Below are 72,089 nucleotides of genomic sequence, written 5' to 3'. Positions count from 1 at the left end.
CTGATGACAGTCTATAGGGACTCGCTTTGCTGTTTACTTTTCTTCCCCAACTAAAATAGAACATTCATTTTGAATTACTGACTTCTTCACTCCTAAATGAACTTCACTCATCTGAAATGCTGGAGGTGATAAACTGCAATTTATGGCACCATAATCTACTAAGCCTAAATAATCACTGAAGTTGCTTGTCTTTTGAAAACAATGTATCTGAATTTCACTCCTGTAGGATACTCAACAGCTGGAAACTGAAACAAAATCCATTTAAATACAACCAAATTGGGTACAAAAATATCACAAAAGAGGAACCGAATGCTTACAGCTTTATGTAATCCCAGTCTCCAATGTTCTGAAATTTTGTGACATTAACAGAAGCTTGGTCAAGGGAAAAAATGTTACTGGTGACTGATGTGTTTCTGATGTGTTTGTTCTTTCACTTGTTACCAAGGTACAGTAAAACCACATCATGTTCCATGAAGAACATGTTTCCACTGTTGTTTTATGGCAGTCGCCATGATATATTCAACACCACTCTGTGGCAAAATAACCTGTTTACTGCTAGCCCTGCTACCCATTATGATGGCCATGCTCACCTAGTTTCTAATTGCTAGGATCCCAGGGCTGCAGATATCAGTCATTCCACTAATGTCTGAAAGTACATTGCAATGACAGTATTTATTTGTAATATTTGGCTTGCAGATAACAGCCAATAAATAAAGAGCATTTTCAACAATGTTCATGCTTCCTACAGAGATGTATTGCTCAAGGTATTGGCAGAGGAAATGTTCTCTAGATAGTCTCAGGGGATATAGTTAAGGGATGGGGTAAAGATCATACATAATAAATTCACACTTACAGTCTTATCTCCTTAAGTCTTTAGATTTCCTCCTTTTGAGATAATGAAGATGTTCTGAAATCTCAACTTTGTTTAATGTAGGCCACTTTTGAGCCCAGGTTTCAATTCATGCAAATGAGCAAAGTATTAGAGTCACTTTCATATACTCTAGATAATAGATTCAATTTTATTAATGCACAGAATTTATTATTCAGTATCTTTTTGGTCAAAGTACACATATGAATTAATAAATTTAACCAGATACATTTTTTTCATCCCTTGTAAAACACTCTCAGAAATCCTGCGAGGTTAAGGCTTTGTGGTTATTCTTTTGTTGTCTGCTGTGATTTGCACCTAGTTATGAGTCTAAAGCAGGGAAAAGTCCTGGATGTAGGAACTGGGAGCTTGAGAACTATTATCTACCTAAAAAGTCACTGTCTTGGGTGAGATTCATGGGGATGTCAGGCAGACTCAGCCAATCCCTAGAGTGGAGAGGATTGTGTTACCTCTGCCAGCAAGAAAAGCTCAGAGGGAAGTTCAAAGACTTCATATTCATCAAAATTCACCCAAATGTCCACATTATTATTTAAGACTACAGTCTCTTCTGATCGACATTGTAACTTTGACTTAATAGAGTTAGGCTGTAAGCTAAACTTACATATTAAAATTTAACCTACTGTAGGGTCAAAATTGTTCATTTATCAGAAACAATGGCCTCAAGAAATTAGGGATTCTCTCAGTAGCATCAGAAAAAAACAGTTTTTCTACCCAGGCTTTAAGTTGGGAATATAAAACCTTAAGCTTATTTTTATTCTCTCTAATGCTTCAGAGATTGAAGTGGTACCAACTCCAAATTCACAATTCTTGTATTCTTATATTCTTTATTTTCCCTAAATTTCTAATTCAACAGCTTTGAGTTCCATAGCCTCCTTCCATATCCTCCCTTGCCTCCCACAGGTACTTCAAAGCAGGCATTTTCATGTGCTAATTCAAAAAAGAATTTTTTCAGTGAATGCCGTGAAATTCAGGGTCTCATTTTCCATTAGTAAGAAACTTATTACTGCCTTCAACTCTAATCAGAGCAGAGAACTAGTTACAGAATTTGAGCTTCTGAAGTTTCCTGTAGCCATTTCTGGTACAAAATGCTGTATTCATTAGGGTTTTGTTAGGAAACCAAGCATGAAGGGTTTTAAGAGAGAAGTAGAAGCTTACAGCCACTAGTTCAGTCAAAGTCAGAGAGTGTGGTGGTTAGTTCTCAGGAACTGTCTCTGTAGGTACAACAAATCTTAAAAGCTTCTGGGCAATTCCCACAGATTGTCACAATTTTGGCACCTGATCACAGCACGAATCGGTCTGTAAATTTTCTAGAGGCATACCTAAGAAACTTCTTAGGACATAAACTCTACCTATCTGTCGGTAATAGCAGGGAATAATGATCTCTCTTCTATATTCTGAGTCTCACGTGAGTGTTTCTCATTGACAGACACTATGATGTGAACTATACACTGAGGGAGCTTTGAGAGCAGGCAATCTAGCACATAAACTGACGAGCTGGGTCTCTGGATAAGCATGCGGGGAAGAGCTTTTAAGCACCATAGTTGCCCACCAAATTTTGTAATCTTATATAAGAAATAAATTTCAGTCTTAGGTTAGCCACTATATCACATTTCTTAATTATCACAGCTTGGAATGTACTCTAATAAATATAACATTATTTAATCTCATTGTTATGATCTTTTAAGTATTTACTTTTCTTAAACTACCTGATATTGAATAAATTTGTCATAGTTTCTTGTGAAGTATTCTGGGATCTAATTACCTCCCATTTGCTTTCCAATCTCTAGATCTGAGTGTGGGACAGGGAGGTAAGAACATGTTAACACTTCACCATCTTATACCTGAACTTTTTATTTTGATTTTCTTGGACACCCTTAAGTCCTGATAGTAAGAATATAAATCAGTCCATTAGTTCTGGAAATAAATTTAATAATATGCAGCAGGAACCTTATAAATATTATCATTTATAAATATTGAGAACTATGTGAAAAGTATTAAATATTGTATTTAATTCAGGATTCTGCTAATAATTAAAATTTAAAAATCATGTCCATCAGTAGGGTAATAGTAATGTTATAGAATATTCACTTGATATAACAATTTGTTATATATTAAATTGTGCTGCCCCAAAATTCTTATGTGAAACACTAGCTACCAATGTGATTGCATTTGGAGATAGATAAGGACTTTAAGAAGGTAATTAAAATTAAATGAGGCCATAACCATGGGACCTTAATCTGATAGGAAATGTTGTTCTTCAAAGAAGAGGAAGAGACACCAGAGCTGGTTCACTCTCTCTTTCTGTGTGTGTGTGTGTGTGTACATGGAAAGGTCATTTGAGGATAGTGAGAGGGTAACCATCTGAAAACCAAGGAGAGACTTCACCAGAAATCAGCTCTGCTGGTACTTTAATCCTTGAAGTTCAGTCACCAGAAACCATAAAACACTAGAAGAAAACATAGGCGGTCAGCTCCTGGTTATTGCTCTTGGTAGTATTTATTTTGGATTTGACTCCAATGGCAACAAAAGCAAAAGAAAATGAATGGGATTTCATAAGACTTAAAAGCTTCACAGTAGAGGTAGCTATCAACAAAGTAAAAAGGCAACTTGCTGAATGGGAGAAAGTATTTATATATCATATATCCAATAAGTGATTAATATGTAAAATATATAAAGAACTCATCTAACCTAATAAAAAAAAGACCCTAAATAATCCAATTAAAAAAATAGGCAGAGAATCTAAATATTTTCTAACAAAGATATAGAGATGGACAACAGACACATGAAAAGATGCTCAATATCACTAATCATCAGGGAAATGAAAATCAATACCACAGTGAGCTATTACCTCAAACCTGTCAGGATGGCTATTATCAAAAGGAGAAGTACTAAGTGTTGGTGAGGATATGGAGAAAAGGGAACACTTGTGCCCTGTTGGTGCGAATGTAATTTGGTGCAGCCACTATACCAAACGGTATGGTGTTTCCTCAAAAGTTAAAAATTAAAAAATGATCCAGCAATTCTGCTCAGGTATCTGTCCAAAGAAAATGAAAAATTTGAAAAGATATATGCACCCCTATGTTAATTGTAGCATCATTCACAATAGCCAAGATAAGGAAATGATCTAAGTATACATTAATTGACTAATGGATGAAAAAGCTGTGAGATAATATATATGTACTGGAATATTATTCAGCAATAAAATAGAATGAAATATTGCCATTTGTGACAACATGGTTGGATCTTGAAGGTACTTACTAAGGGAAATAAGTCAGAGAAAGCAAATGCTGTATGATTCCACTGATAAGTGAAATCTAAAAAATAAAATATATGAAGAAACAAAACACAATCAAACTCATAGATACGAGAATAGATTGGTGGTTCACAGAATGGAGGGAGGTGGAGGGTAGGAGTGAAATAGGTAAAGAGGTACAAACGTCCAGTTAATAAAATATATGTCATGAGTATGTAATGTACAGTATGAAGACTTGTACTGCAAATATGAAAGTTACTAAGAAAGTAAATTTTAAGAGTTGTCATCACAAGAAAAAGATTGTGTAATTTTTTATGGTAACGGATGGTAAAAAAAGATGACTTTTTATTGTAGTGATCTTTTCACAATGTATAAAAATGCTGAATCATATTATAAACCTAAAACTAATGTGAACCAATTCTATCTCAATATAAAAAATGTAAAACCAAAAAACAAAACAATTTCGTGGATAGCATCTAAAAAAAAAAAAAATCCTGGTTAGGATATGGTTTAAAGCTTGCATATTTAGAATTCCTGTAGTAAAGACAAGAAAGTAGCTAAGTAGAGACATATGCAAAATATAAATCTGCAGATCCTAAATATCTTGTTTGGTTTCTAATTATGCTCAAGCCTCAGGAGATAATCAGCTCCAGGTAAGAGTTTATACTAATAGGATGTTATTTTTCCTACTCACAGGGAATCAGTCTCATTTCCTGCTTCTTGTTTTCCTCCTTTCTATCCTAACTTGGATCCCTTCTACTAAATTTTTTCCAAGTATCTCCTTTTCTATCCCTAAATATCTAGGGAAATTTCCTATACACCATCTCTCAGGTACCTGCTTTCTCCAAAAGAAGATCAAATCAATTTAATGACCTAAATTGCCCTTATTATTACTTTTGCCTTATGTTATTCATTGAGAGTTGAACTGGGGTGGAGGAATGGAACATTTTTTATTGCTAGGCTAGATTTTTTGTCTGATCCAAATACCAGAGAGAAAATTACTTACATTATCAATGCAGGATTTGACATTTCTAGCTATAATAAATATTTGCTAAATATATATGCAGGGAGTAATATTTCAGTCATAATTAAGGTAAAGGATAAAAGTGAAAAGCATTATCAATCAAGAATTATTTATTACATAGATACCATTTAAAGTCTGATTCTGTTACCCCATTAGAAAACACAGTTTATGCATAGTGATTCTTAAATGTCTTTAAAAGAATTTCTATCATCAATTACCTTACCAATATAAGTGATATTCCATACTTATTTTTAAATATCAGGAAAAGATTGTGTTCATGGTTATATGCTTAAGTATATATTGTGATTTTTACTTCAAAATTGTAATTTATCTTATTACAAGAATAAAATATTGTAAAAGTAATTCATTTTCATCAAACAAAACATTTAAAACAAGACATTAGAAAATTAATCATATATATGCTTTTATATGTATTTTGCCTCTGGAAATTATATTTCACAAACATTTGCAAGAGTAAGGAAAACAGAATATTTTCTCTAAAATTTGAAAAAAATAATATATTATGAGAAGCAGATACTTAGAAGAGTTATTTCAAACTAGGATATGCCACCCCTGACAGGGAAAGAGTCATGTTAAGCCAAATTCATTGTGTTTCCTCATGAATGCACATAGATTTATTCTTTGTGACATCTAGGAGAGCAGTAAAAATTCTGTTGACACTGAGGATGCAATATAAAAAAAAATAGTATCAAGGAAAATCAAGACAAAAAATAGTTAATGTTTAACCTGTACTTTTGAAAATTAAATGTATACTTTTAAAGTATTCATATTAATAGGGTGTTGACTCTGCAGGCATCTACTCAAGCATCTGGGTGTAAAAATTATAAAATAAAAGTAACTGACAGACAAGCTAGTTAGTACAATGATAACAGCAGCAAGGCAATTGTTAGCTCCCAGTGTGTATCTAAAAAATTAAACCCCATATAGTGAAGCTACAGCAGGAACAGTATTATATTTCTGGATATATAATTAACATTTTCAGCTAATTTTCTTCTATCAATTACTATTTCTTCGAGTACAGTTGTCTTTATGAAAGTGTGGCTGTATAGACCTGATACCACAGAAAGTTAGTTTTTTCAATATCCATGCCTAGGATTTAACATCTGTTATGAAAAATCATAAATTTGTCTGATTGTACACAAATAACATAAAAAATAATAGTAATACTATCTACAAGTCTCATTAACAAGCATTGCCAATATATGTTTTCTCCACTACTGCAAAAATTTCCTAAGAATGAGAGAAGTTAAAACTATGTAGAATACATCTGTGTAAAGGGAATTTGGCCAGCAACCTGAAGTTGCACTAGATTTAGCATGCTGAAAAATCAGTTGTAGGATTTTGACATAAGATGTAAGTTTGCCTTATATTGAAACTGCTAGGTCTCAATATTGTTGGCAACCTGCTATTGTAAGAAGCTTTTAGCACTATTTCAGCTTTCTGAAATTTGTTCTTACTTTTCCACATAGTTTGAGAGAAATATCTGGAGTGATCCTGATTGAAGGCAATGTACCCCACATTTGCCAGTTTCATTTTGAGGTTTTAAAATTTTCTGTGATAAAGTGAGATGCTTCCTGGTATTTGGTTCTGAAAAGCTTTTGGCTCTGACCTGTAGGTTGTAAATTTACTATTGATGGAGCAGAAGAGGAATATTTTAAAACTTAGGGGTTTAAAGATTTATTTGGGGGTGAAATCAGCCTTAAGACTCTCACACTGCCAGCAAAAGAGGTCCGAGAAACTATCTCAACAGGCCTGTTCATGAAGCATTTCCCAACTCCTCATGCCAGAAAGAACTGCTTTCTCTGTTCTGCTTCAACAGCACTTTGGGATTCTCATATACCTCTCTTATTTGCTGTATACTTAGTTGCATACACTTTTGTTTCCTTCAACAGGTTATGAGTCTGAGTGTGGATAATGTTCTATACATCTCTGTAACCCTCACTTATAGATCAATGCCTAATACTTAGTAAGTACTCAGTGAACATTACCTGACTTCAAATTAATTTCACAAGGCACTGTGAAAAGGGTGAAAAAAAGCTGAAGTTAAAAACAAAACACATCGGAAAAGCATATCAGGAAAGTGTGTTAAATAATATCAAATATGAGAGAATCAGTAACCCTACAGAAGTAGATATGTAATTTTCTAAAATTATAAGATATTCATGTTTACAATTTTTTAAAAATGAGTAATAAAGTAAAAGAAACCACTATGGAGATATTCTTCAAAAACGACCCAAGAAAAAAACCACTTAGAAACAAAACCACATAGTTAGGTAAATTAAATTAAGCACTCATGGGTAAGATAAACAGCAAATTAAACACAGTGGAAGAAGAAAAATCAGAATCTCATCTTCAGAGAACGATGGACTAGAAAATAAAATCTGCTACTGAAAATAACTAGGAAGAAACTCTACATATATATTTTTAAAACTCTACAGGTGTTGCATAGGCAAGGTCGGGGAGACAACTGAATGGAAAAAGCTTTGCCTTGAGTTTGAAGGATGCTTTTGTCCCTTGGACTGTCTGATGAGTCCAGCTGAGAGTCAGCTAAGAGTAGGAGAACATTAATATTTTTAACAACCTTTTGCTTTAGTGGGTTAACAAAGGTAGAATATGCCAAGCAGCAGAGAAAGTGGAAGATCGGTTCTGGTTAAAAAAAAATAATTGGCATTAGGTTGGCAGTTCAAGATGAAGGAAAATATGAATTGGGAATAGATTCTTGCCATTTCAAGAACGTAAGTCTATCTTTTAGCTGTCACAAATACTGAAGCTGGATGCAGATGATCCGGATTTATTAATGCTTCCCAGCTTGCTCTTGCCCTGCACTAACAGCAAAAGTATATTGTCTCTGGAGAAAGTAGACCTTACTTCAGTCATCAGTACGAAAAAGGATGCATTAAAAAAAACCTCTAAAACACAATAAAAAATAATCAGGACTCAAGGATTCAAGCAAGTTATCTAGAACACTCCAATCAATCAGTAACTACATATAAATGCTGATTGTCTAAATGTTCTATTTACAAGAGCAAAGATTGCCAGAGTTAAATTTCAACAGTATACAGCTTATAATAATAACTATATCTTATAAGAATGTAATAAACTAAAAAGGACAGGTAAAAAAGATTTACTATGCAAACAAGTAATCAAGAAAAACTGATGTAGCTTCATTAACATCAATTAAAGTAAGCTTTAAGGCAAAAAGTATTATTAAAGAAAAATACCGGTAATAAAATATTAAATTTATTAAAAATATAAAGATTCTAAATTTGTGGGAAAGTAATGGCATGGTCTTAAAATATGTAATACAGAAATTGACAAATTTTTTAAATGGTATTTCACATGTAGAGTATGCATTCCAAGAAGAAAATTTACTCAGCACCACTAGGTAAACAAGTTACACCACTAGGTGTAAAATAAAAGCCAAAGCTCTTTCAAAAACATTAATACCATCCTTACGATGTCTGTCATCAGCATCTTACTAGGGAAATCAACACATCCCCAGTAAATTAATGCTAAAAGAAATTTGGTTAGAAAACTTTGGTTCCATTATGAAGCATTTAAAAATGGTAAGATATTAAAAGTCTATTTTCTAACCTCAGAAATTATATTTAGAATTTATGTGTAAATATAAACTTAAATATATATATGTATATAAACTTAAATAAATATATATATATACATATATATGTATGTGTATATATATATATATATGTATTGCATTTTCTATAGCATTTGTCAAAAGTATAAAGGACAGATTTCTGTTTTCCTTTGGTTCTACTAAGCACTCTAAATTTCAAGTTAACTACATTTTGAAATAAAATGGTCATTCTTTTTATTTTTGTTGGCAAAGAGACATAATTGAATAAATAAATAAACAAATTCACTGATGAAAATAACAGATATTTTTGCATGTTTGCTTTTTATTATTGTTACTTATTAAAAAATCACTACAACCTCTGAAATTGCAAAATACAGGAATTTGGTTATAATAAAGACTATAATGAAGACCTGTTCCTTTTTTTTTCCTCTTATCTAAATGTTGTCTTTGAGGTTTGAGTGGAGATCTTATAATATGATAGTAGTTGAACATTCACAAGCATCAAATGGTCATGATATTTCAGTAAAACTTCAGAAAAAAAGCCTTGAACCCTAAATGACAAGTTCTGAATAACATCCTTCAAAGAGACCATGTCTTTGAAGTATACTGTCATCATTCTCATAAAGAATAATTTTCAGGGAAATCCGATGCAATTAATGTCATTGTATAGTAAAAGAGCTCTATTAAATTTTAACAAGTGTTTTACTAGAGAAGAGGAAAGTGTAATAACTAAGCCAATGAACATATCTAAAATTAAATAGATGCATTTTTTACTTTAAATATAGATAGATGATATATTTTTATTAAGCTATCATTGATATACACTCTTATGAATATTTCAAAAGAAAAACAATCTGGTTATTGTATTCATCCTTATTTTTGAGTCCCCTGATACCCCATTGTAGTGACTGTCCATCAGTGTAGTAAGATGCCACAGAGTCACTATTTGTCTTCTCTGAGCTACACTGTCCTCCGCGTGACCCCATACACACCATGTGCACCAAACATGATACCCCACAATCCACTTTTCCCTCCCTCCTCACCCCTCCCCTTTGGTAACCACTAGTCCCTTCTTGGAGTCTATGGATCTGCTGCTATTTTCTTCCTTCAGTTCAGCTTTGTTGTTATTCTCCACAAATGACGGAAACCATTTGGTATTTGTCTGTTCATTATGTATATGCACCACCTCTTCTTTATCCATTCATCTACAGATGGACACTTAGGTTGCTTCCATTTCTTGGCTATTGTAAATAGTGCTGCAATAAACATAGGTATGTATACATAGGTCTTTTTGAATCTGGGATCCTGTATTCTTAGGGTAAATTCCTAGGGGTGGAATTCCTGCGTCAAATGGTATTTCTATTTTTAGCTTTTTGAGGAACCTCCATACTGCTTTCCACAATGTTTGAACTAGTTTACATTCCCACCAGCAGTGTAGGAGGGTTCCCCTTTCTCCACATCCTCGCCAGCATTTGCTGTTCCTAGTTTTTTCTATGTTGGCCATCCTAACTGGTGTGAGGTGATATCTCATTGTGGTTTTAATTTGCATTTCTCTGATAATTAGCCATGTGGAGCATCTTTTCATGTGCTTGTTGGCCATCTGAATTTCCTCTTTGGAGAACTGTCTGTTCATATCCTCCACCCATTTTTCAATAGGGTTATTTAATTTTTGGTTGTTGAGGCATGTGAGTTTTTTATATAGTTTGGATGTTAACCCCTTGTCAGATATGTCATTTACAAACATATTCTCCCATACTGTAGGATGCCTTTTTGTTCTGCTGATTGTGTCCTTTGTTGTACAGAAGCTTTTTAGCATGATGTAGTCCCATTTGTTCATTTTTGCTTTTGTTTTCCTTGTCTGAGGAGATGCATTCAGGAAAATGTTGTTCATGTTTATATTCAAAATATTTTTGCCTACTTTTTCTCCTAAGAGTTTTATGGTTTCATGACTTACATTCAGGTTTTTGATCCATTTGATTTTACTTTTGCATATGGGGTTAGACAATAATCCACTTTCATTCTCTTGCATGTAGCTTTCCAGTTTTGCCAATGACAGTTTTTGATGAGGCTGTCATTTCCCCACTATATGTCCATGGATCCTTTATTGTATATTAATTGACCATATATGCTTGGATTTATATCTGGGCTCTCTAATCTGTTCCATTGGTCTATAGGTCTGTTCTTGTGCCAGCACCAAATTGTCTTGATTACTGTGGCTTTTTAGTAGAGCTTGAAGTCAGGGACATTAATCTCCCCTTCTTTATTCCTCCTTCTCAGGATTGCTTAGGCTATTCGGGGTCTTTTGTGGTTCCACATGAATTTTAGAACCATTTGTTCCAGTTTGTTGAAGAATGCTGTTGGTATTTTGATAGGGATTGCACTGTATCTGTAGATTATTTAAGGCAGGATGGCCATTTCGACAATATTGATTCTTCCTATCCATGAGCATGGGATGTGTTTCCCTTTATTGGATATCTTTAATTTCTCTCATGAGTGTCTTTTAGTTTTCAGAGTATAGGTCTTTCACTTCCTTGGTTAGGTTTATTCATAGGTATTTTTTATTCTTTTTGAAGCAATTGTGAGTGGAATTGTTTTCCTGATTTCTCTTTCTGCTAGTTCATCATTAGTGTATAGGAATGCAACACATTTCTGTATATTAATTTTGTATCCCACAATTTTACTGAATTCAGATATTAGATCTAGTAGTTTTGGAGTGGATTATTTAGGGGTTTTATGTACAATATCATGTCATCTGCAAACAAGGAGAGTTTAACTTCTCCCTTGCCAATCTGGATGCCTTTTATTTCTTTGTGTTGTCTGATTGCCGTGGCTAAGAAGATACATTTATATTTGATTTTATTCATCTAGACTAGGAGTGGGCTAACAATGGCCCCTAGGCCAAATCTAGGTAACCATTTATTTTTATAAAATAAAGATATGTTGAAGCCTAGCCATGTCCTCCATTAGCATAGTGTCTATAGCTGCCTTTATACCATAAGGCACAGATGAGTAGTCATGATAAGACCATATGGCCTAGAAAACCAAATATTTTAATATCCAGTCCTTTATGGGAAAGGTTTGCTGACACCTAATCTATACCATTAAGTTAGACTAAACATCTTTTGTGAGTGTGATTTTAATACCTATTGTATTTTTACTTACATACTTTAATCAAACATTTGTGAAACACTGTCCCTATTCTCTATATCCAAATTTCATTATAGTTAATGGAAAATCTGGGGGATTATGGACTGAAATAGAGACATATGTTTCATTTTGTTAAACCAAAATATAAATAATGTTGTTTCAAAAATATATTGGTCTATAATCTTAGACAAAGTTTAATGGGATGTTCTCAAAATAAGAGAAAATGGGGGTTAATTGAGCCTGTTGATTGGTCTCACATGATATGGGATAGCATCTCTTTCCATCAAATTTCCAAATCAATTCAATACACTATACAAATAGAAATACACAGGGAATGAAAAAATGTCATTGATGAAAAAGAGTAGTATATGAAAAGAAATTTGGAATTAAAGGTGCCGAAACACCAGGACCTTGAACTTGCATTACTCTAGTGTGGATAAAGGGACTGAGAGCACAAAGTCAGAGGATCATGGTGAATCTTACAGTGTTTTCTTGGGCAAAGTTTGAAACTATGTATGTCCTGAAAAGATGTTGGAGGAACTTGCCAGCATATATCTGTCATATGTAAGAGTGTAGCCCTCAGTTAATCTAAGTTAATATAGGTTACAAATGATAATAAAGCATCATTCTGATTTAAATATCCTTTTTAAATTTAAGCTTTGGTAAAAAGGGAAATGGACCATTTTTTATTGTCAAGTTGTATGCAGCCAATGGCATGTTGTCATCTACTTTAATTCCTGAGGGATAATGTAGCTATGATAAATCCTATTGTTTTGTTATTATAATTATCTTATAGACTGCAAGATAATGGGATGCTTGTTCCAGGAAGAGGATATATTGTAAGAGTCAGAGTGGTTAAATAATAAATACGTTAAGATACTTTAAAGAGAATTCTGTTAACATTGTGCTTATACAGCATTGGGATTTTTTTTTAAGAATTTAAAACTCAGTTATTTGACCATGATTCAGATAGCAAGAATACAATTTTGGTCAGCAAAATACATTGAAATTCATGAAAATAGGAAGACACAGTTCTGACATAGTTTCAAACCCAAGAAAGTAGGAGGAAATAGAATGAAGTTTAGCTGCATTGTGCAGAAGATTTAAAATGCCTGAGAACACAGAAGGACAAAAATGTATTCATGAGTGGGAGACCTCAAGACCCACTTAAGCACTGCACCTGTTCCTTTCTTCCTGTTAGCCTAGTGGGGAAAATCAGTAGTAAACTACTTCTCTCCAATCTGTAGGAATCACTGCATGGGATAAAACAAGAGCATAACACAATCTCAGGATCTGGTGAACTTCATTTACTGGTGGCAGCCCTAGGGTGGACTTCAGCAGAGGCAGCTCCTGAGTTTAAGATAAGTATAAGCCCTCACTCTTGGGCTGACAAAGAGGATTCAATAACCAGTGAACACAGAAGAGTAAAACCCAATTATTCACATACTCTGTGGACTAGTTTTTACTTTGAAAGCCTTTGACTACTTGTAAAATATAAATCTACCCTGACTTTTTTAAAGGCATGCCATATACAGTTATTTTGTAGAATATTTAACTAACTCCAAAGCCAATGTCAAAGGAGAATCTAAAAAGATAATTCAAGCAATAATAGAATGAGTAAAAACTGTATAGTTCGCCTAGCGTGACTATTCTGAAGATAAATACATACTGAGATGCATATGGCTTGTTGTGTTTGCTACAAAATCAGTCTCATTAGCAGCTACATATGAATATATTTTCACACCTCATATACTTCTGAATCCAAATCATAAGACTATCTGCTTCAATTAATGAAAGGCAGATTACAAAGGGAAAGAGGAGCACCTAGAGACTTATATTAGAACAACAAATCTATTAGTAACACTCAGCACAGAAGCACTGGAGTGTTTTAAGTAAGAAGCACTGTTTATTTTTCTAGTTCATGTTCTAAAGACAAAATGAAACCTTTAAGTACATTTGCATACATTAATACCAGAAGGAATTTTAGGAAAAATTAAAACCAAAATCTATCTGGTATTTAATCATCTTCTTCCTTGGTTGTCTATCCAATGATTTGAAAAAGGAGGTGTTAATTGTACTAGGAAAATTGTACTATTTGTAAAGAAAATAAATAGCCTTTGGCCAATGAGCTACTCACTGAAATGAGATCATCCGACCCTGTGTCAGTTAATTATATTGTTTGACCTGCCAACTCATACAAGTACCCCCATCCTTTTAAAAAATATTTGAATATGTTTCTATCTGCTGAAGCTTACATCTAGCTCACTTCTTTCTAGACTAGATATTAAGACAATCAACACTTAGTTTTTCCCTAGACCCAGATTCACTGATATACACAGTGCTCCAAAAAACATGCTTCATTTACCAGGAGAAAGAACCCTGCAGTGTGTCTCAAGCCTGAAGGAACTGATATACAGCACTTCATTTAGAGACCTAGTTAATGGAAATGATTCTGGGGCACACTAGTTTCTTATAGGGGCTCACTGCTGAAGAAAGTAGCTTAGGGCTCAATAATATATCCAAAGAAAACCACAGTTTTTTTAAGTGGTAAAATAAGAACTAAGATAGTAATTAAAATACTTTCTTAAAATTATATGTAGGTACATGCATACATGTGTAGTTGAAAAAACTCAATTAGCAAAGGATAACTTATTTGTTTTTAAAAATTATGTACTCTAATTTTTATAAATTACATACTTCATTAATTACTCCATTGAAAAGTTATGTATTATATCAGAATTCAAATTCAAAACTGGAGAAACTTAAGAGGACTTAATTTTCATTTCAAAAAGTTTTCAAAAATAAATATTGTTCAACTTGAGTCCAGAGTTGACGTTGGCTATGTGCTTAAGGTGTTACATTATTAGACAAATGACACAAATTGCAGGAGATAATTACTGCAGCTATTACTACAGAAAATATTTTATTTCTGGTAGTGACTTTCTTGGGCACAATTTTCAAAGAAATATATATATATATATATATATATATATATATATATATGGTTATAATTTTACTGTAGAATTTCACCTATCATCAGGTATGTTATGTCCATTCAAGCTTCAGTTGATTTTGCAGCTGTGCATTCAGTGAATGGATGATGAGGAAAATGAGGAGAAAGAGATAATACAATTATCCTTATATATCTACTCTTCTGAATAAAGCTAAAAGGGGATATTTCCTATAGCAAATGAGCATCTTTCAGGAAACTAGAACCACATACCCTAGGAGACCACTGCAGTATGATACTAATGTTCAAAGATTACATTCCTGCCTCTTAACAATGCAGTAAAACAAGTTTCTAAATCTACCCTGATTTTCAGTATTAGTACCTTATCCATCCCCTAAATAACTGAATTAGCCAGGCATTCAAGGTAATTTATTTAATCTCATCCCAAACAAAGAGGTATCTAAATACTCAAATTAAAAATGTTTAAAATATAGTTTATCATCCATTATCTCACTTAACAGCTCTTTTTCCTATGACACCTATTTTCTAATAGGCCCCCAGCTTCAAAACCTCAATGCATTAAATAGTGTCCTATTAAAAACTGAGGATTGAAGACAATTTAAAAATGTATCACATTTATGCATAGGAGCATAAACTCAATCAAATTTCAAAATATTTTAATTAGTTTAACAAATTTAACAACTTTTAATGTTTTGGCTAATATAACATTAACTAAATTTGAAGAGAAGTTTGAAGTCCCAGCACTATGGAGTGATTCCTACTTCATTCAAAAATTATCTTCTACTGTACATTTAACTAAATTTATTATTTAATTGTTTAAAAAGCTTCCAATAATAAACATATTAAGACTGAAATTAAAAACACAGTAACACTACAAACACTCCAAAGATAATGAAATAGGTAAAACTTAAAAAAAAATCATAGATTATTTATGCTAAAACTGGTTATGAAAGAAATGAAAGATCAAAATAGAGAGACATATTGTGTTCATGGTTTAGAAGATTCAACATAGAAATATGTTAGTTTTCCCCACATTGATCTATATGTTTAATGAAATTCCTAACAAAATATTAAAGTGTTTTGTAGACACAAATATGCTTATTCTAAAATTTAGATGGAAAGGAACAGACCCCAGATGGCTAAAATGCTCTTGACAGAAGAATAAAGTGGGAAGATTGACTCTACCCAAGATTAACTTTTACTATATAGTTATAATAACCAAGAAAGTGTGGTACTGACAAAGAGATACAAATATTAATCAGTGGAACAGAATATAGAACCCAGAAATAGACCCACACAATATGTCTAATTTTTGGCAAAGGTGCAGGAACAATTTATTGGAGGAAGGATAGCCTTTTCAACAAATGGTATCAAAGCAATTAGACACCAATAGTTGGGGAATGGGAAGCGCAAAGAATCTTGTTATGTCTAACAACTTGTACAAAAATTAACTCAAGTGGATAGTGGATGTAAATATTAAATATAAAACTAAGAAAACATTAAAAAAATTGGAAAATCTTTGGGATCCAAGGTAAAGCCAAGAATTTTAGGCACATAAAAGGGAAAATTGACCAATTAGATCTCTTCAAAATTAAAACTTTGCTCTGCAGAAGACTCTCTTAAGAGGATGAAAAGGCAAACACAGACTGGGAAAAACATTTGCAAACCACATATCTGACAAAGGATTAGTATACAGAATATATGCAGAACTGTCAAAACTCATTATTAAATAAAACAACTCAGTTAGAAAATGGGTAGTAGAAATGAACAGGCCTTTCATTTAAAAGGATATAAAAGTGGTAAATAAAAACATGAAAAGCTATTCAACATTAGATACTAGGGAAGTTAAAGTTAAACTTACCATGAGATATCACTACATATGTAACAAAATAGCTAAAATAAAAATAGTGACATTATCATATGCTGGTGAAGATACAAAAGAATAGAAAAACATGTTGCAGGTAGAAATGTAAAATGGTATAGCCAACTGGAAAAATAGTTTGGCAGTTTCTTCTAAAACTAAACATGTAATTACCATACAATCCAGCCATTGAAATCTTGGCCATTTATCCCAGTGAAATGGAAATTTATGTTCATTCAAAACTGTGTATGAATGCTCATAACAGCTTTATCTGTAATACCAAAATTGGCAACAGCCCTGAGTTTCTTCTAGGGACAAATGGCTAAACAATGGTACATCCACACAATGGAATACTAGTAAGCAACAAAAAGAAATTGAATATTTGTATATACAGTAACTTAGATGAATCTCAAGGGAAATGCGATGAGTGAATGCCAATCCCAAAAGCTAATGTACTGTAAGGTTCCAAGTAATTACATACTGTATGATAACATTCTTGAAATGATAAAAATAAGATCGGTGTTTACCAGGGCTGGGCGGAGAAGGACGTAAAGTCATAAAATGGCAAGAGAAAGAATTTTTGTGGTGATAGCACTGTTCCATTTCTTGACTGCAGTGGTGGTTATATGAATTTACATGTGACAAAATTGCTTAAGACTAAATACACAAATGAATACATACAAAACTGGGAGATGAAGAACATTGGTGGATTGTGTCAATGCCAGTTTCCTGGCTGTGATATTATACAGTTATTTTGAAAGGTACTATCAGTGGTTGAAACTGAGTAAAGAATACATTGCATCTCTTTGTATTATTTCTTACAATTGTATGTTAATCTCAATTATCTCAAAATAAAAAGTTTAGCTAAAACTATTTAATCCATTCCATTTTCTAATAGTAAGGACAAATTAGTTCATTTCAATTCTTCAAATTCTTCAAGATCTGTTAACTTCAAACTCTTTCCTAGTATTCAATCTGATTTTTTCACACTAGGTCAGGGAATACATCTTGGTGTAAACTACCTAAATCCCTGTGATATTATTTATAAATCTGTTCATTTCTGCTTCTATATGGAGGACTGACTTTCTAACACAGTGATTCTCCCACAAATAACAATTATAGATTTTGGAAAATATTTTCAAAATTACTACCTGATGTCTCTGGAGTTTACCAAAAGTAGGCAGATTTTGGAAGAGAAATGAAATTTGGAGCAAGTCCATTTATATAGCGAGTGGTGGCACAGGCAGATTAAACACTTCTAGGAAATCTGTTATGTTTCTGAACAAAGGAAACAGAAGGAGGAGGTCATGAAAATCTAGGTAACTAATGAGGGAAGAAAGAAGAATGGAGAATGCTAGAGATTGGGAACATTTAAATACATAAAACATACATTTATTACATATATTGATATTTATCTGTATTTATATGTGTTATATTTATCAGTGTTTTATTTATACACAAATATATAAAACACAAGTCCCTGGCAAAACACTGTAGGACTGAACCAAGCATGCACAGGGCCAACAGATCACAGCTTGTATAAAAGACAAAGATATGAATTGAGATCTGAACATTTAAAAATTACAGTATGCATTTGAACCTAACCGAGTTAGCTGCCTGTTAAAACTCTGGAATTGTATAACAAAATGCAGAATATTTACAATATAACTCTCAAAATGTCCAGCACACAATTCAAAATTATTTGCCATATTAAGGGCAAAGGAACTATGACATATTTCCAAGGAAAAAAGCAATAAATACACGCCAACCTCAAAATGACACAGAGGTTGAAATTATCAGACAATGACTCTAAAGCAACTATTAAAATTATCACCAGTGATGTAAAAGAATATATGCTTATAATGAATTATAAAAAGATAAATATCCACAAAGGATTGGAAATGTAATAATGAATTTGAAAAATGTTTTAAATGAAAATGTAATTTGTAACATATAAACATACTTAGTAATTTTAATTTATTGCAGAATGGTGAGGAAAGAGTAAAGTGTCAGTGAAATAATATGGAGTAACTGAAATAATAAAACCTAAGGAGCAGAGGACAACCATTTAAAATGAAGAACAGAGCCTCAGGGACCTGTGGGACAATTGCAAAAGGTCTTATATATGGGAAGCTGGAATATCAGAAGAAAAGAAAAAAAAATGTAACAAAAATTTTTGAAGCTAAAAACCCTTCCTTAAATTGAAAATAAAAATGTAAAGTTTCAAGAGACTCAGCTACCATAGAGAATTTCAGAGCCTCAATACCTAATGCAGTGAATTATATAACTTATTTATGCATATGTGTGGGTAAAAATAAAAGACAAATTTTCTTTTAATATCTTTAAAATTCATAGGACTATACAGAGCTAAGTGTATAGCATTACATTTAAGAATATATAAGAAATCAAGTAAGGTCTAAATATCAGAAACAGAAGGTTTTGCCTTAAGCTAGGAAAAAAGGAAAGCAAGTTTAAGACACTAAGAAAAAGGAAATAAGGAAAAGAGTTGACTAAAAACTTGATAACTTTCTATTTAGAATAATCCAGAAAAAGTAGTATAGAACAAATCACCAATATGAGAAATTAAACTTATGATACCAAGTCCTGCAGACTTTAAAAGGCAAATTAGAAATTATTTTGAATTTTATGGCAATACATCTGATCACAGAAGAAATGGATAAACTTATTAAAATATAATAGTTAACAAAATTTACTCGGGAAGAAATAGGTACCATGAAGAGACATATTTATACAGAATTGAATTTTAAACTATACATCTTTGCATTAAAAAAGCCAAAACCTCTAGTCCTAAATGGTTTCATTGCCAAATCCACCAAACATATAAAGAAAATATAACAACAGCTCTATTATACATACTTTATTTTTTCTTTTTGGCTGTGGTAAGAACACTTAGCATGAGGTCTATCCTTTGATTTTTTAAATGCATAATATATTGTCATCAACTATAGACACAGTATTAGTCAAACAGATCTCTAGAACTTAGTTATCTTGATTAACTGAAACTTCATATCCACTGAACAGCAGCCCATGGTTTTCCCCCTCCCCACCCAGGCTCTGGTTGCCACCACTCAATTCTCCATTTCTATGTTTTTGATGATTTTAGTACCTCATATAAGTGGAATCACACAGTAAGATTTCACTACCTTGGCTATTGTGAATGATGCTACAATGAACATGGGGCAAAAGACTTGAATAGACATTTCTCCAAAGAAGACATATAAATGGCCAAAAGGCATATGAAAAGATGCTCAACATCACTAATCACATCAAAATCATAATAAAATATTACTCCACACTTGATAGGATGAATGTAAAAACAAGAACAAGAAATTATAACAAGTGCTGGCAAGGATGTGAAGAAATTGGAACACTTGTACACTCCTGATGGGACTGTAAAATGGTGCAGCCATTATAAAAAAAATATGGGTTCCTCAAGAAATTTATTTAAAAAAACATTATCATATGATCCAGCAATGCCACTTTTAGTTATATTTCTATATAATTCTTTAAGAAAAGAGAAGATGTAAGAGCAATCCACAAATCATCTTAATGTTATGAAAATCATCCACTGATACTGCAAATAATAAAGACCTATATTCCCCACGAACACAGAATACAGAAATCCTCAACAAAATATGAAGTGAAACCAGCACTTAGATGAAAGATAGTGTATTTTAACTATTTGGGGTTTATATAAGGAATCAAATTTAATTTAACATTCAAAAATCAATCAATGCATTTTACCATATTAACAGAATAAAGGAGAAAAAAAAACTTATGATCATTTCTGTAGACATAGAAAAATGCTTTGACAAAAATGAGCAACAATTCATGTACATATTTTCAGGAGCCTAGAATAGTTGAGAACTTCCTCTATGTGATGAGAAAGATCAACTGAAATCCTACAACTAACATCACATTGAATGGTTAAACATTGACCACTTTCCCCATATAGGACTATAATAAAATAAAATAAAACAGCACTATGAACATTTCTTTCAATGCTGTACAGAGATTCTAGACATTAAAATAGTTGGTTTGCAGGCTGCTTTTATAAAAATGTTTTATAGAGCACAGTCACTGTCACTCATTTCTGTGTTGTCTTTGGCCACTTTCGTGCTTCAGCTCCAGGGCTGAGTGAGAGACAAAAACACATGGGCCACTGAACCTGAAACATAAGCCCTTTAGTCTTTTGTAGAAAAAGTTTTAGTGATCCTTTATATACTAGACTGATTTTTGTGTATTAACCTTCTATCTTCCGACCTTGCTAACTGTACTTATTAATTCTAGTAGGTGTTCTTAGAGTCCCTGGGGGAAGCTCGGCTGAAGGAAGAAAGGTATTCGACAATGAAGCATCTGCCGGACCTAGTGAACACGTTTCAGCAGTTGCCAGGGGATTAAAGGTGGGACTAGATCCCAGGTATATTCCACAAAGGGAAGTGGAACAAGGTTTCAGAGGAGAAAATATTATCAATAATGGACATTCTCCAGTGTGAGTGCTAAGTTATGATAAAGATCTAGAGAAATGGTCATGGCATGCTGCTAAGCAAGCTTTTTGGCTCTCGGCATCAGTGTGCGCATCACTTCAGCTTTGCCCCCAAGTCCCACTGTGATAATCCAATAGGCCCACAAGGATGCTGTACTTGCAGGGCTTCTGTGTTGCAGCTGAGGGACATAAAGTTTGGGGAACATGGCATTATGGAGCAAATGAGAAGCAAGCCTGTTCTTTGTCCCAGAGGGAAAATGCTCTTCTCTCTCAAGGCTGTTTGCTGCAAAGCCCTGACAAAGGGCCAGAGCAGAGGAATTGGAGACTTGTATTGTCAAGAACATGTAGAGGCATTTGAGCCTGTAACCAAATGCCACAGACTGAGTGGCTTAAACAACAGAGTATATCTTCTCAGGGTTCTGGAGGCTTAAAGTCTGAGATCAGGGTGCAAGCATGGTTGGGTTTTGTGAGGTGTTTCTTCCTAGACTGCAGACAGCTGCATTCTCACATGGTAGATGGGTGAGATGGGAAGGGGAGGGGGAGAGAAGACAACCTCTCTGGTGTCTCTTTTTGTAAGGACACTATCTCATCACGAAGGTCCCACTCTCATGACCTCATCTACATTTGATTACCTCCCAGAGGCTCTGTAGCTGAATACCATCACATTGGGGTTAGGGCTTCAACATAGGAATCTTAGGGGACACAATTCAGTCCATAGCAAGACTTGTGGCTGATTGCCTCTCCCAACACTGAGAGATTAAATCACATAATACCTGAAAAGTATTCCCTGGGTTTAGTGACGAGGAGGTTAGTATAAACTTGGAGTTAAGGTTTCAGTGGTGTGTTGTGGGCAGAAGTCAGACAGAAGGGAGTAAGATGCAAATAGGAGGTTGAAAAGTCAGAATATAAGCTTAGAAATTAAATTTAAGTCCAATGAGCTCATGGGGTTAATTGCAATTAATTTCTAAGATTATGTCAAAGTGACCCTGAATCTGTCTTTGAGTCATTGTCATAATTCTAAGAGCTGTGATGTAAAATTTACATTAAATGGAGCATTCCACATATTGCAGCATAGCTCAAGACTGAAAAGAAGTCTTTTGCCCTTTGTTGCTTTTGTTGTGTTTGATAAACATAATCCTTTCTAATGATTATTTGCTAATTAACCCCACTTAAGAAAGCAAGAAAGTACCACTTATTTAATGTTTCCTATATGCTAGGAATTCAACATTTTTATCTCTTTTAATCCTCATAACAAACAGGTGATGTGGATTTTTAAATTATCATTTTACATTCTCCATTAATATGTGGCAGACTTTAAAACACATCATTCCTGGCTTAATGTCCCTCCCCTACAACATACTGTCACGGAAGAGTATGCCACGGCTTATACACTAAGCATTAAGAAAGCTAACCAGTTAGCGATTCAAGGAAGGAAGAAGTGAAGGAAAAGGGAGAGCAGAGTTCCTGGAATGATATTCCCAGATGCCTGTCGCTATGATCACTGAAAAGAGGAAAATTCATAGTTCTTTTATTTTTTCATGAAAATAAACATAACTTTAAAATTAGCAAGAAACTTTATTAGAACCAAATTTGAGATTCTAGCCAAAATGTGGCATAAAAACCTTTTAGTAATGAAAATATTGTTAACTGATTGGCATACAGAGATTATACATGGCACTTACTAATCGTTATGGAAAGTGAATTTGAAATACCTGATGCTCAATTTTAATAAAGGTATCTTTGTTAAAGCTTTGAATTAATAATCAGCAAAGTTGATTAGCAAATACATTGGCAGGAAAAAATGTGTTTTTTTTTTTCAAAAGATATAGGAAACATCCTAGCTAGAATAATACTGAGACTTACAATGACAGCACTTAAACAGGACTGTTGAACAATTCTGTCAATATCACTGCTAGGGTCTCCATTAGGAGACATAGAGAAAGGATTAACTTCTCTTTCATACATTGTTGTTCTCTCTCTCTCTCTCTCAGTGGTTCTCTCATATATTGAGATAACATAACTTCGCATACCCTGAGACAGTAAATATCCATCCTATCAGAAAACTGAAGATAGGGTGATGTAGAACAATTACTTTGGATTCAGACCCAGCAGTGTTCATATTCCAAATCTTACACATAAAAGGTGTGTGCCTTTTGAAAAATTACTTACAGCCTCTCAATATTAGTGTCCTTATCTATGCAAGGTATATAGTCACTACTAACATTTAATTAGGATAATGACATTATCATTAACATTTTTTAAATACAATAAATACCCTCTATTTTGTGTCATTATTATTAGGAGTGATTCAAGTATTTTCTCATGCATCTGAATCCAAATGCAGATCAGGAAGCTTAGAGACTCTTGAAATCACTCTCTAGACCATCCTTGCCTCCTCCTGAGTGATAGATTGAAAAAGCAAACTCTCCAAAATAAAGAAAAATTAAACATGAGGCAGCAAGACACCTGTCAATAGATGATACTATATCACTTTTCAGCTTCCTTGTTGGCCTGGTAAAGAAAGGAATCAGGGTGTGCTTAAAAGAAGCTGAATTCTTTCAGAAGCCTCTTTTTTAAAAAGACAGGTCAGCATAAGCAAATTTTTTTATGACTTAAATAATGATTTTTCTTTATACTCTGCCCTGAGTGGTGGCTAAAGGAAATTAGGACCACACCAGTCCTTCTTGTTGTTAAATTAGACAAAAGAAGAAAACAAAATGTGGGTTCTTTTAGAATATGATTTTCCTTCCTTTTGTTTCTCTAAACCTTTTACCTAGAAAGCTTGGTAATGGGAAATAGTTTGCAATTGAATACAATTTCAAAAATACCTTGAATATCTTCAAAAAGTCTCACCTGAACTATTCCCAGACTGGATATGTCATTCTACCTTAATATAAAATATTTGAAGTAAATAAAATCATTGGACCTGCAAATCCATTACTAGAGAGGACTTTTATATAGTTGTATGGGTCACTTTTAAATCCTGTAGCCAGCTAATGTATGAAAGGAACACATTACCAGATGTTTCTAATTCAGTGATTTAGTTGGGGTCCTTTACCCCTCCTCACGTTGTGATCGTTACTAACGAAGTTATACTTTGTGCAGAGTGTGTCATTTTCTCCCTTAGGCCACCTTCAAGGGCTAAATCTAACCAATTAACCAACGAACACACACTGGCTTCCAAGTCAAGATGCAGATAGAGCATAGAGGTGGGTCCCTTTTCCCCCTTAAATACTGGTAAAGGATGTCCCAGACAGACCAGCAAGGAGAAGAGAAGAGTGAACAGCAGGGCAGAAATGCTGGTGAGTTTCCAAAACCAAGAACAATTGCAAGCCACAGTCTCAAAGAGACTTCAAGCAGAGATAGGAGCTGATCTGCCTGAAAAGACCTGAAATGATTACAAATGAGGAGCCTGTGAGTACTAAGGGCAGGTAGACAATGTGGGACAGGGGCCTGCAGCAACTTTCTTCCAGGGAATGTTTACTCTGCAGCTTGATATCCCTGTTCATCCATGCACGAAATTTACTTCTAGGCAAAATCAGTTGCTCTGTTTGGCCTTGACAATTGCTAAAAAATGCCTGGGGGGCCCAGGAGTATCTTTTGGGAACTGATACCCCACAGAGTTCCTCTCCATAGTGATGTATGGGGAATATGTGTGACTGATTGACTTCTTTTTTTTAATTCATTCTTCATTTATTCACTCTTTCTTTAAATATTTATTCAGGTAGCCTTTTAGATAATTCTAGAAGTGAATGGAACAGACAACAATCCCAGGTATCATGAAGTGTACGTGCTGGAGGATGGAAGGGAAAGCCAACAAACACACAAATAAACAAAGTACATTTTGTGTATGTGGGCAAGTGGTATGAATAAAATAAGGCAGGTCAGAAGGAATAGGAAGTGTGTGTGTGTGTGTGTGTGTGTGTATGCATGTGCACACACGTGTGTGCAAGGGACATCGGGGAAGTGATTCACAACCAGTGAGAACATCTCAGCTACAATTACAGCTCAGCATCTTAGACTTTGCATTCAGGAATAATGCCTATGTTAGAACTACAACGACATATATATCAGCAGAAAACATACCAGCCACCTAACATGCTAAAAATAAACCAAAAATCACTAGATATTGAGACACATACACAACACGAAAATAGAGAACCAAAGTAACTGAAACTTAAATAAAAATAATTGAGAAAAAAGGGTAGAATTTTAAAATTCTTATTAGTACTCTACGAGTGATACAGAGATACACAGTTGCTCTAAAACCCTTAGTGTACTTGCTGAGAATCAAAACAGTGGTATGTGATGTGAGACAAACGCATTTCACTCTCAAAAAAATGCAAACTGAATTTATCTCTAATAATACAGAATGTTGGAAGAAAATTGAACAATGCCTTTAAAGTTATACAGAAAAATAATTATGAACACAGAATTTTATGCACTGCCAACTCAATCAATTAAGAAATCTTTCAGAGAAGCTAACATTCAAAAGTTTGCTTAATATGTACAGTTTCTAAAAGAAATTTTTTTTAAAGGAGGATTTATTCCAGCAAGACAAAAAACGATGTTAAGGAAAAAGGAAAAACAATCTCAACTTCATGAAACCTTAGCAGTAATGCAAGAGGGCAGGGTAGAGAGATTCCATTTAATATCTGTGCCCAGGTCCAGGAAGAAGCAGAAAGGCAAAGGGTTTCAATCTACACCTGAGCAACCTCGGCATCTGTGGCTTTCTCGCCTGATCACTCAGCTCCCTTGCCACTGTCGCTCCAAGAGGTGAGGCAACATTCCCACGTAGCAGCTCCCTATGTGTGCAGAGTTATAAGCTATGAGCCAAGGGGATGATCCTCATGAGCAGGAAATTGATTAAGGGAGCCAAGTGCTACACACGAAGATATTTTCAGAAATATTTATGGAGTCACATAACCAATAAAGTTATAAGGAGGGTAGGGTTGTTCAGTTAAAAAGCTCTTATTTTAAATAGTGTTTTTTTTTTTCCTAGAGGTATGATGGCAGAAACAAGGTTTATTGGCCAATAAAACATTAGCAATTTTTAAAAATCTATATAAAAACAGGCACATTTTCAAAATTTCAATAGCCTCTATTATAATCTTAATAATTGATTGTTCCATGTCAAGTGGTTGTGGTATGTCAGATGAAGATCTAGTTATAATTTTTGTACATTACCCTCAATCTCTGGGAACTGAAATAACATGCTACTGTGACCACACCTGAAATGATACTTAAATCACTTTAAATTAAATGGTTTTTGAATTCAAAAGGCAATGCAATCTTATCTGTAAGAAAAAGTTATTTTTTTCTCTTTGAAATTTAAATGAACTTTTCAATATAAGAACAATTTATTTAAAGGCAAAATTAATTTCAATATGCATAAAATGAATAAAATACACTCAATTTGTCATGGCAAAATTAATTTCCCATGGTACAAAATTTTTAAAAAGCATAAAACTAGGAATAAGAAACTCCAGCAATTGGATTACTCATTTTCTATTATTGTTTGACTTCCTTCAATATTTATATGTCCCAAATTATTCTTTCATGTGCCCTTTATGAAAAAAAGAAAAAAAGTACTTGAAATGTAGCCAGAAAAGAAAAAGAAAATTGTTTACTAAATAGTATTAGATTTATTGCATAGATGGATCGTTATGAAGAATACATTGAAGTTCTCTAGGAATATTAAATTTTGGCAATTGTTATGATTAAATAAATTTCTTATTATTTAAATAAAAGAAAAGCTGATAGAAGCCTTCACATTTAAACACAAAAGAATAAGAAAACTCATAAGACTAGTCCTAGTAATGTACTATTGCTTAATTGTTTGGCTTATGTCAACAAAATTTGGAGGAAATAAATCACAAAGGAATGCATAATATTCAAAAGTCTGAGCTGGATAAAAGAAAAGTGATACTCATCTTTGAACTTCTGTGTACTACAACATCCCAGGATCTTTTTTGCTAGTTTAGTTTGACTTCTTAAAATATAAATCCCTTTTCCCCTCAACCAACTTCCTAACCCATCTCCTGAAAGCTGGAGCAGACTGCTCCGTTCCGGTAAGTCCTAATTCCAGATTTTAAGATGAATCTAAGCAATGTATTATACCTAAATTTGTGCACCAGTTTGAGAAACAGGTTTCTAAATGTTTTGACGATCAAATACTTTACATAGTCTTGGCCCCAATGATCTGGTCAACAGCTTTATAAATTGCCCAGTAAACTGTCTAGCTATCCCCATCCCTAGGACTTGACCTTGCTCTTACCAATTCCTAGTAAGTGGATTAGGGCCTTGTCTTAAGTATTTCAATAGGATTTAATGTTTTTTTATACTGCCTGATGGGCCTCTTTAGTGCAGAGTGTTTGCCTCATGCTTTCCAACTATTGCACCTGATAAAGTCCTAGTCTGTTCATATTTTAGTTGTTGGAATACTCTACAAAATCATTGTATACCATATGTGTCACCTACTTACTTGTACGGTCTGTTTTTGTCATTTTCCATAGATAGAATTTTGTTTGACTAACTAGATTCTAAGCAGTGACTGTTTTTTTTCAGAAAGCAGAGATCATTATAAAGCCTGAACTCTACACCACACCAACTTTGATTTTATCCTGTAGAAGGTAACTGAATAAAGTCTATTTAAGTCTCAAGAGATGCCAGTCCTTGACTATGCATATGTATGCATTCAGATACACACAGAACAGAAAAACAACTGCTTCTCCTAAAATGACTTTTTCAAACATCAGAGAGAGCATTTCTCATACAGGATTATGGATTGTAGAGTCTGTACTGTCAGTTTATCATACCAGGAAAGAAATACTATTATATGGGCATATTCTTTGTAGTATTACCCTAATGGAATTTTTTCTTGTGGTATAAAATAAATTGGAATGAACCTGAACCAAATAGCAATGACACAAGACAACACAGAACAGGGACAATCCCTTCTTCTTACAACGCACTATTTTACTTGCTTAATTGTATTTTCCTTTCGGGTAACAGGATCCATTCAGAGAAATAGAAACCATGATATTCAAACAGAGGAAATTTAAAACAGAGAACTGATTGCACAGATGTTAGACGTTGAAAGAATCAACAGAGTAAGTGGAGGAATCTCAGGTCTAAAAATAGTAGGAAACACCTAACATCACCAGAGCTGGAGAAGTAAGAGAAGGTGAGGGATTCTTAACACTTCTGCCTGTGCAGCTCATGTTTGGAACCTGGGAGAATCGCCCTGAGGCTGGTGTGCAGATCCCTGAAGGATCGGGGCTACATGGTTGCTTCTCAAACCACCAAAGTGACCACAGCAAGAACGACTGGCTGGGTTGGTGCTGGGACAGCAGAACGAAGCTGGAGCCTGGGGACAGTAAACCAGCCCCCATTCCCTCCCATTGCCCAGTCATTTGCCAGTGCCTCCTTGGTCAGATTTTAAGAGGAAGCCCACTAAAAAGTAAATCTGGAATTATGGTTTGTAGATTCCCAGACTCCAAATCAGCATATCTAAAAGGGTGAGGGAAGGGCTGGGAAACAATACGTAAATAACTGATACACAATTCATATATATAGGCAGTATATAACCAATATACCACAGAAATATATAGACAATATGTAAGGTAACTAAAATATACACCTTAAAAATGATATCTTACTCTTCAGAATAATAAAAGATTGTGAGTCATGAAGTTCAAATCCCATAGCTTGGCATATAGGAATTTTCATTACATTGTTCTTATCATTAGAAAAGAGACTATTAAAATATATCAATTTAACATAACATCCAGATAATTTCAAAACCAAAACATATTTACATTTGCCATAGAATGCAATTTTTTCCTTTTTTTTAAATTCAGAAAGTAAAATATGTAGTTTCCCTTATTTTTCAGAGAGCATACTGGGCAGCTAGTGGGCCTAATTTCACATACAATTATGTTTACATATTTTCAAAAGATTGTCTATAAAGGAATCTACTCAACACTAAATTTTCAAAGTACTTCTTTAAGATAATTTAAAAAAACAATTAAAAATGTTAACATCAATTTCCACTAATTAAAAGGATCAAATAAATTGTTTATTTTTGCTGAGGAGTTGTTCATATTATAAAGTGTCTCTCATCCCACTGCCTTCAAAAATCAGTGCGCTGTTGCATTATTCATTCCAAACAGCATTTCAACAGATTAGCAGTTTAAGTAAGGATAAAACAGATTTTTATAAATATTCCAAACGATTTGATTACACTGTTGAAAAGACTTGTAAACATTATGGATTATGATATTTTACTGCCATCTTCTGATGAAAGTACTTTACAAGGAAAGCAAAATGTTTAGAAATCATTCAAACAAAATTCTCTCAGCATGTTTTGTGTTTGGGAAAGGAATGCTAGAGAAATGTATGGATATAAGTTATGTTAGTAAAACAAATTTAACTTCCTTACTTGTCCGTTCCCTCAAACATGTTAGTGCTATGGTGCTGATTTCCTTTCAGGCCATTTTTACATAAGATATTCAGTATTCTCTCTTATAAGTTGGAATATAAATAATTTCAAATACTCAATAATGCTCCCTTTTAAACTGGTAAATTTAGATCTTATAATATAATGATTTTACTAATCGCAAAGGTTAGAAGTAGGGTTTTAATCTAGAAGATCATTTAAGTATATTTACCATGAATACAAAGGACTTCAGGTTTATTGTCTCCTTTCTGAACCAACATACTGTTCAAATTCTGCTCCTTTTTCTTAAATCTATAAACTTTAAAGGAAAAGTTAATGAGATATCAATCCCTTCCTCAGATGATTGAATTGGATTGCACTGTTTGGTTCTTTCAAGAACTTGCAGTGTAATTTAATGTTAGCCACACTCAGGCCCTTAGTTCAAAATGAGCTTAATGTCTCCTGATGACCAGTTCCAGACATCATTTCTGTGCACTCCTGCATAAACTTCTGAAGTGACAAAATGCTGAATTCCCCTCTTGAAGGTTTTCTCAACTTTTTCTCTCTTTTGCATTTACAGGTTGAGATATAAGAAAGTTCATTTGTCTAGGTATAATTTAGAATGGAAAACAATGGATAAAACAGTCGTAAGCTTCAAGCTTTGACTGCAGAATAAAGTTTGGTATAAAGCTCATCAGAAATGTTGAAAATTCCTTTTTAAGTCACTTTTTCTTCTGCAGTTTTGCTATTGGGCTTTTCCTCTAATTGTGTCCCAAAGTCTCCCAATCCTTCCTTATCTATGAAATATTACTTTAAAAAAAGCACTTGAGACATTAATTTCATTATGAAAGATGGACAAAGCTCAGGCCTACTTTTCCCAGGTATATTTTCATTTTAATAATTTTGCGACATTTAAAAAAGTCACCCCTAATTGTGGGAATTATCCATCTGTCACACTTACACATATAGCACAGCCTTTTCTTAGATTTGAGAAAGCAAAACTCATGTCCTCCAATGATGGGGACTACTACATACTGCATCTTTGTGTAAATGACAAAAAATGCTCCCTATAGACACCTCTCCAAAATCGTATTACTATGGCTGGAAGAACCCTAACCAGAGACCTGGACTTAGAGTGGAGCTGGAGGTATTCGTGCAATGCTTAAGCTGCAAGCCCAAAAGCAGCAACTCTGATTAATGCAGAAGCTGAGATTTCTCTGAGATTTCTCACCTTAACTGGTGCCTGAAGTAGATTTTTATGGTATTTTCACATACTATTTCTCTGCCCATCAAGGAAATGAGTAAAAACAGTAATTTGTCAGGGACCTATCCTAGATTGCTCCTGTGCTCACTCTGCATTCTTTCTCTTGGCACTCTCTTCTCTGCCCATGTGTTCAATGCCTCAGGTACACCCAGTGTGTTATTTCCTTCCTGGTTTTCTCAGTACTCCAGAATGAAATGCACCCCTTTCTCAGAATCTGCACTTACATGTTCTCCATTAATCTTAAACCCAAAGGACTCGAAAATTCAACTTGTGATCTTCCTTCCAAGTCTATACCTTTTGCAGTAGTTCCAATTGCAATAAATTGCCCTATTACTACTCATCTAGAAAACAGTAATATTTACTACTTTCTTTTCTCTCTTCAAAACTGCAGATTCATCTCCACCTCTAATGTACCATCTCCATATGTAATGCATGTTTCTTTCCACAAATATGGCTTAAGTGGTCTAAGTCCCCTTACTCTGCCTCTGTCTGCCCCATTTTACTCTCTGTCAGAGGGTCTTTTAAATAGAGAGGTCTGGCCCTTTCATATCCCTGCTCAGAATCCAGAAAGCTTTCTTACTGCTCAGAGCATGTATAATTGGTCTCTGCCCTTTAGCTCCTGCTTTTGGTACATCTCTCTTTCTCTCTCACTCTCTCAACCTTTAAGCAGGGTTTCCTGCATTTCCCTCAACACAGGACACTCTCCCTGGGGACCTACCAATATACATAGTTTTCTCTTACAACCTTCCTTGCACCTGATTAGTGCCCATTTCACTTCAGTTCCCAGTGAAAATGTGAGTCTTGTGAGCCTGAGATTAAGTAGTTGTCTTCCCAACTTCTTACTCTTAATAATATAAACTCCTTTAGTATCTTTATACTGTTTTTACTTTTACCACTTGAAATCATTTGATTACTATGTCTTCTTGGACAGACTGCAAACACCACGAGGACAGGGACCTTGTCTTCTACATTCATGACATCTCAACCATCTGACAGTGTGTCTCACACATCACAGACTGTCAGTAAATATGATATACTATGACAGACATTCACTTATTCATTTTACATATACACTTTTTAAAACTACTATAAGACAATATGCTTTATGTTTAAGAACAAATTTTACTGAGTATAATATAATGTACTGATTGGAGACTGTAAAATATAAAAGCAAGCAGGTAGGACACATTGTAATTACCTTTTATGCTGATTTTATTCAAAATCAATTTCATCTGATTATTTATAACTCCAATTTGAAATTCACATATTTTGTGCTATTTTTAGTTGATAGAAGATACCATACCAATAAGGAGCCTATATTTTTCCACAGTGAATATAGTTAAAATATTCTCTCAGAAAGTGACCTTCTGGTTTACATTTAGTTCATGTAAAGTTTACATTAGGTTTACACTAGGTTATAAGATACGGCAATATCCCTTAATAACTAGCATAATATGTTTCAAAGTTTTGTGTTGAAATTTGGACCTCCATTACTTCTTCATCTAAATTGTCTGCCATGTTTTAAATACTTTTGAAGATTGTGTGCTTCCAATTATGTTAATGCAAGCAATTTCTTTACAAATGTTAAGACTTTTTAATAAGATGCTTATGCTGTCTCATGAAAATACCACTATATCATCTTTAATGTTGATATAATAATTTTCTCCACAAAATTATTTTCTAAGTTTCTCTGAGCAATAAATATTTCTCACTTTTGGCCTATGCTGAAATATTTAGTTTCACTGAGTTCATATTTTCACAATTTTCATTTTCTTCTAGATATTTATTTCCTAAAAAATATATAGAATATAAGAAAAAACAGCTATATTTTGTAGTTATTATTAACAAAAATTATTATAAATAGTTTACATGGTTTTATGAGAATAACTAAAGCTTTTTACTAATTAAAATGTTAAGCTGCTTCGATTGGTTTATAACTAGATATTACGAACATTGGATGTGAGATAAGATATCTGCTAAATTAAGAAAACTTGATAGTACAAATCAGCAAGCCATCCACTTTTCAATAATGAGCTTTATAAAATTAGACTGAAATTCAAACTATAGAAATGGCAGGATATCCATAATATGCTGTGATTATGGTTGAAATGTGTTTATTTGGGAAAATACTACCAGAAGATTAAAATTTGTAATGTTTACTTATTATAACCTGAACTTATTCAAACATTTGAAAATGAGGTTGAGTACTCAGTAGATAATGATAAACATGCAAATTGCTCACATCTTATAATGTAGCAGTTGTGTTCTTTATTAAGAACTAAAAGCCTTAAATATATCAATGTTCATAGAGTGGCACTACTGATCAGTGAAGATAATTTATAACAGTTACATACCCAAATGATTGTATTTATATATATTTCCTGTTTGTATACATCTAGCTTATTGTGTTGCTACTCTAGGAAAGAACACAGGATAAAGCTGCTAAGATCTCATCTTTATTACCAAAGAATGTGTGATTGTTATTTTTGTGGACTCATATATTTAATATTATCAGCAGAACGTTGAATCATATTACAGCTCTTTAATATACTTTTTAAAAAATGTATGACTAGGCTTTTAGCTCTGTAAGGACACAAACAGTGCATTATTTATCTTTGTATTTCTATATGTCCATGCTACCTTCATGGCACGCCGTGGGTGACACAGAGGTGGCCCACTGAACAATCTTGCTGTTCCAACTGTGATACCTGGGGCAGCAGGACTGGCACCATCTAGGAGCTCAGGGCTCTCAGACCCCATGCTGGGCCAGGCAAATCAGAGCCTTAGTTTTAACAAGATCCCAAAATCACTTAACTCATGTTAAAATTCAAGAAAGACTGATGTGAAAGATACTGTATAATTTGAAATAGGGATACAATTTGAAAATAAACTTATGTCACCTACTGTCTCTGTAGCTGTGAAAAGTCCTTTAACATTGAATCTTATTTCCTTATCTAAAAAGTGAAATGAAATCAACTCCTTTGACAAATCTCTGTATTATGAATAAATGAAATTACATAAAAATCTGAATATTTGCGAAAAGGTTCTACACCTTTACCAGAGTATCATATTAAAATATATTCAATGTTAAGAAAATCAGTCGTTTTATATGTTGCATGTTTTACATGTTTTATTTTGATGTAAATCTCTGTCAAGTGAAAATGTCAATAGTAAATGTTTATGTTGTGAAATATATTTTTTTATTATGACTACCTTATAATTATAATTTAGAAAAGCCTTTCTTGGGAAAAGATGGTGGAGTAGGAAGGCAAAAACCTCTTCCCACATACACACGAAGGAAGCAGCTACAGCAAATACAACTAACTCTGAAAATGACCTGAAGACTGCAGAACAGACCATCTACACCTGGTGAAGAAGAGGGGACCACACAGAGAAGGGTAAAGTGGCAGATCCACAGTCAGTCAGGGCTCAAGCCCTTCCCCCATTCCAGCCCGCAAGTGGAAGAGGAACAGAGCAGGGAGTGGATAGGTGCTCAGGAGCTCTGCACACCTGGCCCTGGAAATCTGCTCTGGGAACATGAGTCCACATTACATTGGGATTTGGTGATTTATGGGACTGGACACCAGGAAGACATGGAGTACACTGGGAAGCTGAGACTCCTGTAGCTTGTGGAGGACAGGCACACTCCATTGGGTCTGCTGAGACCCAACACTGAGGTGGCAGTTTCAAAGATTTACCAGCAGCAGGAACGGTACCACAGGGGTGGGGATTGTAGGGAACTCTCTCCAGAGAAGAAAGGGCAGGCATACACACTTCCCCAGCCCTCCCTCAGCCCGACTGGTGGGGCTCTCAGGGAGTCATCTCCAATGAGATGCTCCAACTCCCTCACTATCAGCATAGCCCTGAGGCACTCCCCTGCACACCTGCCCACCCTCCCTGCCTGACCCAACAGTGGTCAGACTTTGCTGCCAGGCAGGTAGAGAGAGATTTTGCTATCTTGCAGGCAAACCAAGATCCACCACTGCTGGCAGAAGACAGAAAGATGGCCCTGCCCACAGCCTACCAACACCAACTGCAGCTCCATGGCAAAGGAGAACTAGGCATTGTTAAGCAAAGAGTCTTGGTTTCTGGGCACCACAGAACACCTTTGTCATAAAGCTATTACTTTCTATACCAGGGGGTATAGCGGATCTATCTAATACATCTAATACAAAGGAGGAAACACCAAAACCCAGATAAATGAGGAGACAGAAAAATATGTTCCAAGCAAAAGAACAGGATAAGACACCAGAAAGAGAGCTAAATGAAATGGACATCACCAACCTTCCTGATAAAGATTTCAATGTAACAGTCATAAATATACTCACTGACCTATGGAAAAGAATTGATGATCTCAGGGAGAACTTCAACAAAGAGCTAGAAGATTTAAAAAAGAGCCACTCAGAGCTGAAGAATCCAGAAACTGAAATGAAAAGTAGAATGGAGAGAATGAATAATAGATTGCTGCAAGCAGAGGAGACAATCAGTGAGACGGAAATTAGAGAACAGGAATACAATGAAGCTGAGGAAGAGAGAGAAGAAAGAATCTCTAAAAACAAGAGGATACTAAGAGAGCTGTGTGACAACTCCAAATGAAACAATATTTGCATAATAGGGGCCCCAGAAGGAGAAGAGAGTGACAACAGAGTAGAAAATCTCTTTGAAGAAATAATTGCTGCAAAACCAGTGGAACCGTCAAGACTTCCTGGATCTTTCTCACTGTTGTCAGGGAAGAATCAGGCTAGTACTGATACACACAGGCACTCGCCCACAAGAGAGAACTTGCAGAAGTACAACCTTTCTGAAGGGAGACCTCAATATACCATTGGAGGAAAAATAAAACACAAGTTTGATTGCAGCAGAGAAGAGAAACTTTCTTACCACCTCTCCACCCCAAAAATTATGCTAACTGGGGCTGCTTTATCCATCAGAGTGACTTCTATGGCAAAGAAGAGGGTGATAAGGGAGGGCCAAGCTAGGCAGCATGTGGCTGGAGAAACCCATTTCTCTCCACCAGCATCTGGAGCCCTAAGGTGGTAATATTGCTACTGAGGATGGGGACGTTATATAGGGAAGGATGCAGATAAGAATTTCAAATCGTCTTGAAGGAATTTCACTCAGCACAAAAGCCACCCATGAATCTCTGGGAGTGCCACCCCTGGGGATTTCCCTGCCTGTCTGTGTGTATCCCCAACACACAGATTTCTAGATTCACAGCATCCCCCACTCTGGTGCTGGCTCCTTGTGCTCATTCCCTAGTGCTATCCCAAGAGTGAGTCTGCTTGGGACATGCTCAGTAAGGCAATTGTTGGTGGAGAAGGGAGAAACACACACTTGAGCTATAGCACCATCTCCTGGAAAATAAAAAAAGGTTTCTATGTGCCAGGCTGGTGAATTGTAAAAACTAGAGAAAACATAAAAGCTAAGTTAAGGAGATGTCTGCTACTTCAAATGTGCAAGACGGAAACACATAATTACAAGCATAAAGAGAAATCAAGGAATTATGTTATCACAAAAAGAAAATGATTTCTCTAGCAACCAAGCTCAAAGGCTTAGAATATTGTGATCTAAATCATAAAGAATACAATATAGCTGTTATGAATACACTCATTGAACTATGCGAAAACTCAGAAAGACAATTCAATCAAAAAGGAATAAATTTTATGAATCAAAGGAGTTCTTTACCAAAGATATTGAAATTATAATAAAGAACCAAACATATTCTGGGTTGAAGAATTCAATGAATGTGATGAGAAATGTAATAGAGAACATCTGAAACAGGGCAGACCAGATGGAAGAAAGAAAATGTGACTTGGAGATTAGGACACAGAAATAACAGAGGAAGAGGGGCAGCTAAGATTCAAAAAGAGGGAGGAAAGCCTACAAGAGCTATTGGATTGCAGAAAGGCAAACCTCAGAATAATAGGATTCTAATGGGAGAAGAGGGCAAAAAGTTTAATTAGGTAAATAATAGCTGATAACTTCCCAAACTGGGTAAAGATTTGGGTATACGAATCATGAAGCCAATACAACAATCTGTTATCTTAACGCAAAAAGACCTTTTCCAAGACACCTTATAATAAAACTGTCAAAACCCAATGATAAGGAATGAATCTTAAAGGCAGCCAGGGGTAAAAAGAATGTAACCTACAAAGGAATCCCCATTAGGATATCAGTAGATTTCTCAGTAGAAACTCTATAGGCCAGCAGAGAGTGGAATGACATATTCAAGTGTTGAAAGATAAAAATTACCAGTCAAATATACTTTATCTGGAAAAGTAGCCATTTAGCTATGAAGGAGAAATAAAGTTTTTACCAGATAAACAAAAGCTAAGGGAGTTCACCAACATCACACCTGCCCTGCATGAAATGCTTAAAGGAGCTCAAGATGAAATGAGGAGATGCTAATCAGCAGCATCAAAATATATGAAAGTACACAGCACACCAATAAAGGTAAAAAGTATACGATCAGCCTAAGAAGACTGGATCTCTGTATTAGAATGGTATGTTAACCACTCAAGTACTGTATCAAAGTTAAAGGAAAAGAATAGTGAAAATAACTGCAGCAACTATAAGTTGTGACTGAATATAACATGAAAATATGTATATCGTAACATCAGTAATATAAAAGGGTGGGGACTTTATAGGCATTCAAAGTTACTACCAGCCTAAAATCAACTGCTTTATTGATAAAATGTTTTATGTAAGTTACAAGATAACCACAAAGCAAAAATCTAGAGCAGATCTATAAAAGATAAAGGAGAAAAAAATGTGACATGACCAGAGAAAATAACCAATACATAAAGGTAGATGGAGATGGAAAAAGAAACCATGAAAATACAAAATAACTGGAAAGCAATTAATAAGATGGTATTAGTAAGTCCTTACATATCAGTAATTGCTTGAAATGTAAATTGATTGAAATCACCATTTGAAAGACACACAGGGACTAGATGGAATAAAGAAAAAAAACCAAGATCCTATTACATTCTGCTTACAAGAGACCCATTGAAATATAAGGGTTCCCATAAATTCAAAGTGGAGAGATGGGAAAAGATATCCACGCAAGTGGCAACCAAAAGAAACAGCTATACTTAAATACGACAAAATAGACTTTAGGCAAAAATAGTAATGGGGGACAAGGGTATTATATAATGATAAAGGGATCAATCAAGAAGACATTAAGAGTAAATAATTATGCACCCAACATTGGAGCACCTAAATGTGTTAAGCTAGTGATAACAGATGTGAAGGGAGAAATAAAAAATACCATGTGGTAGGGGACTTTCATACCACATTTTTAACAATGGATAGATCAACCAGACAGAAAAATAAATAGGGAAGTGATAACCATACCCAACATAATATTGGCTATATATGACAAACCTTACCTTAGACCAATATTGGCTATATATGACAAACCGTACCTTAGACTTGAACCATACCTTAGATGAAATAGACCATAGAATATTGTATCCACAGCAGCAGAAGACAAATTCTTCTGAATTGCACATGGAACATTCTCACCGACAGATAATATGATAGGACATAAAATAAGTCTTAGAAAATATTTAAACAGACTGAAATCATACCAAGTATCTTGTCTGTACCACAGTGGTGTGAAACTGGAAATCAACAACATGAGTAAAATGTAATATCTACAAATTTGTGTAAACTAAGCAACACAACTCTGAACAACCGATGAATCAAAAAAAATATCAACAGCAAAATCAAAAAGCATCTCAAAACAAATGAAAACATAAAAACAATTTATCAAAACCTATGGGACACTTCAAGATTAGCTCTGATGGGGAAATTTATAGCAGTAAGTCATGTATTAAGAAATCAGGAATATCGGAAGGAAACAACCTACTTCTACCCTCAAGAAACTAGAAAAAGAGCAAACTAAGTTCCTAGTTAGCAGAATGAAGAAAATAATAAAGATCATACTGGAAATAAATCAAATAGAGATCAGAAAAATAAAAGCAAAACTCAGTGAAACTAAAAGCTGATTTTCAAAATGATAAAATTGACATTATTGAGACTAAGAAAAGAAGAAAAAAAAGAAATCAACAAGAGCTGAAACAGAAATAGAAGCACATAAGAGACTACAATGAACAATTACATATTAACAAATTAGATAACCAAGAAGAAATGAGTAACTCCCTAAAATTGTACAACCTAGACTGAACCAGGAAGAAGTAGCAAGTCTAAACAGACTAATAATCAGTAAACAAAAACTTCCCAAGACTGAAAACCCCAAGACCAGATGTCTTCATGGGGTAACACTACCAAATATTGAAAGACAAATTAATGCCAATCCTTCTCAAACTCTTCTAAAGGGTTGAAGAGGAGGGAAGAACTCCCAACTTATTCTGTAACACCAGCATTAACCTGATACCAAAGCCAGATAAGGACACTATGAAAACAGACAACTATAGACCAATATAAATACCCCTGATGAAACAGATGCTAAAATTCTCAATGAATATTAGCAAACTGAATTCAAGAACTTGATAAAGGGCTATTCACCATGACCAAGAGAGTCTTACCCGGGCTACAAGGATGTTTCAACCTATGCAAATCAATAAAGGTGTTAAACCACAGTAACAGACTGAAAGATAAAAATCATGCTTATCTCAAAATGTAGAAACAACATTTGACCAAAATATATCTCTTTATTACAAAAACTCTTAATAAACTGAGTACATAAGGAACACGTATCAACATAATTTTGGCTATATATGACAAACTCACAGCTAACATTATACCCAATGGAGAAAAATTGAAAGCTTTTCAGCTAACATTAGAAATATAAGGGTGCTCCTTTTCTCACTAAGAATGGCCCATTATTACTCTTATTCAACATAGTATTAGAAATCCTAGATAGACCAATCAGGCAAGATAGAAATAAAATGCATCCAAATTGGAAAAGAAAAGTAGAATTGCTATTTCTTCTTAATACTATCTTATATGTTGAAAATCCCCAAAACACAATTAAAAAACTGTCAGATCAAAGCAATTAATTAAGTTGTAGGAAACAAAAAGCAATACACAGAAATCAGTTGCATTTTTATGTGCTAACCATGAAACATCTGAAAAGAAATAAAATTATCTCATTCATGATAGCCTCAAAAATATCAAAATACTTATGAATAAATTTAACCAAGGAAGGTAAAGATCCATGTAGTGAAAATTATAGGACTTGGCTGAAATTAAAGACCCAAACAAATGGAAGGACATCCCTTGTTCATGGGAAGAGTTAATATTATTAAAATGTTCATACATCCAAAGCCATCTATGCATCCAACAATCCCTGTCTAAATTACAATGACATTTTTCACAGAGGTAGAAAAACAATCCTAAAATTTGTATGGAATCCCAAAAGACCCCAAATAGCCAAAGTGTTCATGAGAAAGAACAAAACCAGAGGCATTACACAGCCTGATTTCAAACTATACTACAAAGCTATGATTATTAATTCAGTATAGTACTGGCATAAAAACAGATACATAGACAATGGAATGGAACAGAGAGCCCAGAAGTTAACCCCAGCATATACAATCAGCTAATATTTGGTAAGGGAGCCAGGAATATCCAATGGTGAAAAATAGTCTATTCAACAAATGGTACTAAGAAAACTGGATAACCACATGCAGAAAATGAAATTGAACACCTATCTTACACCAGTCAAAAATTAAAAAATTAACTCAAAATAAATCAAAGATGAAAAACATACACCTTAAGTCATAAAATTGCATTAAAAAAACATATAGTGGAAGCTCCTTGATAGTGGTGTTGGCAATGATTGTTTAATATGACACCAAAAGCACAAACATCAAAAGAAGAAATCAGAAAGCAGGACTATATCAAACTTTAAAACTTTCTGCAATGCAAAAGAAACAAGCAACAAAATGAAAAGGCACCCTATTGAATGGGAGAAAAATATTTGCAAGCAATATATCAGGTAAGGGGTAATATCAAAAATTTATAAAGAACTCATATAACTCAAAAACAAAAACACAAATAATCCAATTTAAAAAATGGGCAAAGGAATTAAATGGATATTTTTCCAAAAAAGATATCCAAATAGCCAACAGGTACATGAAAAGTGTTCAACATCACTAACCATCAGGGAAATGAAAGTCAAAATCACAATAAAATATCACCTTATACCTGTAAGAATGACTATCATCAAGGCAAGGTAAGTCTTGGTGAAGATGTGGAGAAAATGGAACCCTTGTGCAACATTGGTGGGATTGTAAACTGATTCAGCCACAATGAAGAGCAGTCTCTGTGGCCTTTATAATAATTTATCTCTTTATTCCCTAAGAATTTTTCGTATCAGGAACAATGTAAAAGTTAATGTCCTCTTTTTTCTTGTGATCCATCCTCATTGCCAGTATTTGATTTTTTTGGTTATATTACTTCATTGTTGTCTTTAAAACATTTAGTAATCCTTAATATAATGCAGATTGATCATTTTACAACTATATTTTGACCTTTTGCTTGACATAGGGAAATCAGTATTATACAACCTCACATATTCTCTCTGCTATACTTAACTTTTGTTAATTAGCTTGATACTGCCTTCATATTTATAGCAGATAAATTCTGTTCTGAAATAATGTTTTCCACATGGATGGATCTAGAGGGTATTATGCTCAGTGAAATAAGCCAGTCGGAGAAAGACAAGTACCAAATGATTTCACTCATCTGTGGAGCATAAGAACAAAGGAAAACTGAAGGAACAAAACAGCAGCAGAATCACAGAACCCAAGAATGGACTAATAGTTACCAAAGGGAAAGGGACTGGGGAGGATGGGTGGGAAGGGAGGGACAAGGGCAGGGAAGAAGAAAGGGGGCATTATGATTAGCATGTATAGTGTGTGGGGGTGGCAAAGGGAGGGCTGTGCAACACAGAGAAGACAAGTAGTGATTTTACAGCATCTTACTATGCTAATGGACAGTGACTGTGAAGGGGTATGTGGGGGGGACTTGGTGAAGGGGGGAGCCTAGTAAACATAATGTTCTTCATGTAATTGTAGATTAATGATACCAAAATTAAAAAAAAATTCACTCAATATGCATTGTCCATTATTTTATCACTATATTTCTATTCCTAATTAAGTTTGTGGCAAATATATAATTTGTAATATTTTTGAGAAAATTTCACAGAAATTATATTCCCTAAATTCTTACATTTGAAAATAGCTTTTGTGGCCTTTATTTTTAAAGGAGAGTTTGAAAAGCTATGAGATTCCTAGAACTTGCTTTCTCTGAGGATGTCACACATAACCACATTATTGGATAGCATTAAATGTTGCTAGAGTATGTTATAAACCCAATCAGTAATTTCCATTCACAGGTCACCTGTTTTTATTCCAGTGGTTATTGCTCCTTGGATTTCCATACAATTTTCTCTTTAGGTTAAAATAAGTAATTTCATTAAGATATTTCTCAATGTTAGTGAATCTGTATCTGTTTTTAAGACACAGAATAGTCTATCAATATATATAAACACATTTTTTATTTCAAGATAATTTTCTGGAATCACAGCTTTGATTATTTCATATGTTATGTCATATTCATAGCAAATATGCCTATATTGTGTCTCTTTCATCTGCCTTCCATATGATTTGTACTATAACTTTCTTCAGGTGAAGGTATAAATCTAATTTTTTCCTCTCTGAATAATGTCTAATATATAACCAATTAAATCAAATTTATCAAGCACATATTATACATCTTTTGATTATAGTGGTTTTGGAAAGACTACCTATATTACACAAATTGCACTTCTTTATCCAACTCTGAGTAGAAATGAAGAATCATGGTACACTAATGGTAAAAGTAAAAACTAATTAGTAAAATTTTACAAAATCTAGCATTGTAATGATACCATACTAGATGATAGTATTGAAAATGATAAAATAAAAAAATCACTCTCCTGAAGTTTATGTGTATGTTATTTATCATTTTTTAAATAGTCCATGGCTCTTGTGGATTCTGCTGAATGGATCAGTACTTCCTGTATAAATATGCAAAGTCCATGGGCATTGAGGCCTAGCCACGACTTACATCCAGTTTTCATTAGATTTCATTCAAATACTTACTATAATATAAATTTAGCAATTATAACATGTCAAAAAAAACCCATTATCTATCTAAAATAGATTATTTCCATTTCAATCACCAAAAACATTCTTGGTAACAATTATTCATTCTCAAGCAAACCAAATAAAAATACAATTTTCATTAAAATGGATTTTATAGGTCCTGAGCACACACAAAGTAAGTGTTGAATGACCAATGCAGTCTATACTAATCTAACACAAGTGTTTTTAGTCTGTGTTTATAGTAACCTTAATTAGACTTTCTAAAGAAAAATAAGATATTATCTATGACTCTTACTTGAATAGAGAATCAAACATCTGTATCATCCTTCTTCCCAAATTTTCTCTTTAGAAGTCTAACTTGGGAAAGAACTCCAGGCAATCTTCACTTTGTTCTGGGATCTTTAAAAACTTCTGTTAAAATATTTAAACTTTCTTATATTTGGTCATAAATGCATAGGGAAATGAAAAAAATATAGTAAAATTAATATCTATTTAGCACAATGTAATTTAAAACATTAGAGACATTGAGAATTACTGCTTTATTTTCAGTAAAATATTTACCAATAATTGTCTGAACAGTGCTTGCCTTCCTGTTGTCATCACATGGCTTACAATACCAGGCAATCATATATTTAAAGCCTTGAAGAAGTGTTATGTTCCTTTCTGAAAGTTTGAATCAGTTTCCTCAACTTTATGCTTTGAGCTTTCAGTGTCATGAAAATATCTCCTTGATATCTTTAGATTGAAGATAATTGCCAATGATGATTCCTCTGGGATATCTTCATCCTTGTATCACAACTGTTTTCCTAATTCACGTCAGTAAATTCACCTTCACTAAATTCCTGTAGATGCCAATTGGGAATCTTCCCAGTGGTGGCAGTGCTAACATCCCTAAGTTAGCTATTTCTTGAACTTCATCTATATCCAATTTGATTTTCATTTTTAGTATCATTACTTTTCTTTTTTGGCTGTATTTTTACTTTTGTTGGCCAATTCTCTTTATTGATTATCCAATTTTGTAAAATGTCAGGTGGGTTTATCACAGGGAGTTAGAGAGCAACACAAATGCATGTCATGTTGTCTCTGTGTGAAAACAATAATAGATCCACTGTGATCCACCAGTCAACAGACCTTAAACTAAATGAAGTGATTGGTCACTGATCATAATCTGTTCATGATCATTGTTCAATGACCATGTCATATATGTAGTGATTTGTGGACTGAAAGGCTAACAAAGAATTTTGTACTTCATACAATAACTCAACAGTGAATATATATCATAGTAACTGAAATATGAATCATGTCCTTGGAGAACTGGTATTATTTAACTGAACTGTGATAACCAAAATTTGTGCAACACTAAACCACATAAATGAAGAATGGCTCTGTTTCTTAGTGCTTACATGGTACAGCAGTTAAACCAGGAGAAACATATTAATGTAACTCACTACATAAATAATTTAAAGGAGATTAGTTCAATCAAAACAATAATATTTGCTAAAGCTCAGTTCTTAAAAGTGGTGTTTCTAAAACTTGACTACAGAATAATAACTATTTTTACTTGGTAAATAAAATGTACAAAAATGGTAATAGATATAAAGTTTACATGGAAAGCCAAAAGACCCAGAATAGCCCATTAATATTAAAAGAGAAGAACAGGGTCACAGGACCAACACTACTGATCTTTAGAATTTAATATAAAGCTACAGTAATCAAGATAGCGTGGGACTTGCAAAAGAAATGACAGATCAGCAAAACAGAATAGAGAGCTCATAAATAGACACATATATACACAGTTAATTGATCTTTGACAAAGGAACAAATGTAATACAATGGAACCAAATTAGTTTTTTCAACAAAAGGTGCTGGTACAACTAGACATCCACATGCAAAAAAAAATTAATTTACACAGAAACCTTATGCCCTTTATGAAAATTAACTCAAAATTATCATAGACCTCAATGTAAAATGCAGAACTACAAAATTTCTAAAAGATAACAGGAGAAAATCTAGATGACTTTGAATATGCTAATGGCTTTTAGATATAACACCACAGCATGATACATGAAAGAAATAATTGACAAGCTGGACTTCATTAAAATTTAAAATTTTTGCTCTGTGAAAGGCACTGTCAAGAAAAAAGAGAAGAAAGGTCAAATACCAGGAAATAATATTTATAAAAGATACCTCTGATACAGGACTCTTATCCAAAATATAAAAAAGAATGTTGAAAACTCAATCAACAGTCCACTTAAAAAGTGGGAAAAAGAATTGAAGAGATACTTCATCAAAGAAGATATACAGATGACAAGTAAGTATATGAGAAGATGTTCAACATCTGCCATTGGGCAATTGTAAATTAAAACAAGATACCTGTACACACCAATTAGAATAGCCAAAATCCAGAACACTGACACCGTCACATGATGGAAATGATGTGGAACAAGAGGACATCACACTCATTGCTGATAGGAATGCAAAATGGTACAGTCAGCCACTTTACAAAACAGTTTGACAGTTTTTTTACAAAAGTAAACATAACTCTTACTATACAGTCCAGCAATTGCATCTCTTAGCCAAAGGAACTGAAACTGTCCCTGCAAAAACTGCACATAGATGTCTACAGAAGCTTTATTCCTAACTGCCAAAACTTGTAAACAACCAGGATTTTTTCAATAGGTGAATAGATAAATATACTATGGTATAAGTATATGTAAACAGTAGAACATCACCAGTGCGAAAAAGAAATGATCGATACATGAAAATATTTAATGCATACAACTAAGAGAAAGAAACCAATCTGAAAAGGCTATTCATTGTATGATTCCAACCACAAGACATTCTGGAAAAGGCAAAACTATTGAGAGAGCAAAAAGATCAGTGGTTAACAGAATTAGGGTGGAAGGAGGGATGAATAGGCAGAGTACAAGGGATTTTTAGGCAGTGAAAGTATTCTCTGTATGATAGCATAATGGTGAACACATGACATTATACAGTTTCAAAACCCACAGAATGTACCACACCAAGAGTGAGCCCTTATGTAAACTACGGACTTTGGGTAATAATGATGTCAGTGTAGGTTCATTGTTCACTCTGGTGTGGGATGTCAATGGTGGGGCCCATCATGCATATGTGGAAACAGGGTATACAGGGACTCTTTGTACTTTCTACTCAATTTTTCCCTGATATTAATAAGTGCTATAAAAATTAATTAAAACATGGTAATCAAGAAATTTCATGCATTTCCCTTTGAATTTGAAAAAAATAACAAAAATAAAACATAAAGCAACAGAAACAAAAAAGGACACCTACTCTTCCATTACTAATAGCACCAAAATTACTGACCATGAGTATGAGTATACTTCAAGAGAATAATTAAGATTGTCATTATTTGTAGACAATATGATCATTTACCTAGAGAAACAAATAGAAAAACTATTACAACTAATAAGAGAGTTCATTGACTTTATCAGATAAAAATCAGCTTACAAATTCAATAGTATTTCTCTATATAATTATTATTGTGTATGGTAAAAGAATGATACTGTTAACAATAGTTAAAACTAAAAAGCATGTAGGCATTAACACAAAAATGAATGTGGGTCCAAGATGGCAGTGTAAGCAGAGCCTTGAATTCATATCCTTCCATGTACACACTGAATCTATGCCTATATACAGAGCAATTCCTCCTGAAGAAGAACTGAGGGCTCTTTGAACAGTGTCTGCCCACCTAAGGATAGAGAGACCACATAGAGAATGCTAGGAGAGACAGAGACATGGTAATTATGGGATCCCCACCACCACGCTACAAACTTCAGTAGGGAAGAACATTACTGAGAGACCTGCTCACAGATGGCCCACTCTGGTACACAGAAACGAAAAAGTGGCTTCAAGAACAACTAAAATATAAGTGAAGAAAGCCCAATTACTAACTCTAGAGCATCTGCCAAAAACCAGAGGAACTGTTGAAACTCTATTCAAGATCAGAGGTGCTGGCAAGCAGCATTGTTTATGTTCTCTGTCCACCTTGACAATGTGAACGGAAGCAGGGTCTGAGAGAGCTAGCCAGCCTGGGGCATCACTGAGCTTAGAGCACCTAACCCACAGCAGGCAACTTTCCCACCCATGACCAAATGCAACTATCTCAGCTCCAGGAGTCCCATCAAGGTGGCAACAATGCAGCATACAGGAGGACAACCCCTCTCCACACCCACTTCACCTCCATCAGTTCCATCAGGATGACCGCTGCACAGAGAGACCCAGGGCCCCATGACCCACCCCTACTTGGACTCAAGCCATCCTACCAGGACAGTCCAGCATGGAGCACCCAGCGATCTGCAGCGTGCACCTGCTAAACTGCCAGCCAAAAGTTGCTTGGCGATACTGTCTAAATAGGGGATGTTCCTATACAAGGCCATTCCTTAAAGACTGACAGAGTTAGCGGTTTTGTTAAATTCATAGAAACAAACAGAGGAAGTCAAACAAAATGAGGAGACAGAGGAGTATGCTTGAAATGAAGGAACAAGACAAAACTTTAGAAAAGTAACTAAATGAAATAGAGTTAAGCAACCTACCTGATAAGAGTTTAAAGTAATGTAGTGGTTATAGTCACTGGACTTAAGAGAAGGGTGTATAAGCTCAGTGAGAACTTAAACAAAGAGAAATAAAATAAAAAATAAAAGAATTGAAGAATACAATAATTGTAATGAAAAGTCTACTAGATGGATTCAACAGCAAGTCAGAGGATGCAGAAAAATGGATCAGTGATCTGGAGGACAGGGTAATGGAAAGCACTCGAGCTGAAGAGCAGAAAGAAAAAAGAGCTAAAAATAAAGTGGAGCTAGGTTCAGAAACCTCTGGGACATCAAGCCTAGTGACATTCACATTATAGGGTCCCAGAAGGAGAAGAGATGGGAGGGTGCAAAAAACTTATTTGAAGAAAGAATAGCTGAAAACTTCCCAAACCTGGGGAAGAAAACAGACACATAGGTCAAGGAAGCCAAGTGAGTACAAACAGGATGAACTCAAGGAGGTTCACATCAAGACACATGATGATTTAAGATAAAATCTTAAAAGCAGCAAAAGAAAAGCAATTAGTTACATACAGGGAAACTACACAAGGAAAATAACTGATTTTTAGCAGAAACTGCAGGTCAGGAGTGAGATATTCAAAGCGCTGAAAGGAAGAAATACTTGTAAACAAGAATACACTACCCAAGAAAGTTATCACTCAGAATTAGAGGAGAGATGGTATTTTCCAGACAAAGAAAAGCAAAAAGAGTTTATCACCACTAAACTAGCCTTACAAAAATTGTTAAACAGACTTCATAAAAGGGAAAAGAGAAAGTCATAACTAGAAAAAAATTATGAAAGGAAAAAATTTTACTTGTAATTGCACACATATAGTAAAGTTAGTCTATCAGTAAAACCTAGTATGAAGGTTGAAACACAATAGTAAGATCTATTATATTTACAGTAACTAGTTAAGGGATATACAAAATTTAAAGGTGTCAAAATTAATAAAAGGAAACCTCACTGGCATGGTATCAGGAGGCCTGCAGGGGATGTTCTCATGTTCACCACTCCTAAAAATCTTAGACCCTGTGAGAAAAGATGATACCATACTATTTTAGCTACTTTACTTTCCAGCAGGAAGATTATCACCTTCTGCCTCCTTGCAACAGACCAGCCAATAAGAGATTGTCATAACTTGGCCAATGAGAAGCCATGACATGTGGGACCCCAACTTTACTCCAGTGAATATTTTGCTTAGGATAGCCCTCCCAAATTGGCCTTTTCTTCTATGAAAGCATTCCTCTCTTTTGTTCTCCAGACTTATTTATGGTTGGATCACAGCTTACTTGCCCCAGATTGCAAGTCTTTGCTACTCCCAAATAAACCCATTTTTGCTAGTAAATTAATCTGTTTTATTTTTTAAGGTTAACAATGTTAAATATGACAACATATACATAAAATGTGTAGGAGGAGCAAAAATGTGCTTCTAAAATGTGTACAAACTTAAGTGATGATCAACTTAATATAAGCTGTTGTATACTTATGATGTCATACATGAACTTCATGGTAGTCACAAACCAAAAACCTGCAACAGATACCGAAAAAAATAAGGAACCCAAGCTTAACATTAAAATGTCATCAAATCACAAGGGAGAGAGCAAAAGAAGAAGGAACAGAAAAGAACTACAAAAACAATTAACAAAGTGGCAATAAACATATACCTGTCAATAATTACTTTAAATGTAAGGGAATAAATGTTCTAATCAAAAGACATAGGGTGGCTGAATGGATAAAAAAAAAACAAGACCCTTCTATATGCTGCCTAAAAGGGATTCGCTTAGACTTAATGTCACATACAGACTGAAACTGAAGGGATGGAAAAAGATATTCCATGCAAAAGCCGGCCAAAAAGAAAAAGAAAGAAAAGAAAAATCTTGGGTAGCAATACATCAGACAAAATAGACTTCAAAAGAATCTAATAAGAGACAAAAAAAGAGCATTATTACATAATGATTAAGGAATCAATCCAACAAGAAGATGTAACAATTGTAAATATATACACCCAACATAAAATCACCTAAATATATATAAAGCTAATATGAACAAATATAAAGGGAGAAATTGACAGTAACACAGTAATATCAGGGGACTTTAACACCCCAATTACATCAACAGATAGATTATCCACACAGAAAATAAAGGAAATGGTAGCTTTGAATGACACTTTGGATCAGATGGACTTAATATATAGAACATTCTATCAAAAACTGCAAAATACACATTCCTTTCAAGTACACATGGAGCATTCTCCAGGACAGATCATATGTTAGCTCACTAAACAAATCTTAATCAGTTTAAGATTGAATCATATGAAGCAGGATCCTGACCACAACAGTATGTAACTAGAAATCAATTACAATACAAAAACTGGAAAAAACACAAATATGTGAAGGCTACACCATGCTACTAAATATCCAATGGGTCAATGAAGAAATCAAAGAGGAAATTTTTTAAAAATGTAGACAAAAATAGAATGGTTCAAAATATGTGGGACACAGCAAACGCTATCCTAAGAGGGAAGTTTATAGTATATGGGCCCACCTCAAGAAACAAGAAATTCTCACATAAATGCCTAACCATAGACCTTAAAGAAACCAGAAAAAGAACAAAGCCCATATTAAGTAGAAGAAAGGGAATAACAGAAATCAGAGCAGAGAAAAATAAGAGACTATAAAAATAATAGAAAAAATGAATGAAGCTAAGAGCTGGTTCTTTGAAAAGGAGCAAACTTGACAAACCTTTATCCAGACTCATCAAGAAAAAAAGACAGGACTCAACTAAAATTAGAAATGAAAGAGAAGTTACAAAAAAGGATTATAAGAGATTACTATTAAAAAATTATGTGTCAACAAATTGGCAACTAGATGAAATGAATAAATTCCTAGCAATATACAATCTCTAAAACTAAACCAGAAAGAGATAATATGAATAGATCATTACCAATGAAATTGAATCAGTAATCAGAAAACTCCCAACAAACAAAGTCTAGGACCAAATAGCTTCACATAACTCTATCAAACTTTTAAGATAAATTAACATCAACCCTTCTCAAGGTATTACAAAAATATAGAGGAATGTTTCCATATTCATCCAATAAGGCTAGCATTACCTTGCTATGAAAATCAGAAAATGACACCACAGAAAAAGAACATTACAGGCCCATACCCCTGATAAACAAAGAAGAAAAATTCCTCAACTAAATATGAGCAGACCAAATTCAAAAATACATCAAAAGGATCATTCACCATGACAAGGTGACATGGTAGCATTCACCACAACATGGGCTTCTTTCTAGGGATGCAAAGATGGGTTCCATATCCACAAAATCAATGTGATACACCATATTAACTAAAGGAAAGATAAAAACCAAATGAACATCTTAATAGATGCTGAAAAAGCATTTGACAAAAAAAAAACAATATCCATTTATGATTTTAAAAAATCTCTCAACAAAGTGGATATACAGGGAATGTACCTCAACAGAATAAAGGCCATATATAACAACCCCACAGCTAGCATCATACTCAATGGTAAAAAGTTGAAAGCTTTTCTTCTAAGATCAGGAACAAAAAAGGACGTATATTCTCCCCACTCTTGCTCAGCACAGTACAGAAACTCCTAGCCACAGCAATTAGACAAGAAAAGAAATAAAAGACATTCAGATTGGTAAGGAAGAAGTAAAATTGTCACTATTAGATGACATGGTATTGTATTTAGAAAATCCTGAGGACTCCATCAAAAAACTACTAGAATAAATATATTCAGTAAAGTTGTAGGATACATAATCAATACAGATAGTTTCAATATACTAAAAAAATGAACTCACAAATAGAAATTAAGAAAGAATCTCATTTAAAATTATATCAAAGAATAACTAACAATAAATTTAATAAAAGAGATAAAAGACATGTATTCTGAAAGGTATAGGACACTGATGAAAGAAATTGAAGATGACAAAAGTAATTGGAAAGATGATCCATGCTTATTCATTGGAGAAAGTAATATTGTTAAAATGTCCATATTACTCAAAGTAATTTATAGATTCAATGTAATCCTTACCAAAATACCAATGACATTTTTTGCAGGACTAGAACAAATAATCCTAAAATTTGTATGAAACTACAAAAATTCTCAAATAGCAAGGCAGTCTTGAGAAATAAGAAAATTGCAGCTGTCATGCTCCTTGATTTCAAACCATGGTAATCAAACAGGAGGGTACTAGCACAAAAAATAGACAAAAATATCAATGGAACATATTAGATAACCCAGCAATCAACTCACACTTATATGGATATACAAGATTAAATTAATGTACATCAATCTACAACAAAGGGCATAAGAATATACAATGGGGAAAAGACTCTCTTCAATAAATAGTGTTGGGAAAATTGGAAAGCTAGCTATACACAAAAGAATGAAACTGGACCACTTTCTTTTACCATACATATATGAAATAAGGAAATACATTAAAGACCCAAATATAAGACCTGAAACCATAAAACTCCTAAAAGGATACATAGGCAGTAAGCTTTTGGACATCAGCCTTAGCAATTTTTTTCTGCATATATATTTCAAGCAAGGGAAAAAAAGGCAAAAACAAACAAATGGGACAACATCAAACTAAAAAGCTTCTGCACAATAAAGGAAATAAAACAACAAAATGACAAGGTAGCCTACTGTATGGGAGGATGCTTTTGCAAATGATATATTCTGTAAGGAGTTAACATTCAAAATATATAAAGAACTCATACAACTTAACACCAAAAGAACAAATATGATTTTTTCTGATTAAAAAATGGGCAGAGGACCTGAACAGACATTTTTCCAGGGAAGGCATACAGATGGCCAACAGACACATGAAAAGATGCTTCAAAACCACAATGAGATATCACCATACACTAGTCAGAATGACTGGCATCCAAAAGAAAAATAACAAGTGAGGATGTGGAGGAAACTGTGCATTGTTGGTAGGAATGTAAAATGGTGTAGCCACTATGAAGAACAATTTGGAATTTCCTCAAAACATTAAAAATAGAAATATCACGTGACCCTGTAATTCCACATCTGGATATCTACACCCAGAAAACAAAAACACTAATTAAGAAAAATATATATACACATATATATATTACAGCATTATTTACAATAGCCAAGATAAGGAAGCAACCTAAGTGCCTAAATGTCCATCAATAGATGGATGAGTAAAGAAGAAGGATATATAATTCCATTATGTATATATATATATGTAGAGCACAGGGAATATAGCCAATAATATTGTTAATAACTTTGTATTGTGACAAATGGTAGTCACATTTATTGTAGTGAGCATTTTGTAATATATGTAATTGTTGAATGACTATGTTGTACACCTGAATTTAATATATTATATGTCAACAGAGTTAACACTATTCAGTACATATGAAGGTAATAAAATATGTCAACATAATATTGTATGACAAAGTTTACAGACCTAGCATATATTGTGGAAAATATTTTCAATTTCTAAAATGCAATTATTTGCAGAATACACAAGGGATTTCTTAACCAATAAATATAAAATAATAATCTCCACTAGAACTCCAGAGACAAATTTTATATACAAATTGCTAGTTATGGAATAGAGAATCCAGAAGCTAATGGGACTATGAAATGATGCTCCAAATCAGTAGTAATCAGAATAAAGTAAATTAAAATAGTGATATACTGTATAGCTATTTAAAAAATTTGAAGTTGGATTATTTTATGTACTAATGATTACAATATAAAGGATGCAGTCATTCTACAGAATATCTTTCAGTATTTGGTCAAATTAAGTCTTTTTATATATTATGATCTAAAAATACTGATTTATATCTCCAAGAAATATCCTGATAAATAAAGGAATATACATAGAAAAGAACATTTACCACAGCATTTTTTTTGTAGGGTGATGAAGAGCCAGTGACAGCCTGGGTTTCTATAATTGGGTTGGCAGATAGGCACACTGTGATATACGCATATCTCAGATTATTTTTATGAAGCCGTTAGAAGGAAACAATGGGACAGCAACCTAAATAGATCTTTAAGTTACAGTGTTGAGTAAGAAAAGATAATAGTATACTTGCATACTGTAATATACAAAATATTAAATATAAATTTATGTAAATTAAATATATGAATGAAAATACACATTTAAAGAGAATACATGAAAATCCATACATCTTAATGATTATCTATAAAGAGAACAAGGAATCTTGTATAGACGAGTATCACATCAGAAAAATTATTAACATTCTACACCTAAACAATCATCTCCTACCAACACATGTAACAATTATTATACATATTTAGCACCTAAAGCAAAGAGGTTTTGCATTTATTGTAAAGAAAGTCACTTACTTAAACTTATTATCTGTCACAGACTTTTAAAAAGTTTATTGCAGTCTGAGTAGAAGTACAGCATTATTCACTTCATCATTTCTCAAAATCTGCCTTAGTTGTAATAATTTCTGATTCTGTTAGATCTAAACTATTTTAGGAGTCAACTAAATTTTCTACTGATATTGCCTGAATGGTTAGGGCTGAACCCATCAAAGTTAAAAAGACTAAAATTAATAGACAATAGCTTAATAGAGAAAAAACTCATCATAACTGAACCACTTCTTACAATACTTCAGTACATCCAATTAAAAAACCCAATGAGTAAGGATATATTATTTTAAAATTTCAGCAGTATAAATACATAAATACTTTTTGCTTTCTACTGGTAACAGAGTCAAATACTGTTTTATCTTTAGTATCACCTGAGGCTACATATTTTAAAGTTCTGCTTTCCTTAACTGCCCCTTATATGAAGCTAATCAAAAATAAACAGTTGTGTTTCAGTTGTTTATTGGGATCCTCCTAAATTTCCCAAGTTCTAAAACAGGACACTAAGGACATTTAAGTTCCCTGAGACTATATTTAAATCCAATATAGGATTTGATATATCCTAAAAAATGAGGTGCTCTAAAAACAGATTTATCTATTGATTTGGTCAAGTTTTATTCATCTCTATGGGAACCATTAGAAATCAGTAGCTTATCACAGCCTTCCTCTTAACCTAGGGACAAAAATCTTACTTCTCTTTCAATAGCAGAGAAACTAAACAAATTTCTCAGGAAATAGATTTTCTCCTTTCCCTTTCTCCCTCACATATTTTTGTTTATCATTGCAATACAATAAATCCAGCTACAAATTTTCTATGATCTGAAGAAGAAACATGTCTGCATAGCATTGGTCTGAGAATTCATTATGTTCCAAACATATATATTAGAAAGATCTATAAAAAAAACTATATTCAATCTTGGTCAATGAATCATATAATAAAGATTATAATAGAAAACTACCAGGCAGGATAGATCAAGACAGATCTCAATTCAAACTTAGTATGTTCCCTTTCCTGAGGGTAGAACTTCTCAAACTCAACTGAACATGTTATTTATCCAGGGCTAAGAAAGGTGTCCATGAATTTTAAATAATACTTTTCCATTAAGTGGGTTCTTTAAATTTAGTACGAACATTATTAGAAATGGTCAAATGTTGGAAAAAATTTTGTGTTGAAATTCTTCCTAAGGAGAGTGTGGGTGCTCCCAGCTCTCACTTAGGATGCAGAAACCTGGAAAGGGGGTTGCTCCTACCCTCAAAAAACAAAAAACAGTCATCAAAGTCTAATATCCTATACAAGATGTACAACTTTAAACTAAAACCTATGAGACATATCAAAAAACAAGAAAATACATCTAACACCATCAAAAGAGAAAACAACCAGCAGAATCAATCTCAGATATAACACAACACTGAATTATCATCTGGTGACAACATACTATGATTAATATGTTAAAGACTCTAATAGAATATATAATATATATACATAATATAAATAAACAAAGATGAGTAATTTCTGCAGAGATAGAAACTATAATGAAATGAAATTGTTAGAAAAGAAACAGTAAAACAAATGAAAACTGCTTTTAATGGGCTCATTAGTAGTCTCAACAGAGCAAACCTAAGAATCATCAACATGAAAAGTCAATGGCAATCACCAATCTGAAGTACAAGGAGAAAAAATAAGTTGGCAAAAATCATCAAAAGGCTGTGAAACATAATAAAACATTGTAAGTTACATGTAATTGAAATTGCAGAAAGAGAACAGAAATAGAAAAGACAGAACAAATATTTGAAGAAGTAATGCCTAAGAACTTTCCAAATTAGTGATGTATATACCACACCATAGTTTCAGGAAACTCAAAGAACACCAAGCAAAATAAGTCCAAAACCAAACAAACAAAAAACCTTATGCATAGACATAATATATTCAAACCCCTGCAAACCAAAAAACAGAGAAAATACAAAAGAAGGGCAGATTTTTTTAAAAGGCAATTTCATAGAGAGGAACAAGGGTAAAGAATTACAGCTGACTTTTCAGGAACTATGCAAGCTAGAAGACAGTGGGAGAACCTTTTGAAGTGCTGAAAGAAAAATACTATCACCCCATAATTCCATAGTATTGAAAATATCATTCAAAAATGAAGAGATAAAGATTTTTGCTTCCAGATAAAATTTGAGATAATCTATCACTTGTTGACCTGCACCAAAATACATATTGAAGGAAGTAATCTTTAGGCTAGCAATATGATACTAGACAGAACTTAGAACTATACATAAAAAATGAGTACTGGAAAAATAACAAATAGAGGACATAAAATTTATTTTTATTTTAATTATTCTAAGGAGATGTTTATTATGCTTTGCAAAAGACCATACAAAAACAGATAAATGAAGGCTAGAGGAGGGCTGATCTTTCTGCCAGGCAAGCAGCCCTCATTCACATGTCTGCCTCAATGATAACCCAAGAGACCAAGTTTTGGGAAAGTTTCAAACATGTCGTTAGATAATTCAAGAGATCAGCTCTAGAATCAGAAAGAGATATGTAAATTCTCTTTCAAAATTGCTGGCCCTTTCAAATGGGCACTTAATGGTGCTGAATGAGTTTGAAAGGAAACCTGCAAAAATCTTACATGAATACTTGATATTAGAATGAATTGGCCACTCACTCAATCAACATTATGCATAAACACAGTTAAAGTTTTTGGTCCCCATCTCCTACTAATTTTGGTAAAACTATGAAGTTGAGACATGGACAGGTACCAAACCTATTTTTTTTTTTAATATCCCTCATGGTTACTTGTAACTATACCACTATATCCTTTATAATGTTGCATAATTCACAGGATGGATTGAAGCTTTTTCTTGCCAAAGAGTCCCAGCTCTGACAGTACTGGGGAATTCCAATTTATCTCAGCCGCTACAGAAGCATTCATTTTCATGCAGCTGCCATTAAAAGCTTTATAAATACTAGCCATTTTTTGAGAAGATCCAGTGTCTGTATATCCCCAATATTCAGGATAGGTAGAATAATTGAATAAACTTTGAAACTAAAATTAGCAAAACCTTCAGATATTCAAATTCATATGATAAGATATTTTCATTAACAACTTAAAAACAATGAAGTCTCCTCTTTTAGGAAGACATAGGTCTTGCCTTAAATATCATCTGTAAATATCAACTCTATTTCTAGATTCTCTATTTTATTGACAGATGGCCAAATACAAAATATTCATATACCACACCCAGTCTTGGATGTGTTATATCCAAGTTAAAAGACTACCCATCAGCATGAATGGGTAGTCTTTTAAACATCCTTCTAACAACCCTTGCATGACCTTAAACCTAAATACTTTGTCTTTTGGAAGAGATATCAGAGACATACAGCCCTTGAGATCCAAATAACTTGAATCTTATTTGGTAATGAAAATAAATAGCAATTAGATGTAAGCATTTCCCAAAGAGAATAAATAAGAGGTGCCACTATTTTTAGCTGCTCTAAATGATAGATGTTTTATTGTGCTTTACTTTCTCTCCCATATTCTTCAAACAAAATCACCCACACCTACATCACCAGTTTATTCTTAGTAACTTTTAAAATAACAACAAAGTGTTTCATATTTCATATTTAGATACTTTCTTATCTTTGAATTTTTTTTAAGTATTTCCTATTACTGTGCTTACCAACTCTTAGGGACTTTCTTACAAATGCAGGTTTGCATATCAGGGACATAGTACCTCTGTGATATAGTAGTCAGTGCAGTATTTGGTAGAAAAAATGTATTAAATTGAGATTGTTCTCATAGAAAGTCAGAAGAAGAATACTTAACTTTCTTTAGCCTGGATTCCGTGGACTTGAAATACATGTGGTCATTTTCTACTTGAAAGGTGACCCATTGAGTTACTAATTAACTTTGCATGCTAGAGGTCTTAGAACTAATTATTACCATTTTCAAAAATGTGTGAAACTGACCTTAGATTAGAAATGTATGCAGAAGTAAAAGGCCTCTAGTAAGAAACCTTATTGTCTGTTCTCCCTTGGGAATACAAAATAGTATTTTTTCATATACTTGATTTCAATAAAAGCTATTTTAATAATATTATGCCACCAGATCCCACCTTATCATCCTATCACTCTAGTAACCAACAGAGAATCTGTTAAATCAAGTCTTGCCTGGTGAATATATTCAATAAATACTTAGAAAATTCTGGGACTGTTACAATGGTTCAGACACAAATCTCCAAAATACTTGAGAGGAGTATTAATGGGCTTACATATATGAGGAAATTGTGTTTTGAACAAGATAATGTAGGTAACACTTAAATTAGGTTTTATCTGAGCAGGTAGGGTGCCTTGTGACAATATAAGGTTAAAAACTTTCCTCATTGGTAGAGAATGACACTCGGTTCCCACCTCCAATGAATCTTCTATGTTAAACATCTTTCTTGACTTTTTTTCTATTGTCAACTGTCATATAGCCTATGCCCATCTGCCAGAGTGACAGTGGTATATACAAATATAATGAAAACCAATGTAATATTGGACCATTGAATTTAAAAAATCTCATTAATTGTAATAATTTCTTTCTAAACTTTTTAATGCAAGTATTTATTCAGCAGTGTTCTTCCTAGATATACCCTTTAAATTTACATAGTATTATAGTTTTAGGTATTCTTTTATGCATACCACATACTGTTCTTATCAACAGTTAAAACTTACTATATCCTTATTTACCTACTATTAAAAAATTGCCAGAACACCTTATTTTGTAAATGTAGACTTCAATTTCTTTTCAAGAACTAGGAAAAGAATTAACTCAATTTTGTGTTGTTTCCTTAAAATTATATTTTTGGTTTTTCAAGGATAAATATTAGTTTGACCTTTAATCATAATCCTACAATATATAGGTAGGGAAGGTAAAGAGGTACACATTGTAAATTAGCCAAACCAGTGATACAGGAATCTCATAGTACCATGACCACACACGAGAGGCAAAGAAATAAAGACCTCTGTAAATTAACCAAACCAGAAGCAATATTGCCACATGTCCATTCAATGAGGCAGGAATAATTCAAAATAATGTTATCATCTGGTTCACAAAGAGACAAAGAGACTTTTTGAAAAAGCACATTAGCTAATATCTTGCTCTTAATTTGGACATGGTCTAGAATAGTTCCATTGATTAGAAATATAATTAAAGCTACATATGTCATTTTGTGTTCTCTAGTAGATGCATTTTAAAAAATAGAAACAGGCAAAATTTAATGATCCATTTTATTTAACCCAATATATCTCAAATATGATTATTTCAAATATGTAATTAACAAAGTTACTGAGATATTTTGTATTCTTTTATTTATACTATATCTTGGAAAGCTATTGTCACATCACATCTCAATTCAGATGCTAAATTTTACTGGAAGTATTTGATCTGTATATATATTTTATAAAATTTATAGTTGTAAAATTAGATTCATATACCCAAGTTGTTACAAACATGCTTTTAATGCCTGATTTAAGTACCAAAAATTATTTTAATTAAATTTTCAAACCCACACTGATGAAACTGGTTTATCTTTTCTTTTAGGAGAATGGATTTGACTCTGAAGCAAAAGCATATCAGTTTTGAAACAACATCTCTCTGACCCTCTTATGTCACCACAGTATAATTAACACTGAATTCAAAGTATTAATATTGAATGTGTAAACAATAAAAACACTAAATATACCAATATCAAAAGTAACATAATGCTGCCATTTATAATTGCATAATTATATCAATTAAGATTAGAATCTGCATATTAATCAAAGTTTAAAAAAATGTAAAATCATTATTATTGATTTATATTGTGAAAAGTTTAATTGTCAACATGAATTCTCATATTGTCTATCTAGGATGCTAATAGGCCTGTCTTTGGAGCACATTTGTATGAAGTGTATGATTGGTGAGAAAACAAATCACATTGACGTTTTTGTTTTGATTTTTGAATAATTGGCAAGTATTACTTTTGTTTCAGGAAAATTTTGAATTGGAATTACCAGAACAAGCAAATCTTTGTAAAACTCATCCATGACTCAAACAATAAGCATTGACAAACAACAGAAAATCATTAAATTCATTGTCTTCTATTTCTCTAAACAGTTCCATAAACTGGTGAGGATTCATTGCATTTGCATATACACAATGAAAGATTTTAACAATCATATCCCCAACAATTTCTAAGCATCTGCTTCAGAAAACTGAGCACAAATATATTCAATATGTATCACACAGTGAAAAAACTAGAGGGTAACATTAGTTTCTTGTTTTGAAATTCCAGTAAATCCTAATTTTTGGCCTAACAGAAAGAGTACCATCTGTCTTGACAGAAACTAATCAAGTTTTATCTAGCTGAAATGCTTCCTTGACAGATAATATGTACAAAAATTACTATGCCACAAATTTTATATTTCAGGCTGCAAATTTATAATATTTCTTCATAAATTTGGAATTCCTAGAGAAAATTCAAGATATTGATTAAGCAGTGTCTCTTACTGCATGGTTAATCTAAAACTAGAAAAGTACTTCAAATTTTTTGAATTTTGAACCAACTGGTCTTTGATATAATTTAAAAAGTCTTATATTCTATAATCAATTGTTTGGTAGCTAATTGAAGATATTTAAGTTTCTGAGAAATATCTTTTTAAGTCTGTTCCTCATCATTTCTAACAAAATTTCAATAACAACTTATCATTTCTTTCATCCCAAAATGATTTTTTTGTGTGCAAGAATAAAACCTATTCAAAGTTACAAGCGCATACCCTGTTAAAAATTGTTCAAAAGTTTTATTTCAGGCAATAAATTCTTTGGTTTGGACTGCTGTGAGTGAAACATCAAATTCACTATATACTTGCTGAAAGTACTCCTTAATATTGTCCATTTTATTCCTTGAGAATTTTTACATTAAAAATAGCATTATTGATTTTCTCTGCTACAACAGATTTATAACATTTGGTATCCTTTTTGTTTTAACTTCTCATTGTAGTATTAGTTTCTGCATTTTCACTTAATTCTACATTGGTTCTCTTCGCCTTCATTTTAAGTTAAAAAAATTCATACATATTTGTTAACCTAATTATACCTATATACCTAAACTTATAATATAAAACTACCTAATTATATTCTACTTATAGTATTATTACCCCGATTTGCAGAGGCATTAATTACTATTACTATCCACATAAATCATATAAACATATCATACTGCTATATTTGTATAGAGACAAAGCTATTCCAACTGAATAAATCCATTAACAGCTAGATCAGTGTTGTGTTCATTTTTAACACTAGAAATGTTTACTTCCAATACTTTCACTGCAACATAATATATCTCAGGCAAATCAGCAGTTAAAATGAAATAAAGTATAAATAAAATAATAAAATTGAGTTTAACAGAAAAATATTTCATACCACTTCAGTGAACAGTTGAAAAGGAAAACATTCCACATTAAACAAAATTTAACAATCAGTTCCTCTGACACTAGCCATATTTCAAATCTCTACACTCAGCTCTGTGGGATAGTCAGTATCAATCCCCTCTACACCCATATACTCAGAAAGACACAAACTCATTCAATAGACAAGAAGGGAGATTTCTGATGTTATCTTTGACCAAAGATGTTAATAAAGCTAACTAAAAGACATGGGTATCATTAGTTGCCAGATGTGATATATAATTATTAAAATAAGATAGATATAATGGAGCATTATTTTGATAATCAGAAGAGTAGAATATAAATTTCTTAAGAAGTGAATCCAAGGAAAGAAAATATACTAAAACATTCAACAGGAAACAGATATATTACACTTTCTTTAAACAATGCTGTGACTTATTGTTATAGCCCATAAGTGTACCATATATACACATACACATTCAATTTAAACACTCAAGTTAGTTTCATCCTTTTATGTTGAAATATTTCAGACTTGCAGAAAAGTTGCAAAAAAACAATAGCATACTGTCTATTTATCTTTCCCCAAAATTCCTCAGTGTTAAATTTTACATATATTTTTTTCTCTGTGTACACACATACACATATACACACACACACAGACATATGTTCTTCCAAAATATTTGTAAGTTTTAATCATGTTGCCATTTGTCTCTAAATATTTAAATGTATTTTCTTAAAATTTATTTACATAATTATAATCAAAATAGAAAATTATCAGTGACATATTATCTTATTTACTTACCATATGCAAATTTCACCAATTATCCCATTCTCTTTATTACAAAAAAGAAATATAAATATTTTTTCAAGACTGGAATCCAATTCAGAAACAGATGTTTATTCTCTTATTTCATTGTTTTAGTTTCTTAAAGTTGTAATCTTCAACGATTTTTCAGTCTTCCTTTGACTTATTTTTGCAAGCTACTGTATATCCTAAACTTAACAATGAGCTATAACTATAATTACTTTTTAGCCATCTGTTTTGGACCTAAAGAAAATACACTCTGAGTTCAAAGTGAGTGTATGGTAAAAGCCCAACATTGACTTTAAATTCTATCATTCTTTGAATTTATTATTCAACAGTAATCAACATAAACAACACAATTTCAAATGGAAAGTACTCAGAATTGAGTTTATCCAACCAGGAAAACATGAATCACCCATCTCTCTCCTTGGACATGCACATATAGCTTAAGCAAGGTAGGCAGCCTATTGTTTTCGGTTAAGGAGAAGGCCAAAGAATATTCCTTGATCTGGATCACAGATAAACACACTTTGGGTTAGGATAGGAGTATCATAAAGATGATCACAATACTTCCTATCGGATTTTGACTTTTTTTCAGAGGCTCAGAGGGAGTGGAATATGGCAAAGGTAACTTCATACAGCACTTGAAACCATGGTAAAACCTCAAGATCTTTCTAAACAAGGTCAATGATCTCTCTGGGCAAGAATTCTTCATAGTGTTAAAATCAGAATGGTAGAGAAGAAATTCTATACCACAGCAAATGCCTGAAAAAAGAAAAGGCAGTACTTCCTAGGAGTAAAACACATTAAAAAAACTCTACCACTACCTCCTTTACTCAAAACTGGATTCTTAAATTACCCCAACTGTTTCCTTCTATGAAATTCTAAATCATGCATATAAATTTATCAGGAAAGAGAAGCTCTGGAGAAGACAGAAAAATAGATGGTTTTGAAGGAAACATGAATTTGAGATCCTGGAACAGAGGAGTTAGAGTGAGGATTCAGAATGAGGAAGGAATATTTTGGAGTAGCATGGACAAAGATGAGTGAGAACATGCCATAATCGGGCAACAGCTCGTTTCTACTATAGCTGAGCAAAGAATTTTATGTAGAAAGAAGATGTAGAGACATGGTAAGAGATAAAGTTGTATAATTAGGCTGCAGTCAAATCTTATTTGGTATCCTTTGTCCTTGTGGGATTTAATATGGAAGACTAAGGATCTATGAGGGGTTTAGGCAATAGAATGAACTCATGCCTGAGTCAGATTTATGTTTTAGAATAACCTCTTAGCAGTTATTAGGAAATATTAATGGATTAGGACAGAATAAGTGGAAAGGGTGGCAACTGGTAGAGAAAGTTTTTTATTAACAAGGGGAGAGAGAGAGAGCTATCACAGGAGAAATAAAGGCCCAGAAGGCACTGTACTAAGCGTTAGTGTATTTGAGATCGGTTATTGAAATATGTAACATTTTCATGGCTTTGAACATACTGTCTTCATGCCTACTTTTGCTTCTTTACTTCAATAGTTCAAAATCATCCTGCAGTCAGGTCTTCCATACTGTGTGGAAAAGATATGCAGATTTCGTGTTTATGAATCACAAAATATTTTAGGACTTCTGTTTGTTCAAAATTTATTATATCCCTGTTCACCAGAGACTTCCTAATACTAGTTAGCATATTCTTGACAAATGTGACCAATATCCCTGATGAACACTGATGCAAAAATCCTGAAGAAAATACTAGTGAACTGAATTCAACAGTACATTGTGACCAAATTGGGATGCAAGGATGGTGCAACATACAAAAACCAATGTGATAGACCAAATTAAGAGAATGAAGAACAAACCAAAAAATCATCTCCACTGATGCAGAAAAAGCATTTGAAAACATTCAATATTCTTTTATTATAAAAAACACTCAACAAACTGGGAGCAGAAGGAAATTACTTGAACATCATAAAGTGCACATATTTAAAGTCCACAGCTATCAACATACCCAATGATGAAAAATAAAGCTTCTGCTAAATTCAGGAACAAAACAAGAATGCCTATTCCCACAGTTTAACATTAGCACTGGAAGTCACAGCAGAAAAATCAGGCAAGAAAAATAAAAATAAATGGCATTAAAATCTGAAGGAAGAAGTATATGATCTCTGTTAGTAGATAATAAGATTTTAAATCTCAAATACCTGAAGATTTCATAATAAAAATTTGCAAATGTTTATTTGTTCTAAAGTTGCTGGACACAAAGTCAAAATTCAAACACCAGTTGTATTTCTATATACTAACAATGAACAACCCAAAAAAAGAAATTAAGAAAAAAATTCCATTTATAATAGCATCAAAAAGAATAAAATACTTTAGAATAAATGTAACCAAAAAGGGGAAAACTTGTACAATGAAAATTATAAAACATTGATGACATTTTGAAAGATACAAATAAATGGAAAGATCCTGTGCTCCTGGATTCAAATACTTAAGAGTTTTTTAATGTTCATACTTCATGAAATGACCTACAGATTCAATCCCTTTTAAAAATCCAGTCATTTTTCTTTTGCAAAATAGAAAAAAAACTTCCAAAAATTTATATGGAACCACAAAGGATCCTAAATAGCCAAAACAGTCTTGAAAAAGAACAAAACTGGAGGCTTCACATTTCCTGACTTCAAAGTATACTACAAAGCTATAATGATTAAGAACAGTGTGGCACTGGCCTAAAGACAGACATACAGAAAAATGAAAGAACAGAGGGCCCAAACAGAACAAAGGCAGAGGAGGAGGAGTGTGTCCCTTTTCCCTTAATTTACTAACTGAGCTAGCACATATTGTCTTATTTTGCTTATTCTTGGACTGGGATTTGCATCATTGACTCCACAGGTTCTCAGGTCTTTGGACTCAGACTGAGTTATACAAGCTTTCCTGGGTTTCCAGTTTGCAGACAGAAGATTGTAGTACTTTTCTGCCTCTGTAACTGTGAGCCACTTCCTCATAATAAATCTAGATGCATCTGCCTATCGGCCCATCCACCCATCTACCCATCCAATTGGTTTTGTTTCTCAGAAGAATCCTGACTAATAAATACTTGTATTGGCAATGATTTCCTGGATATAACAACAAAGACACAGGTGACAAAAGCAAATATGGGACTACATGAAGCTCAAAAGTTTCTGTACAGCAAATGAAACAGTCAACAGAGTGAAAAAGCAACTTATAGAATGAAAGAAAATATATGTAAATCATATATCTGAAAAGAGGTTAATTTCCAAAATATGTAAGGAACTCTTACAACTCAATATCAAAAAAGTAGCCCAATTAAAAAAAGAGAAGGATTGAATCACTATTTCTCAGAAAAGACACACAAATGGCCAACAAGTACAGGAAAAGATGCTGAATTTCACTTATTAAAAGAAAAATGTAAATCAAAATCATAATGAGATATCACCTCATATACTTTAGCATTGCATTAACAAAAACAAAAGCAAACACAAACAAAGAAGCAACAGAAAGTAAATGTAGACAAGGATATTGAGCAATGAGAACCCTTGTACACTCTTGGTGGGAATGCAAAATGGTACAGCTGCTATGGAAATTCAGTATGGAATTTCCTCAAAAATACTAAAATAGAACTATATGATTAAGCAATCCTACTTCTGGATATTTATACAAAAGAATTGAAATAAGGATCTCAAAGAGATATTTGCATTCCTACTTTAGTGCAGCTTTATTGAAGTACCTAAGTGGTGAAAACAGTATAAGTATCAATCTACAGAAAAATGGATGAAGAAAATGTGTATATATATATATAAAGTGGAATATTGTTCAGTTTCAAAGAACAAGGAAATCCTGTCATATGCTACAACATGGATGAACCTTGAGGACATCATGCTAAGTGAAATAAGCCAATCACAAAGATAAATACTACATGCTTCCATTTATATGAGATACCCGAGTTAGTCAAACTCTTAGGAGCAGGCAGTAGAATGGTAGTTTCCAGGGGCTTGAAGGAGGAGAAAACAGGGGATTTGCCATTCAGTGGGCACAGAGTTTCAGTCATGCAAAACGAAAAAGTTCTACAAATCTGTTGTACAACAATGCACATATAGTTAAAACTGTACTTATTGTATACTTAAATATTTGTTAATAGGGTAGGTCACATATTATGTGTTTTTTGCCACAGTAAAGAATGAATCATGTCAATGGCCTAGCCCTAAATCATATTTTCAAAGAACTGGATTATAGTTTATGTTATGACTATTCATGAGTACCTACCATGAATCCTCTATATTCCCTGCCATAGGAGATAAAACTGTGAATTGAAAATTCCCAGCCTTCATGGAGCTTAAATCTGGGGTATTATAGACAATGACAATAAACATGCTTAAGCATGCATCCTTATCATATGTGAGTTTTTCCTCTATGGAGGATAACGAGCATTACTAGTTCTTATAATATTCAAGACTTCAGGGTCAATTTACCTTCTTTATCAATTATGTCTATTACATTTACTTATACAATTTCCTTCTTTTGTGAATACAAATTATTTTAGCACTTTATATATTAATAATACATTTGATAATATTTAAATATCAAAAATATTTTAAATGATAATACTATATCTCAGTAATTCACTATGATGAAGGGTAAAGGATATAGTTTTACAAAGGTAATTGAAGTTTATTACTAAACTCCTTTCCCAAACGACCTTTTAGCATTATCATGGATTTCCTCCTTCAGTTTTTCTTTCACTTTCTCCAAAGACATGAACAAAATCGTATTTTTGAAAGTGTTAGGTAGTTGAGTTCTTTTAAGAAATTGATACAGATTCTTATGCTATATAAAAGGTGATGTACAAAATATGCTCACATCAAATTACTATTATAGTTTTATGATTATAACTACCATGATATCCTTCTGGTTTTATGTCCTATAAGGACACATAGCATGTATTCTGAAGGACCAAGGGCAAATTGACATTGATAACATCTTAGGTTGGTAGAGATTTTTAGATATAACTTACTCATCTCTATGGTTTTATGAATCTTAATAAATTTTTGGTGCTCTTGTGAGCATCCCCAGCAGCTTTGTATATATTTTATAGTAAATAAAATAGAGTAATGGATTAAAGTAATGCATACCAATGCAAAATGTCATGTGAAGTACATTATTCACTAATGCTACTTGACGTAGAGAACCTTTGCGCAAAGATTTTGAGAAAAAAAAATAACTTTGATATTAGCAATTACACTTTGTTTTAAATATGTGGCCAAAAATGGATACTGTGGTTTTCCAACATAGTAGATTTGGCTAAATCATTGCTATGTTTTAACTACTGTATTAATTTGGATTTTCCAGAGAAACCAAAGTTATTATATACCAGAATAATATACCTCTATCTGTATCACCCATATCTATATAAAGAGATTGATTTATTATAATGAATTGGCTCACATGATTATGGAGACTGAATATCCATAGTCTGTACTTGGCAAGCTGGAGACTCAGGAGAGCCAATAGTATAATTCCAGGCAGAGAGCAGAAGAGCAGTATTTCAGCTTAGTCAGGCAAGTGAAACTCTCTCTTCCTCAACCTTTTTGTTCTATTTAAATCTTAAATAATTGGACGAGTTGTATCTACCACTAGGAGAGCAATCTGCTTTATTTAGTCTACCTGGTCAAATGTTAACCTTCTCCAGAAACATCCTCACAGACATATCTACAATAAGGTTTGACCAAATGTCTGGGTACCACATGGCCCAGGCAAGTTGACACATAAAACTAACCATCACAAGGTCTACTCTTGTCAGCTTGGCACGTATACACATATTCTTAAACCATACTTGATCTCCAAATAAAAGCAGTAACAGAATCATAATTCTGCCTAACATAATACAACTGTGCTGCATGCAACCAACATCACAGTCACTTCTTCCGCAGCAGAGGAGGCAGTCCTTGAGTGATATTTATTGTTCTCCTCTATATCCCATAACTGAAATACTATAAAATCAATAATATTTAAATATTATAATAAGCTCAAGATAGCTTATGTTACATTATAAAGATTAGAAAGAGATATTTGCTTTATGTGTGTGTGTGTGTGTGTGTGTGTGTGTGTGTATTAACACATACACATATTTACAAAAATTAACAGAGGAAGTACTCATGACGATTACAGTCCTTGTTTCTACAATTGATCATTTGATTTTAGGTCATATTTAGAATTATCTTCTTCCATTATCCATCCTGTATTTCTTTGCTTTCAGCAAGCATATCAGCTGGTTGTGGTTCTTAATCTAGTAGAAAGACCCAAACATTCATTGCTGAAGGGTTTGGATCAGTAGTCTTGCCTGGTTTGCAGTTTTCTATTTATCTTGATTACAGGGCATAGTGATACTAAGAGACACCCTAAGGAATCTCCTGTATTACAAGCTACCTCTCATTTACCTCCATTGTGGAATAGCAGTTCAATTTTCCCTTGGTTGTTGGATCAGTCATGCCAACCAGTACAGTAACTCCCTTTTTTTGCTAACTGATTCAGAGGCACAAGGAGCCTAGAGTGGTTGGGCAGGAATATTAACTTCCAGTTCAATGGGATCATTGTTGTGTCTCCTTTTGGAAGTGTTCCTCCCTTTGGAAGTAAGATCAGAGGGTAACATTTTTGCTACATGGTCATTAGAGGTCCTAGTGAGTGGAGCCATTTTTATTTCCACCTCTGGATTCCTGGATGCATAAGGCCTGTGTATGGAAGAAATGGCATTATATTGGATGATGACTCAACCCATATGTAGTCTTCTGGAATACCAAAGTGCTCCAGCTCTATAAGGTAGTGCTATTTAGCTGGCACCCTAACTGAGTCCTCACAATGCCATTCTTTTCTAGCAAACAGTGGCTTCAGAATGGTTGAGAACATGGTGATACTGGTTAATTCCATGAGCATGAGGCCACTGCCACACTTCTTCAGTTGTGATTGAGTGTTATGATCAGAAGCTATGCTGTGTAGAAAACCATGATGGTGGATGAGGCATTCAGCACATTTATGGATGGCAGTTTTGGCAGAATCATTGTACACAAGAAAAATTCTTACTAGGAGGAAGCATACGTTCTAGTAAGAACAAAATGTTGTCTGTCTCTATGATAGAAGTGGTCCTATGTAACCAGTCTTTACCACAAAGCCAGCTGATAACCCTGGGAATTGGTGCCACACTGGGGACTTAGTGTTCTATGTTCTGCTAGTAAACTGGGCACTCAGCAGTAGCCGTAGCCTGGTCAGACTTGGTGAGCGGAAATCCATGTTGTTGAGCCCGCGCATAACTCCCATTCCTGCCACCATGGCTACTTTGCTCATGGGCATCCTGGGTGATGACAAGGTTGACTGGGGAAGAGGCTGACAGGTTTCCACAGAACATGGCATCCTGATTATCAGAACTGACCCTTTTGTGAGCCTTCACATAGAACAAAAGTATCTGTGTTTTATGTCTATTCAGGCAGGTCCATCCATGTGTCTCTTCCCCAAATTCCTTCATCACGTCATTTCCAATCAAAGTCACTGACAATCCAACCAAACCAGTGGCCACAGGCCTGAATCAGTGTGTAATATAATACATCCAGCCATTTCTCCTTCCAAGCCAAGTGAACAACTAGGTGTACTGTAGCCGTTCATCCCACAGGGGGTTCTCCTTTCCTAACGGTCCTTCATGACCCTTTTAGAAAGGAGCTCTAATGCTGCGCCTGCCCACTTTCAGGTGGTATCTGCATATCATACAGAATTACCTGTAAACCAGGCCCGAGTCTCCTCTTCTTCTGTCAGCTGATCATGAGGAACTCTCAGTGAGGCCATAGTTGCAGACTGGGATAGAGAAGGCAATATAGCAGGTATGAGGGCCATGGCATTTAACTCACTTCTTCATTAACTTGATTATACCTTCAAGACCTGCTCAGGCCTGATCAAGTATAAATCACTTCCATATGATGATGGAATGCTGCTGTGCATACAAAATTTTATAGTTTGGTAGGTTAGCTAACACCCTGTTCACCAACTGGGTACTTTGGTGGCCAATGGTTAAATAAATGTTCAGACTCGACTAAGGCCTGATAGCAGGCCAAATGCTGTTTTTCAAAAGGAGAGTAATTATCTATGGAGGACAGCAGGGCTTTGCTCCAAATTCTAAGAGCCTATGCTGTGATTTACCTATAGGGACCTGCCAAAGGCTTCCAACAGCACCCTTGTCTGTCTCTGCCATTTCAGGCACTGTAGGTCTGCTGGATCATATGGCCCAAGAGACAAAGCAGCTTGCACAACAGCCTGGATCTGTTGCAGAACCTTCTCTTGTTCTGGGTCAGGCTCAAAATAGTACCTTTTAAGGTTACTGGGCAATGAGCTGGAGTAACACATACAAATGAGAATATGTAGTTTCTGAAAAACACAGGAACCCACTAGTCACTACCTTTTTTTGATTGTAGTAGGGAACAGATTAAGCAACTTATCCTTCACCTTAAAAGGGGTAATATCAAAATGCCACATACAACTGGACCCTTAGAAATTTCACAGAGGTAGGAAGTCCCTAGACTTTTGACAGATTTCCCACTTTCTGACATGTCAACTTCTGACCAGTAAGTCTAGAGTAGCTGTTACTTCTCATTCACTAGGTCCAATCAGCATAATGTCATCAGTGATAGCTTGTGGAAGGGAAAAACAATCAAGATTCTTGTGAACTAAATTAGGGCATTGAACTGGAGAACTGATAGATTCCTGAGATAAGTCACTGAAGGCACGTTGCTAGTCTTGCCAGCCAAAAGCAAACTGTTTCTGGTGGGCCTTATGGACCATGATGCAGAGAAATGCATTGGCTGGATCAGTAGCTGCATCCCTGGTACCAGGAGATATGTTAATTTGCTCAAACCATGACACCACAGCTGCAACTGGACTTACTACCTGGTTAAACTTCTGATGATCCACTATCACTTTCCAAGGTCCACCTGTCTTCTGCATAAGTCAAATAGGCAACTTGAATGGGGATGTGGAAGGAATCACTACTCCTCCACTCTTTCATGTCTTTGATGGTGGTCCTACTCTGCGAATCTCTTCAGGAGTGAAATGCTGCTCACTTTAATAGAAAACATCCTGCAAGCCTGGGAATTCAACTTGTGTTGTAATTTAACCAGTCACAGGACAATATTCTGCATTTGATTCTCAACAATCTCAGTCCTGTGGCTACAGGAGGTAAAAAGATCCTCAGGGCCCACATAGAAGCTTTCATGTTATTTATCTGGCACTTGAGCTGGGAATTCAAATCCCTGAGCTCATCGTTTTCTTTACCGCTTTGCCCAGTGACATTAAGTGCAACAAATAAACCTCACTATATTTAGTTTGCTAAAATGTTTTAAAGCATTATATGACTCCTTGCTTCTTATAAGCAGTTGATTAAGGTATCTAATAGAGATATTTCACATCTTTATTGCCAGATTATTCTATGGACTAACACTGATCTCTTTAATACTGCAAATAGAGTCACTAAGTTGGAGGCTCTAACAAAGGCTAACTCCCTCTATTGTGAGACAAGCTAAGAAGTTAAACTTCCCCCTATATGTTGCCCTCTAACTAGTCCTTCCAGAGGTTCAGTAACTTCACTTGGAAACCCCTTGAATCTACAGGTAAGGATATTCTATTCCCAAGACAATTTGAAGCATGTAGCTTCCTGGATGCCTGCACAGCTGCTGGTGAGACACCAATTCCATGAAGTTCCCCTTTAAGCTGCTCTCACTCTGAACAGCACTGGGGA

This window comes from Manis pentadactyla, chromosome 1, assembly GCF_030020395.1.
Source record: "Manis pentadactyla isolate mManPen7 chromosome 1, mManPen7.hap1, whole genome shotgun sequence".
In the NCBI taxonomy this organism is placed as follows: domain Eukaryota; kingdom Metazoa; phylum Chordata; class Mammalia; order Pholidota; family Manidae; genus Manis; species Manis pentadactyla.
The sequence above is the reverse complement of the archived record's forward strand: the minus strand, read 5'-3'. Positions refer to the sequence as shown.